General features: G+C 37.2%; 5 protein-coding genes across 7 annotated transcripts; 2 read left to right on the top strand and 3 right to left on the bottom strand.

The window, feature by feature from the left end:
* Positions 1-15,497: 15,497 nt before the first annotated feature.
* LOC136223523 (uncharacterized) lies at positions 15,498-23,706 on the top strand. Its single transcript, XM_066011563.1, has 4 exons — positions 15,498-16,784; positions 19,911-20,175; positions 22,102-22,279; positions 22,884-23,706. The coding sequence occupies exons 1-4, from the start codon at positions 15,593-15,595 to the stop codon at positions 23,463-23,465; spliced, it is 2,217 nt and encodes a 738-aa protein (XP_065867635.1). The 5' UTR covers positions 15,498-15,592; the 3' UTR covers positions 23,466-23,706.
* A 6,209-nt stretch (positions 23,707-29,915) lies between these two features.
* LOC136222579 (extensin-2-like) lies at positions 29,916-33,498 on the bottom strand. The gene is made up of 2 exons (XM_066010331.1): positions 31,935-33,498; positions 29,916-31,699 (listed from the first exon to the last, which is right to left on the bottom strand). Exons 1-2 carry the CDS (start codon positions 33,496-33,498, stop codon positions 29,916-29,918), a joined length of 3,348 nt encoding a protein of 1,115 aa, XP_065866403.1.
* Positions 33,499-39,446: 5,948 nt separating this feature from the next.
* Positions 39,447-43,222, top strand: LOC136224667 (kinetochore-associated protein KNL-2 homolog). The gene is made up of 4 exons (XM_066013073.1): positions 39,447-39,718; positions 39,814-39,887; positions 40,360-40,504; positions 42,017-43,222. Exons 1-4 carry the CDS (start codon positions 39,611-39,613, stop codon positions 43,133-43,135), a joined length of 1,446 nt encoding a protein of 481 aa, XP_065869145.1. The 5' UTR covers positions 39,447-39,610; the 3' UTR covers positions 43,136-43,222.
* A 958-nt stretch (positions 43,223-44,180) lies between these two features.
* Positions 44,181-48,048, bottom strand: LOC136223343 (vesicle transport protein GOT1-like). Of its 2 annotated transcripts, none has more exons than XM_066011275.1 (8): positions 47,801-48,048; positions 47,629-47,718; positions 47,443-47,506; positions 46,232-46,323; positions 46,047-46,127; positions 45,835-45,932; positions 45,669-45,750; positions 44,181-44,555 (listed from the first exon to the last, which is right to left on the bottom strand). In XM_066011275.1, the coding sequence occupies exons 3-8, from the start codon at positions 47,471-47,473 to the stop codon at positions 44,517-44,519; spliced, it is 423 nt and encodes a 140-aa protein (XP_065867347.1). In that variant the 5' UTR covers positions 47,474-47,506; positions 47,629-47,718; positions 47,801-48,048; the 3' UTR covers positions 44,181-44,516. The 2 variants fall into 2 exon arrangements, with proteins under 2 accessions (XP_065867347.1, XP_065867346.1); XM_066011274.1 differs by having other exon boundaries at positions 47,629-47,703.
* Positions 48,049-55,098: 7,050 nt separating this feature from the next.
* LOC136223010 (uncharacterized) lies at positions 55,099-60,631 on the bottom strand. 2 transcript variants are annotated; one of them, XM_066010777.1, is made up of 8 exons: positions 59,657-60,631; positions 58,184-58,239; positions 58,030-58,107; positions 57,323-57,432; positions 57,055-57,214; positions 56,500-56,592; positions 55,886-56,017; positions 55,099-55,463 (listed from the first exon to the last, which is right to left on the bottom strand). In XM_066010777.1, the coding sequence occupies exons 1-8, from the start codon at positions 60,423-60,425 to the stop codon at positions 55,404-55,406; spliced, it is 1,458 nt and encodes a 485-aa protein (XP_065866849.1). In that variant the 5' UTR covers positions 60,426-60,631; the 3' UTR covers positions 55,099-55,403. The 2 variants fall into 2 exon arrangements, with proteins under 2 accessions (XP_065866849.1, XP_065866850.1); XM_066010778.1 differs by lacking the exon at positions 58,030-58,107 and having other exon boundaries at positions 59,657-60,630.
* Between the last annotated feature and the right edge of the window lie 10,947 nt (positions 60,632-71,578).

Genomic DNA, 71,578 nt, shown 5'->3' with positions numbered 1-71,578 from the left:
CCCCTCCCGCAGCAATTCTCCCGTCCTTAAGACAAGAGCTATCAATGTTTAGGTTAACCACACCTTTACTAGGCCTACACCAGCCTAGGAGATGGACTTGTTTCCTCTGAATAACCCTAGCCAAGGAATCCTCCATGAAGCTATCAACCAATGTGCAAATCTTTTTGGAAAAGAAATCAACAACAATAGGAATAACAACCGTTTCTCCTCCAAAAATATCATCATTCCTCCATTTCCAAATCTGATGGCAGACAACCACAAATAAGAGAACACCATGCTCTAAATCAGCAAAAAGCTTCCCATTAACCCCATCCACAAACCAATCAAACTCAAAGTGGGATAAAAAAAGTAGACAACACATTTGTAGGGAGAACTTTCCTCCACACATCTTTACTCTTTGCACAGTCTCTGAGAGCATGGCACAAAAAGTTTCTTCATGACCTCTGCACCTGCCACACGCTCTAGACTCCACCAAATGCCTCATTTTCCTATCAGAATTAGTGAGCAACCTGTTTTTAACACCTAGCCATAGGAAGCTTCTAATACGGTAGGGCACTTTTAAGGCCCAAATCGTCTTCCAAACCTCTGGGTGCGGAGTTTCCAGATCTTGGTACAAAGCCTGAAAAGTCGATTTACAAGAAAAAGCCCCATTGTTTGTCAAAGACCAATAGTAACTATCTCTGTCTTCTTTCTTATTACTAATCTGAACTCCTCTAATTCTCAGGAGCGATTCCAGACTGAGGTAAGAATCAAACTTTGACCAAATCCAATCACCCTTAGAATCCACCACATCTGCAATCCTCCAGTTCTGAAATTCTAAGGGCGGTAAAGACTCACAAACCTCCAATAAAGGCTTTTTACCAGTCCAGATATCCTTCCAGAAGCTAATAGATTTACCATTGCCCACATTCCACCTAATCCTTGAGCAAAATTCAGCAAACACAACACTAATGCCTTTCCAAAGAAAGGAACAATTAACCACTCTTTCCTTAGGACCCCCAAAAACCTTATCCTTTCTATATTTATCGCATAATAATTGAACCCAAAGAGCTGACGGAAGTTGCCACATTCGCCACAGAAGTTTCATTAATAAAACTTTATTATTATCTCTTGCTTTTCTAATACCCAGACCTCCCATATTCTTAGGTTGACAAACCTCATTCTAAGGAACAAGGTGGATCTTCCTCCCTTCCTCAGTTTCCCCCCACAGGAACCGACGATTAATTTTATCAAGATCTTTGAGAACCGGCTCAGGTAGATGACAAGCTTGCATAATATGATTCAGAGTCGCACAATTGACAGACTGAACCAAAGTAAGGTGGCCCGCAAGAGAGAGAGTCTTAGCTTTCCATATGGCACACTTCTTATTGGTTTTATCCAAAGAATCCTTAAAAGAAGCTTTCGAAACTCTATCACTATGGAGGGGAATCCCCAGATACTTCCCCAGAGAATTAGTCAGAGGAATACCAGATAACTCACTCAACCTTTTGCAGGCTCTCTGGTTCATATTCTTAGAACACATCATCCTGGACTTCTGGATATTAAGCTTCTGACCAGAGGCAGAACAGAAACAATCAAGAATGTCCATAATCACACTTATCTGCTCCTCATTACCTTCCACAAAGATCAAAACATCATCTGCAAAGAACAAGTGAGTAACCTGGGGACAAAATTTATTGATGGACACCGGGTGGAATTTCCCATTAACAACAGCATCTTGGATAAGGTGAGTCAATCTTTCCATTGCAATAACAAATAAGAAAGGGCTCATAGGGTCCCCTTGACGGATACCTCGGGAAGGAGAAAATTCCGCCGACATATCCCCATTGATCATAACTTGAAAAACAGGAGAAGAGATGCAAACCTCAATTAAACTCCTCCAGTTGTCCGGGATCCTTGCTCTCTTCAGACTATCAAGAAGGAAACTCCAGTTTATGCGATCATAAGCTTTCTCCAGATCCAACTTTAAAGCCACAATACCTCTGTTCCCCTTTTTAATTTTCATAGAGTGGACCATCTCTTGGGCAATGACCACATTATCCATCATTTGTCTACCAGGAACAAAGCTTCCCTGATTCTGGCTAATGATATCAGGAAGAATACAACGGAGTCTATTGGCCACAATTTTAATAATAGCTTTATAGAGAACATTACAAAGACTAATAGGCCTCATTTGTAAGAAAGAAGATGGCTTCTCAACTTTGGGATTCAGAACTACAAGAGTTCTGTTCACAAGCCCAATATCCTGAGAGCCATTCAAAACGCCTTTAATAAAGCTATAAATGCCTTCCTTAACTACCTCTCAGTGTTTATGATAAAAACCAGCAGGCAGACCATCAACCCCAGGAGCTTTAGTAGCCCGAATACTAAATATAGCTTGATTAATTTCTTTCTGGGAAAAAGGGTGGAAGGCTTCCAGAATTTTATCCTCTCCCAACATGGGAAAGGTAGCAACAGTATGAGCTTTATCCAGATCAACAAGGTCCTCTTTAAATAGCTCTTTATAGAAATTAAGGGCCAGGTGACGAATATCTTCATCCTCATAAACCCACTCTCCATTTGAGTCTTTAATAGCATCAATCCTATTGTTTTGTCTTCTAATAACAGTAGAGAGATGAAAGTACATGGTATTCCGATCCCCATCTTTGATCCAGGCTTTCCTAGATTTCTGAAACCAAAGTAACTCTTCCTGTCTAAGCACAGCTTCCAACTCCTTCTGTAGGGTTCTGAGGAGACCATCCAAACTGTGATCAAAACTAACCTCCAACCTATGATGAATGCCCTCAATTCTACTCAATATTTTATTCTTCCTCCTAATAATATGACCAAAGACGTTTTTATTCCACCCCAGAACATTCTTTCTGAAGCCCTCAGTAGTTTGTAAGACATTAGAGTGAGGCTTCCAATTGTCTTGAGCAAAGTTTTTAAACTCAGGATGAGATTCCCAAGCCACCTGATACCTAAACGGTCTCTCCCCCCTAGGCCGATTGCCTCTCACCAGCCTGAACAATATAGGATAGTGATCCGAATGCCGAAAGGGAAGATTTAACACAGACACTTCAGGAAACCTAGTTTGAGCTGAAACATTAGCATAAACTTTATCCAATCGAACGAAGGTACTGTTACGTTTCCAAGTAAACTTATGACCAGCAGCACCCAGATCTGAAAGCCCACATAAATCCATACTTTGCTTATGATTGAGACATCGATTAACATAGTGATTCGCACCCCTCTCTGATCACTCATGAGGGCGATATTATTAAAATCCCCAGCCACAAACCAAGACTCAGACATACTAACACTCATAGAGTAAAGAACCTCCCAAAGTCGTTTCCGATTAGCCAGGACAGGATCAGCATACACAAAGGTAAAAAAAGAAAGGTTTATTGCCAGAAAGACTCACTTTACTATGAATAACTGTTTATCCATACTAACAATATCGAAATGGACACGATCTGGCTTCCAGAAAAGCCAAATCCCACCAGCCCGGCCAGTAGCCTCCGATCTAACACAATTCCAGTTCCTAAAATTTTTAACCACCTTGATGACTAGTGGAGATTTTCCGATGATCTTTCGTATCTGTGGGGGCGTCGTTGGGTTCGACGGGGGAAAGCTCCAATGCCAAAATCAGTATGGAAGAACAAGAGAGCAAACTGAATTGACAAAGGGTAATTGAATGTGTACCTTGATAGTTTGAGACATAGGCTATATATAGTCATGAAGTTGTAACTTCCAGTAACTAGAAAGTCTCCATTAATGTTCCATTAATGGCGGTTACTGGTTTCCTTTAAGTAGGCCGTTAGCTAATTGATAGCTCATTAATGGTCTTTACTGCCGGATCGGCCCAGCCGTTATAATGGCGGATTGAGTATTCATGGAGATTCGCCTCATAGGTTCGCCCGCGGATCTCTTGTGGTGGGACCTTGGTGATCCGCCCGTCGGACCTCTTTGTTCCTATACGCCGCGGTATTTCCGTTTCTGGTGATCAACACACGGCGTTCTTTAGGCGAATATCCCTTTTAATCCTTGGGATAATATCACGATGTTATCAGAAGCCCCCCCCCCCCCCCCCCCAAAGTTCCCTTAAAGTCCTTCAGGGCTTTTGAGCTTCTTTGCGCGCCGTCATGATTACCTGCATTAATGATCCCTCTGTTCGATGCCAATCGATGGGTGACACGTGTCGCAGGCGCGCCGCTCGAGGAGAGAGAAAACGCTTTCTTCATTTCCAACTTTCTCTTTCTTCCTCATTCGTTCTTCTTCTCCATTTTCGTTTGCGTTTTCTTTATAGAGCTTCTCTCGGAGTTTCAGAATCCTCGAAGTTTTACTTTCATGTAAGTTCGTCTTCTTCATTATATTTTTTCTGAATGTTTAGGAGCTCTTCTTCATCCTCCGAATCAACTTCTGAACTCTTTAATTTGACCTCTTCCTCTGAGATTGTAATTAGTTGGACTACTTCGTCGTCGGAAAATTCTTTTTCCTCTGAAGGTACGGTTAGCTCTAATTTAGCTGAGTTACGCAACTCGGCGTGTAATCGTGGTCGAACTCGTTTAGGTAGGAGTCAAAACCTTTCCATCCCCTTTTCTGGTATTGCTCCGGCAACAGTTTTTAGGCGATTTTCGGGGATGGCTGCGTCTTCGTCTGCCCCAACTAGGAAAAAGAGGCCTCGTGCGGAGTCTACTCCTTCTCGCATGAGTGCTGCGGATCTGGCAAGTCACTTCCCGTGGATAAATAATTATGAGACCCAGTTGGCGGCGGCTCATCAACGACCCGCCTGTCCGCCAATCGAATTTTTGTCCGTATACTGTAGTCATGTAGAAAGAGGGTTCCGGCTTCCTCTTCCAAAGATGATGGCGGACATCCTCGCCTACTTCGATATCACTGCCAGCCAATTACATCCAAATGGCTGGTTGGATATAGCTTTAGATTGCTTCCTAGCTTCAAATTTAGGGGTAGTATGTCCAACGTCCATTGTTGGGACGAAAAATTCTTCTATGTAAAGATAAACGAGGGCAAATCTCTAGGCTTTCCAACATTCTGGAATCCCAAACCTTTGCACATGGCCGGAGATATGCGTATATTGACGGAGAGTGACGAGGTTATGGCGGAGCTCATGAAGAGTGTCAAGGTGGATGCTTGGACATATGCTGACGCCTTAGACTTCATGATGAATGATATTCCCCTGATTCACCGAGAAGGGGACAAGTTCATTTACTCCAAGTTTGCTCAATTTGACCAAGGTAACTTTGTTTCTTCTTTAAACATTGATTGCTTTATTGTTCTCTTTGGCAGGGGTTTATCTAAGGCCAATCACGCTCTTGCAGAGAAGCGAAGGAAGCTAAAGGAAGAGGAGGCTCTCAAGAAAGGGCAGGCAGTGGATCCCCAAAAGGGTGCAGGGAAACGCCCGACGGATGTAACGGCCGATCCGCCTCTAAAGAAGAGAAAGCCTCCTGCTTCTGGCGGCCAAAAGCTTATGGCGGATGCCATTAATACTGCTGCGCCCTTGGTGGGGGAAGATCAAGTAAGTTGTTTTTTACCTTTATCTTATTGCCATACTTTGAATCTAAGTTTTGATCCCTACATCTTTGTGCAGACGGCGAAGCCTGACCTAGGCGGATACTAGTTTGCCAAGTATGGTGTTAAGGGATCCTTGGAAGAGGAGTCTGTTATCAATGACCTGGACGAGGCCCTTGGTCAGTTGGGTGAGGTGCAGAGGAACCAGAATCAGATTCCAGGATCAACCCATGTCCAAAGGGGAAAGATGGAGCTTCTAACAGTAAGTTCCTTTGCTAGAAATGATCCCTTTTGAAAAAGTTTTACTTCTGTTCTTGCGTTTTGAATGAACTGTTCATTTTTTACAGATGTATACTCGCCGTGGAAGCGGAGCTCTTTCAAGGGGTGGCGGATAAGGCCACTATAGAAAAGCTAGAGAAAGAAGTCGCCGATGCCAATGCGAATGCCGCGTCCGCTATTGCCCTGAAGGATGCCGAGATCCAAAAGCTGAAGGACAAGATTGAGGCAGATGCTAAGGAGCATGAGAATGCTTTAAGTGATGCGAGGTACATGGCTGGGGAGCAAGCTTTCTATTACGGTGAACTGATCATGGCGTATGTTCAGTTGGCGTATCCTGAGATTGATTTTACGGATCCCGAGTTCGCCGTTCCGGACCCAGATGTTGTTCTCAAATATAGCAAAATTCCGAACATCAAGGATTACCTTCGTGATCACGTTCGGAAATGGATGAAGGGATTCGTCGAAGAAAGCAAGCCTTCAGCCAGTATAAAGCTAGTGGATCTTGATGAAGCTCCTCCAAAGGCGAGTGAGGAGCCGATAATTGATGGCACCCTTCCACTTGGGGGAACTTCTTCTGTGGAAAAGGAGATCCCTTTAGCGGGCGTATCCCAAGCTGTTGAGAAGGAAGCTTCCCAGGTGGGCGCCTCAGGCGAGAAGAATGCTAAGGAGGATGCTCCTTTTAATGTTTAGTTCCTTGTTTGTAAAACTTAAGTACAATTTTGTAATCCTTACTGTCATTATTTACTTTACTTCTACGTTTGCGTAAGTAAGTTTATAAACATTTCAGGATTTATTTTGGAGTAGGTGGCCAGCCATACTCCATTGTGCGAACCTTTGTGAAGGTTAGAAGCTGTTTTATTCCTTTAGAGGAAGTAAAGCTGCCTTAAGGATCAACTTGCTACCTATCCTTGAGGTGAAGTGATCCGCCTTTAGGACTTGTGAACCCTTCTTTGGGAAGGGTGCAAGAGAGTGTAAAGACCTTGCTTCCAAGGAATGTTTTAACTCTATCTCGAATGGTGATCATCTAAGGATGGATCCGCCCATGAGATTGTGCTCCTATCTTTGAGGAGAAAAAGTAGCCATGTGATAGCAGTACTTTTTAGTGTGGGAAGCATTGGATGCCCCCCTTCTTTTTAAGACTGGAATATTTATATTGCTGTAAGAAAAACTTAAAAAGAATATGGACAATAGAACAAGTGCTTTTTATTGATAGGAGATACGCTTTATTACAGCAAGCGGGTCTTATATGTGAGCCTCATTAAAACCTTTAACAAGAAAAATCTCATGGGAAAAAAGCTTATTAAAGGAAAAAGAGTACTCAAGACCTTGTTTACATTCTATTTTCTGACGAAGTATTTTCGAAGATTTTGGAGATTCCAAGTGCGCGGCAGTGTATTTCCTTCCATGTCCTGGATTTTGAATGTGGCGAACCCAATCTTGTCCACTATGCGATATGGACCTGTCCAGGTGAGCCCTAGCTTGCCCTTCCCTTCTCTAGATTGGATTTTGTCGGCCTTGTGGAGCACGAGATCGCCCACATTCAGGTCTACAAGTTTGGCATTTTTGTCATGATAAGCTGCGATCCGCTGTTTATATGCCGCCATACGCACATATGCCCTTTCTCTTCGATCTTCCACTTGATCAAGACTCTCCTTCAATTTTTGACTGTTTTCCTCCTCGCAATAGAATGCAACTCTATCACTTGGGACTAGTATTTCGACTGGGATTACAGCTTCTACGCCATGAGAGAGGGCGAATGGTGTTTCGCCTGTGGCCGTTCTAGGAGTAGTGCGATACGCCCATAAGACGCTCATCAAATGATCCGCCCATTTCTTATCATGCTCCCCCAGTCTTTTCTTTATTCCTTTTACGATCGTCCGATTCGTGACTTCAGTCATACCGTTGGATTGTGGGTAATAAACGGAGGCGAACCTGTTCAAAATGCCCAATTTTTCACAGAAAGTTTTGAACTCATCACAGTTGAATTGCGTTCCATTATCGCTGATGATTGTGTGTGGAACGCCATATCTTCCCACGATATTATCTTTGACGAACTCCACCATTCGTTCAGCAGTGATGGAGGAGACAGCTTCAGCCTCTACCCACTTGGTGAAATGATCTACTGCCACTACCACGTACTTCCTTTGTCTACGAGTGGGAGGAAATGGTCCAACAATGTCAATTCCCCAGACGGAAAATGGTAGACCTTCGATGATGGGCCTCTGGAGATGTTTGGCGATATGTGATTCATTCGCATGAATCTGACAACTATGGCAAGATTCCACCAACTTTTGTGCATCAAGTTCCGCCGTGGGCCAATAGAACCCTGCTAACCTGGATTTTTTTAATATGGAGGCGGATGCCTCATGGGCTCCACATGCCCCTTCGTGCAGCTCCTTGAGGACTTATTGTCCCTCTTCTGGCAAAATGCATTTTAACCAAGGGTGGCTAAAAGATTTTCTGTAGAGGAAATCTTTGATCACGGAGAAATAGGCCGCCTTCCTGACAATCCGCCGAGCTTCCTCTTGGTCCGTAGGTAGAGCTCCATCTAATAGATACTGGCGGATGGCTGACCTCCAGTCACTTTCTACCGTTGTGAGTAGGGATACCTCCTCCAAGGCAAATGCGGGAGCTGCTTTGACTTCGAATGGACATTGTGGATCCGCCCAGTTTTCATTGCTGGAAGCCATTTTAGCTAGGTGATCTGCTTCGGTGTTTGATCCTCGGGGCACATGGATCAGTTCCCATTTAGTTTCTTTGGCTTCCAGGTGATCCAACAATTTTTTGACTTCAGCGACGTATTTGGCCAAAACATCATCCTTTACCTCGTAATTTTTGATCACTTGATTGACCATCAACTTGGAGTCACTATAGATCACAATCCGCTCGGGAGTGATTTCTTTTAGCAGGCGCAGTCCCAATATTAGAGCCTCATATTCCGCCGCGTTGTTGGTTGCAAGAAAATCCAATTTGGCTGCATATCGCAGCTTTATATATTGGGGGCCTTTGATTACGATACCAATACCAGCCCCTTCTGCTGAGGAGGCTCCATCTGTATGCATCGTCCACTCTTCAACCTGAGATTTAGGGAGATTCAGCCCCTCTTCAGTGAATTCATTCACAAAGTCTGCCAAGACTTGACTCTTCAAGGCGGATCTGCTCTCGTACCATACATCAAACTCTCCAAGGCGGATTGCCCATTCCATCAATCTCCCTGAAGTTTCCAGCTTTTGCAATACCTTCCTTATGGGTATATTTGTTCGAACTATGACAGTATGAGCCTGGAAATAAGGCCTAAGGCGAATTGCTGTGGTGACAACGGCCAGAGCCATTTTATCAAGTTTGGAATATCTAGTTTCAGCATCCTTTAATACTTTACTCACGTAATAGATTGGATACTGCTAGCCATCCTCTTCCCTTATCATGACCGTGCAGACAGCTTTATCTGTAACCGAGACATACATATAAAGATTCTCACCTTTTAATGGCCGACTCATCAAAGGTGGTTCTGTGAGAAACCGTTTGATTCCTTCGAAGGCCTTTTCGCAATCCTCGTTCCATTCGAACGCCTTTTGTTTTTTGATGACCTCATAGAAGGGTTGGCATCTGCGTGCCGAACAAGAGATAAACCTGCCCAAGGCTACGATCCGCCCATTAAGGTGTTGCACTTTCCTGATATTCTGTGGCGCTTGCATCTCCAGGACAGCCTTGATCTTATCAGGGTTCGGGCTCACTCCCTTCTGGCTAATCATGAATCCCAAGAACTTCCCATACGTTGCACTGAAGGTACATTTTTTCGGATTCAGTTTGATGTTGTGGCGTCGGAGTACGCCCATTACCTCCCTTACATCTTTTGCATGCTTATCCATAGTGGTACTCTTGATGATCATATCATCTACATAGACGGAGAAGTTATCACCTTTACTTTCCTCGAATATTTTATTCATCATCCGCTGATAGGTGGCACCCGCGTTTTTAAGCCCAAAGGGCATGACCTTGAAGCAATAAGTAGCTTGGTGAGTCACGAACGAGGTTTTGATCCTATCTGAGGGCTCCATTGGGATTTGGTGATAACTCGACTTCACATCAGTGAAAGAGTACATGGCGTGTCCTGCGGTTCCGTCTACAAGGATATCAATACATGGCAAAGGGTAGTTGTCTCTGGGACAAGCTTTGTTGAGATCTGTAAAGTCAATGCACATGCGATACGATCCGCCCGCTTTCTTGACCAGAACCACGTTCGCCAGCCATTGTGTATAAAGCACCTCTTCGATGGCATCCGCCCGTTTGAGCTTGGTGATCTCTTCCTCTATCACCTTCTGCCTTTCAAGGCCATGGTTTCTCCATTTTTGGGCAACCAGAACCGCATCCCTGTCGATGTTGAGTTTGTGAGTGATTATATCTGGACTAATCCCGGGGAGGATCTCATCTTTCCATGCAAAGACATCTTCTGCCTCACGGAGAACCTTGGTGATTGCTTCCTTAATTTCCTCCTTGAGCCCTTTCGCCATCCGTACCTGCTTTTCATCCGCCATGAGGTACATCTCTGTCTCGCCCAAGGCCATTGTGATGAGTTCTTCTTTGTCTTCATCTTTAGACTGTGGGCGAATCATTAATGATGCCGAATATGTCTCCTGAGCCACTTTTTGGCTTCCTCTGATCATTACACCTCCCTTGGCCATGGGAATGTAAAGAGTTAAGTGGCGTATGGAGATAAGGTCTGCTGCTTCGGAGATAAAGGGCCGTCCGAGGATAATATTGTAGGCTAACTGACCATCTAGGATAGAAAATTCCAGATCGCCTTTCCAGACCTGATCCTCATCTGTTAACTCACAATCTAATGTTACCTGGCCTTTTGTTCGGATGGTGTGCCCTGTTACTCCTAGGATGTCCATGACGGTGGTGTCCACTTGGATTGGATCGACCATAAGCTTGGCAAAAGCTCCTCTTGTGATGACATTGCAAGAACTCCCGGTGTCTATCATCACTCTTTTCATCTCCCAGCCTTCTATCATCATAGTAATGACCAAGGCATCTGCGTGAGGAGAGATCTCCGGGACGACATCCGCAAAAGGACGATTAAGTGATGCTTTGTCAAGGGCCGTGGTTTTTGCTTTCTTCAGCACAGGTTGGTACCCAGGTCCGCCTGCTATGACATTGATAGTCCATTTTGCCTTCTTCTTCGGATCATCCTTGGACCTATCACCGTCTCCCTTTTTGCCATCATTTTGGACGAACCGGTCCAATTTTTCTCTCTCGATAAGCCTTTCTATTTCTCTGGCTAACTCCCAGCATGCGTCTGTGTCATGGCCATTTTTCCTATGATATTTACAATAATTTTTGGGATTTCTCCCAGTATTAGTGTACTCCCCCCCTTTTGGTTCGGGGTATGAAATGCTCCGCTTGTGCTGGCTGTTCTCGATCCACATTAGCACTTCGCTCTTAGAGGCATTGAGAGGTGTGAAGGACGTGACAAATGCCGATTTGTTCTTTGAGCCCCTTCGCCGACCTCTAGAGGAGGAATCGTGGTGTTTGTCCTTTTCCCTATCACGATGGAGAGATTCGCCTTTGTCCTTCCTAGGCGGAGACAATGACTCTCGGCGAATGTCGTCTACCTCCATAAAGTCTTTAAATCTTACGATTAATTCGGCCATATCACGGGGCTTTTTCCGAATTAAATCTTCTTGCAAGCTTTTACACGTGGTGTTTTTTGTCCTCCACCGCCTTGTCCGCCACCGCCTTACCCTCCACCACCTTGTCCATTATTGCCTCCATGGTCTCCTGTAAGAACGTGCCTTTCGTTTCCTGGATTCGATGGTGGTGGTGGTGGTCTATCTGAACGTGGCGTTTCTACGGGCCTCTTACTTTGTCTACGACCAGTAGATGGGGGTGATCTACCCCTATGGGAGGATCTCTGTCTTTGGGGCGAAGGTGATTTTGACCGCATATTTTTCTCTTTTCTACGCTTTTTATGCCGCCGACCTTCCGGTCCACCTTCAGGAAGACTTGACCGCGGACGGCTTGGAATACCTGATCCGCCTAAATTGAGCCTCTGGCTTGTGGATGCTCTAGGGAGAGTCTGGTTACCCCTGCGACCCTGTTCTGTGTTCTCAGGAAATAATTCTCGATTGAGTGGCTGGTCGCCAGGCGGTATTTTGGTGGTTATCAAGGAGTCCGTTGTATGTGCTTGGAGAAATGAGGAGTTAAGGGCATTTGATCCTATAGCTGCCTGTGGCCACTGTGATACTGTAGCAGTGGACGCCATGCTCCAAAGCGGAGGAATGATCATGAATGACCGTAGGCGATTACCCATCTCAGGTCCAAATTCTCTCTCTATTGCTCCTGCACATATGTCGATAAATGCGTCCGGGGGCATACTCCCTCCAACCTGTGTTTGAGGAGCACTTGAATCAGCGCGACCAGCACTGGTTACGGGTTGACTTGATGGTGTTACCAATGGTGTTTCAACCCCCGTGGTGGGGTTTTGTTCTCCATTCGTCATATCTCTTAATGTGAACGAAAACCCTTGATTTGATTAAGGATTCCACGTTCACCGCACCAATTGATGACTAGTGGAGATTTTCCGATGATCTTTCGTATCTGTGGGGGCGTTATTGGGTTAGACGGGGGAAAGCTCCGATGCCAAAGTCAGTATGGAAGAACAAGAGAGCAAACTGAATTGACAAAGGGTAATTGAATGTGTACCTTGATAGTCTGAGACATAGGCTATATATAGTTATGAAGTTGTAACTTCCAGTAACTAGAAAGTCTCCATTAATGTTCCATTAATGGCGGTTACTGGTTTCCTTTAAGTAGGCCGTTAGCTAATTGATAGCTCATTAATGGTCTTTACTGCCGGATCGGCTCAGCCGTTATAATGGCGGATTGAGTATTCATGGAGATTCGCCTCATAGGTTCGCCCGCGAATCTCTTGTGGTGGGACCTTGGTGATCCGCCCGTCGGACCTCTTTGTTCCTATACGCCGCGATATTTCCGCTTTTGGTGATCAACACGCGGCGTTCTTTAGGCGAATATCCCTTTTGATCTTTGGGATAATATCACGATGTTATCACACCTCATCTGCTTTAACCCCACTAATCTTAGTTTCCATTAAAACAAAACAAGAAGGATTAAACTGTTTAATTAAATCTTTAACATGGATACGGGTAGCCTTGCTAGCCGCTCCTCTAACATTCCAAACCAACAAATCCATAGAAAGGAGGAAACTGACCCCACCCACTACCTTAAACCAGGTATTTATTAGGGGCTCCTGAGAGCCTCGCCGAGGTACTAGCAGGACCCCTCTTATCCGACACAACCATAGAACTATGAACAATTTTCTGTTTACCCTTAGGCTTTTTCATACTAATTTTGTTGATACCCATAGTCTTCCCAACACTAGACTCAACACAGTAATTAGGAATACTAACCTCATTTAACTTCACCTTTCCTTGAGAAGCCTGAGCTTGGGATCCAATCTGGGCTTCACCTTTGGAAACAAAAAAGAGGATTAACAGTCTCAACCACATTATTTGATGGCTCAGCAGCTTCTAAGCCTGGCATGCTTTGCTCAATGTGTTCATCAGACTGGTCGGATTCTTGGACCTCCTCAATAGTCAGAGCCCCAAATCTGGACCCTGAGGTGATGACCGGGGCAACCCCTGATCCTTCAGAATTAGTTGGATTAGGCTTCTTTATAACAACAGGGTTGGAATTTGAATGAGTCAGAGAAGTCTTGCCATTAATATCAGGAGGAAGATTCTGAACCACAGAAGGACATGTCCTTCGTCTACCCGACCTCTTAGCAACCATCCAGGGGCCAAAATTCCCCCCCTCTCCATGGACCCCTTCAGCTCTTACAACAACATCCTCAACTACCTCCTCCAACACCTTCTCCCTCTTAGAGCAACCCTCGTATGTATGACCATACATACCACATTCAAAACAGATATTTTGTAAACCTTCATACTCAATAAAGTAAACCTTATTATGAACACAGAATTTTAACAAAAGGGGTTTAGCAAGGTCAACATCAATACACACTCTCGCAAACTTACTTCTAATAGCCCCAATGGTAGTTTTATCCACATGGTGTACCTTGCCAACAAACCCGCCTATCTTGTTTAGAAAGCTTTCATTATAATATTATATTGGAAGCCCTGGGAACCCAACCCATGTCAAAATTCTGTTTACAGAGCAATCGTGTGGATTAAAATTAGGCACCCATGGCCTTAAGGCCAAAACTTGATTAGAAATAATGTACGGGCCCCCATTAATCACAGCATTGAAATCCTCAGTCCTAGTAAATTTAATTACATAGTAGTCATTTTCTAGGTCAGTAATACTGACTTTCCCTTTCTTTGCCCACTATGTCTGGATCCTCTGAGCAAAGTAGTTAAAACTAATTCTTTTACCAAGCACTGTTACAATTAGAGAAAGCTTCCATTTAGCCCTAAGAGAACGCCTATCGGCCGAAGAAAGCCGTATCACAAGACAAAGCGGATCATCTTGGTCACTGTCCTCTTCATCAGACTCAGAAAGAACCTCTTCCGAATCCCCCTCCATCACATCTTCACTCACACAGGGCTCCTCCCCGACAACACCCATCACCGTATCTTTCCAAGAAATTCTCCCCATTCCAAGATTAGAATTAAACTCATCAGCCAAGCCTCCAATTGGAATAGAAGACCCATCCCCACCAACCTGGGTATCAGAGGAAGCCTCTTTCCCCTTAACCAAATCATCTCTATAATCTCCTACCCTACCCGAACTCCCGACACCCGCCTGGATCCGACCCGCATCTTATATCCCTATAGCGCTAGCTCCGGCCTGCAGAAAACCCACCCTGCCCGATTCCCCACCGGCCGCTTGGAGCAAACCAGCGCCAAAACCCATCCCTACATCCGCGCAACACCCTGCCGCAGCACCAGCATGCTTCGCCCCCATATCCTCTCCTTCGCTCCCAACCCCCGCCTGCATCGCCCCTAGCTTTCGCCCCTCCCCCCTGCCACAACGAGCGGCGGCAAGAAAACCCGCTCCCCGCCAGCGAACTACCTCTCCCCTTCCCCAATACCTCTGATCCCCCTCCTCTCCCCTCCCTCCCCCCTTCCAAGCCGCACTCATCGCCCGACACTCCTTCCAGATCCGCCCTACCCCGTGCCCCCACCATCTCCAGCCGCCGCCTCCCTTTCCCTAGATCTCTCTCTCTCACCCCCTTTTGTCTTTCACCATGAAACCCTAACAAAGTAAAATTGGATATTTTTCCCTGCTTCTATTTGATTTACTCAATTCTTTTTTATTATTATACAATATTCGTTTTGAGTTTATAATATACCATTAAAAAGATCTCTTGATATATAATTCGTTGATATATTTCAAGTTATTCTAAACTCTTTATCCGTTATATATTTAACCTTCAAGTTGATAAAAAATAACAAACCCAAAAGTTTTTTTATAATTTGTTTTGGATATATATAATTTATAAAAATATTTTTAAATATATAAATATTATTTATTTATTTATGACATCCGGTCCGACTAAATAACCTGTGATTCAGTTATAAATTCGATCCGGTTCTGATAACATTGATGATTTGCATAGTATCATTTTTCTTAATTTTCATTAATAAAATAAAATAATCATTTAATTTAATTTAATTTAATTTTTATATATATGTAAAACCCCTTCCTCTCTTCCTCATAAACCCCAAAGCAAATCCCACAATTTGAATATCAGCGCATTTCTCTTCTCTCTGTGTGTTCTAATCTTCTTTCTCAAAATCAAAGCGACTCCGCACTATTCATGATGGCTGATGATATGGATTCTATTGCTGGCGTTGGGTCCAAACGGAGAATAACAGAGATAGCAGACACTCTTCTGCAGCAGCAGCCGGAACTCTCTAATTCTGTCTTTCCGGTTGATATTCAAGACGATTCAAGAGAAAATGACTCATCTGGGGTTGCTTCATCTTCTAAAGAAGTCCAAGAAATCATTCAAGACCTTCCTAGTCCTACTTCTTCCAAGAAGGTTAAGGGCTTTTTGACTGAAGAGAACCAACAAATATTGGGTACTGTTGGTGAAGAAAAGGCCGGTTTATGTGATTTGGCTTCTGGGTCTTTTGGTTGTGAAGAGAATACAGAAGATTGTGGAAGAAAGATTGGGAATTCCGGCGAAGAGTTGCAAGAAACAAAAGAGTCTGCGCTCGATTTTGTCTCTGGTAGTGAACAGAAGAAGGTAGAAATCGAAGAGACTGTTAACGATGTGAAAGCAAAGAGAGGAAAAGAGATTGTTTGTGAAAGGAATGATGAATTTGACGGACGTCTAATTGAAGTTTGCAAGGGCTCTGACATTGAAGAGAAGAAGGACCTTTTCAAAATGGAGAAAAGAGAGGCTGAAAATGTTTTGGAAGCCAAAAAGAAGCAATTATTGGCAAAATTTGATGCTGATGTCTTGAAAGACAATGCTCTGGGGTTTGATGCAGGAATCTTGGGTAATCTCAAAGGAATTGGTGAGTCTGTTAAGCGTTCTCTGAAGGTTGAAGTAATTGACGATACAGTACTAATTGCTACTGTTCCACTCCCCAAAAATGGTAACGGTTTTGTAAAGGTTGCAGAGAGGAATGGAAAGAAGAATGAGAAACAAGAAGTTGATGGAAAGAAAGCCAAACGTCCACGAAGAAAGGGAAAAAAAGATTTGTCTTGTGACATACTAAAGAAAATGCCCTTTGTTGGTAATGGTTTCAATGGAATGATCCGAATTGGTGAAAAGAGTGGGAATAATAACAGAAAGTATACAAGGGAGGAGATGGAAGCCTTGAGGTTTGTGAACATTGTGGAACAGAAGAACTTGTGGAGAGCTGTATATGCTGGTCTTGGAGATGTTGTTATGAGGGAGTATAAAGACTTGGGAAGCTCAAGGAATCAGAAGAATTTTCACTTCAACTGTGATCCATCTCAGCGAACTGGAAGGAAGGAAGATGCCCCTGGTATTCTCAGTAAGTATATATTTCTTATGCAAAAATTCATTGTTAACTTGATGAATTCTGGGTTGTGTTTTTTACTTTTGAAAACATTTGATTGACTGATTGAAATGGATTGTATTCAGTCACTGTGAATTCTGAGAACTTCATTTTCTTCCTTTTACATATTTAGTTTGAAACTGTCTCACTTACATTCAAGAAAGGATGTGAGGATGTCAGGATTAGGGATTTCTGACAGTAAGATTAGGGCAGAGAAGATCTTAGGAGAAGAGAAGAATAGAGAAAGAAGAGAGAAGGTTAGAGAGAGATCGAGATAAACAGAGAGGAGAGAATAGAGAGATAATTCAGAAGAAAGAAATAAAGATTTCATTAATAAATTGCATAATGAATTGGTACAGTACAATCATAGTTGTTAGAATCGTACGAGTCGCGAGTCGATTCGTACGATTCCATTCATGAAGAATTCGAGTCGTATCTATGGTACGACTCGGAAGCTTCATGAATCGGCCGAGTCACTACCGATTCGGCCGATTCACCGAGTCACCCGAGTCGGTCAATTCAGGCCACCATTTAAAAAAAAATCAATTTTTAACAACTAAAAAACGTACAGCAGAAGAAGATGACTATTCACTTTACAAAAACAAAACAAAAAAACGTATAGAAGTTATGAAACACAAATAGTTTCAATTAGATGACTCTTCACTTTACAAATTCCAAGACCTTCCCTCTTCTTTTCTATTTATTTATTATTATCTTCTTCTACTCTTTATTCTTTCTATTTTCTATGTTCTGTCTGTACTTTCTTTTATAACTTCATATAATTTCTATTTAGATATTAAAATTGCATTTTTGGACAAATATTTAAAGTTAAATATGGTTAATATTTTATTTTTTTATAGCATTTTGAATTTGATCTGAATCTTACGATTCGATTCGATTCACGAGTCCCGATTCGCAAAATGAGATTTCGAGTCACGAGTCGAATCTCGATTTAACAACTATGAGTACAATTCTCTTAAATAGGAAAAAATGGGAAAAGGAAAGTATACTAGTCTTCCTAAATTCATGACCCTAATAATTCTAACTTACCTTAAATCACCCTATTAATTCTAACCTCCCTTAAATAAGAATATGTGAATAGGAAATATAGCCTCCCTTAAATAAGAATATGAAATATAGCAATTCGCTATAAATAGGCATAATTTGAATAATTGTGACAGAGGACCTTTGGCATAAGTGATAGTTTTGGAATGAAGAAGCATAATTATAGAGATAAATTAGGACCTTGATTTAAGATGTTGATGTGATTGTTATCGTTCTTATAATTCAGTGCTTGCAAATTGCTGGATATCTATTCATTTCTGCGGAAACCTTTGAACAATCTCTGCTTTATTTGTTATAACTAGTTTTACAAGTTGGCGGCACATCTGTATTTATATGAATGATGGTTCGAGCGACTTGAAATGTCTGAAAAGTTTGGATATATTTTGGTTCGTTCGTCTTTGGTTACCTTGTGGATTTTGCTTCCAGTTATTGCTTAATATTTATCTATATGTTGCTTGAAAACATGTGTGGACTTAGTTTTTTTGTCATCCTGTTGTTTGCTAAATTATGCATAAATGCTAAATGTTCCAGCCTTTTATATATTCCTATTTCCTAGGCTTATTAGTGGTAGATGCCAGTAGTTTACCCTATTTTGACTACAAGAGTAGATCGAGTTATTCATCAAGGGTCTTTAACTTGAATTAAATGTTTGGATGGAGCCTTGATCAAGTGTACTTACCAACTTAAGTTTTTGATTCTGGATATGGAATGAGCTCTAGAGAAATCCGTTTATATATATCTCATAAGTATTCAACTTGGCATAGTAAATCTCTGATTGAAATTGATAGTCTCTACCTGAAAGAAAATTTTGGCTTTTGATTAACAGCTAACTTTTTTTTTGAATTTTTCTCTGTTGCTTTCATGTTGTGAGGTCTAAACTAAATTCTTCTACTTACATCTTTCCAAAAGTTAGGAAACTTGTTCTGCTTTTCTATTTCATGGATAGTATGAGGTCCATATCAATTATTGTTCAACATTTCGTTTTGGAGAAATTTAGGGCTGACTATCAAATAACATCAGAGCTGGTATATCAAGAACTTTCAAGTCTGGATGAACTTGCCATGCTGAATTTGCTTACTTTACCCAAGATTTTTGTAGCATATCTCACTATCCGGCATACGCCCTATCTTTTGTTGTGATTTATTTTAGCAAAAGCACTTAGACTATTTTTTTTTATCAGGTTAAAATCTACGAATGAAATTTTCAAAAAACGATCATTTAATTACTTTTTACTTGTTTTGAGTTTCAAAAGTTTGTCTGTAGTCCCATAATTTCCACTTCTCTTCCTTTATTTTCTTTCTCCCTTCCCTTTGGATGTGCTACGTAATATCTTATAACTACAGCAGATCTCAATGCATGTCATTTTGTTATTTTCATCTTCAACGTTGTTCCCTAGAAAAGCGTTCTTGGTTTTTGGTTAAGTTCATCAGTTTTTATCTCCCTCCCCCACACCAACCTTTTGCTATTATAATTCTTTCTTTTCGAAACAAATCTCGTATTTTGTTTCATAAAATCGTTTGAAATCCCTAAGTTGTTCTGGATGCTTTTTTTTTTCTTCCTCCCTTGCTTCCCTTCTGAGTTTGGCTCTGATTTTGTCAATTTGATTGCTTTATTTTCTGTTGTGGGCAGGTGCGGTTGCAGCAAGAGGAAGATGGAATCATGTCAATGTTTTTGTCCGTTGAAGAATTGGCTAGTGAAATCTGCAAAGTCCTTATGTGCAACATATTCAGCTCATATTTCTTGAACTGAATATTAACCATATGATAGTTGTAACATTTCCGGATAGGACTTCTGTACAGCCTTTGTACATGGGAGTAGTTTTTGACTCATAGGTTTTGGGTTTTACATTTTGGATATAGTGTATGATTTGTTTGTGATAGAAGATTAATAAAGTGAAAATTTTGCTCATGTTTTGTGCTTGAATGTAAAGATATACTTATATATGCTCAGTGTTTTTTGCATGTGTTACTGCTTGTGGCTGAAATTATTTCCTACAGAAATTTGAAGAGAACCCTCAAATCTTGTGATTAATTTCAGGCAAAGCATGTTCTGGAAATGGTGAGACTGAATTACATACAACAGAAGAAAATGGGGTAGAAAATATGAAACCCTTGGATTCTGATTGTTGTTTGGGTACGGCGGATGAAGATGCCAACACATTTGTGGAAGAAGACTACAATGAAGAAGATGACAGTGATGAAGAGTACGCTAGTATCCAGCGACCTGCCTTTCATGTAGAAGGAGAACCAGATTTTGATTCTGGACCTCCAGAAGATGGTTTAGAATATCTTCGGCGAGTCAGGTACTCTTCTGTATCATAGTTTGTTTTTTCTTAATTTAGTGATGTTGCTTGTATATACCATCAATTACTCGATCAACAACTTAATCTTATCATATATGTTGCACGGAAAATGAAACTGAAACGGACATCAGAAAACGTTATTTCTAAAAAATATAGCTAGGAAATGGTAATGGAAATGGAAAAGAAACAGACACAAAACGCGGAAACGCTACTGAAGAAGAGTTCCCGTGCAACATATCTTATCATCTCAATTTTGCAGCTTGGAGAATGGCGCTGTGTGTGGCTCAAGATGTCTTATAATTCTTATAACTTAATACTTTAGGGTACACCAAGAGAGTACTAAGCATGCCATATAAATTATGAGTGTAAATATCATGCTAGTTCCAAGTTTTCTCTCTGGTTGGAATTAAAGTACATTGTAGTTTTTTGGATTATGCATATGTAATTTTGAGCCTTCAGTGGTTCTCAAAGTATTTGGAGTTTTGATGATTAAAATCACATTGGAAACGCTATCTTTTGCTGAACGGGATATACATATATAAGTAGGAATTTTGCTAATAAATTCTCCTGCACTTTAGCTTAGACGACACCTAATCATTTGTACAACTAATAATTCGTATGATCACTTTGTACTGCTTAAAGCATTTTTTTTTATCTTACCTGATATTGAACCTCATAATGTTTTTTTTTGCAAAGGGTATGTGTGAAGTGAAGTGGTATTGCTATATAACTTCAGCAATGGCGTGAACTAAATATAATATCCTAATTTAGTTAAGATATATGTAATTCTCTCAGATGCATCATCAATTTATGTAAATGGGTAGATGAGTATTCATTTTGACTTGTGTAAATGGAGTCTATGGGAAAGAACACCAATGCATTTTGTTGACTGAGGTAAATGGGAAACCTAATGTGAACCTGCACAAAGTAAAAAGTGTTCTATAACATCTTAGGTGCAAGCAGATTGATCAAATTACAGATATGATTTTTTTTTTTAATAGAGAACTAATAAAAATCAAACGTATGAAATGAAGAATCCAACAACAATTGGAAAATTACTAGCCCAAGTAGCCATACAATGAGCTCCCTTTTGGTGCCTTAATCCAGAAACAACCCAAGCATAACCTGCTTCAGACATTGCCTGATTGAATAATTGCCACCTCCAAGCAAAAGTGTTTTTAAGTACATATGTCTGACTTCGTTTCGGTTTTGAGTAATGTTACACTGAGTTTCTTCAAGTAATCACTTAACCGACTTGTATAAAACTGAATGTATCCAATAACTGAACATAAGCATAGTGAACAAGCTGCTGTCTTTGTTAGGTTAGTTTCTTTATCAGAAATCAAACATGTATTTGCACGAGTTTGGTTAATATACAACTGTTTATAGGAAGTTTAGAAACAAGTCCATTGCTAGGAGATTCTGTTGTTGTGGGTAGTTTTGTGTACTTAGTATCATGAAGCTCCTGCATCCATGTGCTAGTTAAGATTGAATTACTCACCTGTGTAGTTTGATTAGTTTGAATTCTAGTATTTGTTGTAGTTTGCATTAGCTTTAGTGCAATCAAGAGGGAATTGTAGCAAGTGTCATGGAACCGTCCGCTCAAGCTGATAGTTAAGGCCCAATCATAGATCTTATATTAATCTCTGACACACCCTCGCACGCAAATGCCCCTTAGGTTTGCAGCGTGTACAACACAGGCTTATCCCACCATGTGTTTTTAATTCCACACATTAATGAGGTTGCCAGGACTCGAACCCTCGACCGGTTGGTCCTAGAGTCTCTGATACCATGTCATGGAACCGTTTTAACCAACAGCTCAAGCTTATAGTTAAGGTCCAATCATGGATCTTATATTAATCTCTGACAGCAAGAACTTGAAGTGTGATATTGGAGTCGAACTGAATTTCTTGTTTCTCTATTTAGGTGGGAAGCTACTCATATTCCTAAAGTTAAAGTGGCCAAGCTTGATAAGAGTAAGTTTAACAAAGAACAGAGTGTTTATATGCCCCAGATTCCTGAAATTGACAAGTGTCCACAACATTTACTTCCGTTGAAGCAGTGGGAGGACGCATTTCTTGCTGATTTTTCGGAGCTACGGAAGGTATGGTTCTTCTCTTATCTTACTTTACCTCAATTTCACTTGACAGTTCAGCTGGTTGTTTTCTTCAGAATGTGTTGAAAATTTCTTCTTATATCATTAACAGGAGAACAACCACTTGTCTTAAATAATGTGAAAGATATTGGTGGTTATTGTGTTATTTCACCTTCTTGTGTCGGAGAAATGACGTCTGTAAAATACTCAGGAAAACGCTATACAGCTTGAAAAATAGAATTTTATCTATATTTTCATTCTTCTATGGAGACTTTCTTTTGTTGGTATATATACTTGACAAGGATATAGAACAAATTTTCTGTTCGGAAACAAATTTTGTAGTGCGTGTAAATGCACTGGATGTCAATCTTGTCACAATTTGATTTCATTTGAAGCTGGGAAACATATGCAGGAATTAAGGTCTCCAGAACCGATTTCTTTTAATATGCAAATAATAGGAAATTGGTAGATTTTAGAACCCTAAAATGATTTTTTTTCCCCCACAAGAATTTGCTTAATGCTTACCACTGCCATGGGAAATTGCACTATTGTTATGTTCAGAGTATTCTATAAAACTTGCTCATGTTCTTCTGCATTTTTCACCTTTTCTCAGCTTCTATCATACAATGAGGATTGCAGCATTGATATTTCCTCCAAAATGCAATCATTTAGTATTGTTCATGAGCAGAGTACTTCCTCCCTTAAGCTTGCTGAGAGTACAATACTTGAAAAGTTCAATCACCTTGGGACTGATGAACACTCCGGTGAACTTCTTGATGGTGAACTCCCTGATAAAACTTCTGATCAGCTTGCAAATGCCGAAGGAAGTAATATATTAGCTGATCCTCAGAATGCATGTCCTAGTCCTAGTTTGGTCGTTGATTCTTCATGCAACTATCCTAGATTATCTGCTATTTTAGCAATGGATGCTGTTGCACGAGTATCGATGCTTCGGAAACGCATAAGCTTGGCAGAAACTACAAGCACACTGTCGAAAGATGATTGTGTGTGGCTTTTTGCTTTGTGTGCAGCAGTTGATACTCCGCTAGATGCAGACACTTCTGCTGCTCTCCGGAGCCTGCTTCGCAAATGCGCTAGCTTACGAGCTGCCAAGTCTGAAGTTGATGATGAAGTTATAATGCTGAATATTCTTGCCACAATTTCAGGAAAGTATTTTGGACAGTCTGAGAGCTGAAGCTGGGAAATTATGATATAATTCAGATGATGTGCAGGCCTGGATTGTATTGTGTTGGTAATGTTATGTTCTGGAAATTATACCGAAAATCATATGTCAAAAACAAATTACAATTTACAGTTACTACAAGCCTGATTTTGAATTTTATCAATTAATTAAATTCTAATATTGGAATATCAGTAACTGATATTTTCTATAATTTTTGTTGATCCCATTATAATAAATAATATTTTGTATTTAATTTAGATATTATATTATTTGATAATTTTGCATTCTATAGTTCGGTGGTCGGTCATCTAATTTGTGCAGTGTGGAAGTCTTTTTTCAAGACAACAACGGTTTCTGTCTGTTTTATCAAGCGATACGCTAATGGTTTGGCTCGTGCATTTCCTAGTTGAGTTTTATTTCTGTTGATTTGTTGAACTTTTTCCAATCTCCTTAAAAAACACAAATTTATAATAATTATATCCTCTCGTATTTTCATTTCGTGTTCTCCACTAGGTTTGAATATGTTGTTGAGGAATCTGTCCATTACTTGTCATCTTCTTCAACCCTTTGATTATTCTCATCTGCTCCATGATGGCAAGCAAGCATGGGGCTAAGAAAATTTAGATCATCCCAAAACTTATTCAACTTATTTCAATAGATCATTATAGAATGATTATCTTGAAAAAACAGGTTGATTTCTGGTTTGTTCTGGAAATTTATGAAACATTATTCTCTCCAAAATATTCAAGTGCAACTCTGATAGATTCAGTACATAATGCTTCCATGGTTCTGGTTTCTCCTATGTTGAATCCAGTAAATTACTTTTCTTAAAGCAGATTCATGAGAGGATATTTGATAGCAAAAAGCCAGTTTGGCTTTATAGATGGTAGTCTTCCACTTTCACCTGTAATAACTGCTCAACTAAAAAAATGTAGGATAGGTGCAATCGGATGGTTCTTGCTTGGATCTCCCATAAAATGCATACATTTTATACAAGAATTTGCACCGATTCACACTTTGATGGACAATCTTTGTACAAATACAAAATGATAAAAAATACACTAATATCGTAATAAATAAGGAGTTAGATAGGTGGATCAAAGTGTAACCGTTAGGACACGTGTTCCAGGATCAGATTCTAAAAGTACGCTCCTAATCTCTAAGAAGCGTCTTAAATTGTCCATGAACCTATCTCTAAAGGATGAATTGAGTGTGTATCTACTATATTAAGTTTTCCAATTTATTAGATCCAGGTGGTGACTCTGTACTTTTATGTAGATGGCATTAGAGCATCTCTAGTGGACCTTCTTTGGATGTTATTTTGTTTCATAAATTATTACTAACCACTATATGTGTTGTTATCCTAATTGGTAAGTTACCAAAACTAGTAACAATCAATTCACTCTGTAGGATGCATTGGAATTGCAAATTTATTTTTTTAATATTTAAAAACCTTTCACAGTGGATTAAGCAGTAATATTCCATGGATATAAAAAGTTTTTATATTAAAAATGGGTCCCACAAAATTATAAGGAAGAGAGTAATATAATGGTGTGTGATTTGTATTTGTTTTTTTTAGTACAGGTGTAATCGGAGGTAACAAACTCCACTAGAGATGCTCTTATACATAAGACCAAACAATAATTGACAGAGTAAATAAATTCCTTAATGATGTATGTAAGATTAAATATCTTGATTATATCTTGGGTTAGAGGTTCAACGAACATCAAAAGGAATCTTGATAACTCAAAGGAAGTATGCTCTAGATCTTGTTTCAGAAGCAGGTTTGTTGGGAAGAAATCAACACCACCACCCATATAAAGATCTATTTGATTAACCTAATCATGAACTAAGCTAGAAGATAAGCAAGATTACAATAAAACGATTGGCAAAGTGATCTATTTGACTACAACAATGCCTGATATAACATTTTTTAGGTAATCAATGAAGTCACAAGTTGCATATATGATCCTACCTTACACAAAAGGAACTCCAAGACAATGTAGATTTTATTCATCAAAAGCATAGTTGACTCTTAAAACATTCAGTGACTCGGACTAGGCAAGTTGTCCTTATAACAAATGATGTACGAGTTACGAGGTTTATGGTGTTCTTAGAAGATTCTTTAATTTCTTAGAAAAGCAAAAAACCATACATGGCCAAGAAGCTCCAATGAAGCAGAGTATAGAGAATTAGAAATACTGCTTGTGAAATACAATGGTTTCGCAATGTTCTGGCAGACATTGGCTTCAAGTTATATTATGATAGAAAATCAACAATACATATAGCATAAAATCGAAGCTTCTATGCATGTATAAAACATATTGATATAGATTGTCATTTTGTATGAGAGAAGCAATAAACAAAGATTATTAATCTTTATTTATTTTTATGTATAATCTATTCTGTAATGGCAGCAAAGGAGAAGGGCTGGAACCGGATTTGGATGGAGAGCTTGTCACGACTATTAAGGAGTTATTTTAGCTATTAATTAGGAGTTAATTGTCTTGTTATTGCTTATTTGGTGGTTATTTCCTATTATGAGTTTGTTACACAATAACTGTAAAATAGCACATTTGTGTGCTATGGTAACTGCTGCCACGTCAGCGTAGCTTTTCCTATTTAGTCTCCTCCTTAGGAACTTATCGATTATGATATGAAAATTAATAAAACCTTACTTTCTCTTCCTTATTCATCTCTTCTATAAACCCAGCCATTCCTTCTTCTAATCTTTGTTCTTCTCTTTTCTTCTATCCTTCTCTTCCCTATTTCAATTCTGCCCTAATTACTACTACCAGGAATCCCTAACCGTTACATTGGTATCAGAGACAGTCTTTTCTCCGGCCATGGAAGATTTTGAACAACAAATGGAACGTTACCGCAGGGAGACGAGCGAGCGGCAAAAAAGGTTTGACGAACAATGGGAACTGCTACGCAAGAAAATTATACAAGAAAGGTTTTATACAAGAAAATTATGAACAAATCTGTAAATCCTTCTCAAACCTGATTCAATCGATTCAAGAATTTAGAGGAGTTTCAGATCCTTCTTCAGTTGCACCCCAAGTGTTTGATGAAAAGTCTGAGCAGAAATTGGAGCTGACAGATTTCAAATTACAAGGAGAAACTACAGAGATAGTTGAGCATAAACAAACTTCTACTATGGAGAAGGTAAACCCCGAAAATAGAGGCTCTTATTTCATTAATAGGTTGAAAACTGAAAATCAGTTTGAATCAAGTTCATACCCATCCATAGATCTTTTTAAGCAAGCTAACTTAAAGGATATCCCTCTCAATGATGTGATTGAGGCTCCTAAGCCCAATCCTACTTTTAGATCTCCCCTTACTCCAAAGCAATGGCCTAAAACTAACAATTACTGCTCCAAAATCTCTGCCGAAATCAGCCCAATACCTGTAACAACTCAGAAACCTAACCCGACCTTTAGATCTCCCATCAGCACTCCACTTTGGACCCAAAACACCCCAAACAAATTGAACATCCTACCTGAAACTAATCTACCTCCAGTGGTCCAACAGAAAAACCTTGGCTATTCTACAAAGAAGCTATACATAGTAAACATGGAGGAAGAAGGGAAGGAAGTCGCTGGGATTCTGAGTATAATTAATAGAAGAATTCCTTCACATCCTGGAGCTATTGCAATGCCATTGAGAGCATTAGTAATTGGTAGTTATTATAATCTATATCATGTTGTTATTGTGTATTACCTGGCCATGGATAGGAGCATAAAGAAACACATAATTAATTTTATGGCAAGGGAATTAAAGAATAAAGTTGCAAATGAAGCCAATATGACTTCCTTCATTTATCATGGAGGCACTCAGAGAAAAGACCCTAATGAATTGGCATATTTTGATATAGCTACCGAGAAAGCAATGAATGCAAAAATTGATCTTAGGGACAACAATGTAGGTGATGGTGATTGCGGATCAACAATGTGCAAGGAAGCAGCGGTTCTTGAGGCAAGAATAATTCAAGGGCTCAACAGATTGAACATGGATACTGCAGTTCCATTAAATGTAACAAATGATGAGGCAGATGCACTACTTGCTTTGCCATCCAAGTTGAAGAAGAATGTTTGGATTCAAGTTGCTCCTAGTTTTCATGACACTCATATATATGTTAGAGAGACAAGCTCACTCGTGCATATTACAAAGACCATAACGGCAGCAGGGGTTGCTTTAATAGTTGTTGGAGTTCAGATTTTCGCAATTGACCCAAAGGCGCTCTTCAAGCATTTGAGGAGACTGACTGATAAGATCCGAAAGGGTGCTGTACTCTTTAAATTTTCTTGCAAAGGAGCAACTACGCAAGAGCTATTAAGTCTTTCTCTTGGTGTTGATAGTGATGATGAGAACCAGGGAAGCACTAGATGTTTCAAATTGAGCTACTCATCCAATGAAAGTACAAACACTGATGATGGCTTGAGAAAAGCGGGGTATAAAATAGGTGTTGCTGTTGATGCAAGTGTTTCCATGCAAAGAGACTTCTTAAGGAATGCACTACAAACTGTTTTGCTGATGTTGAGCAACACTGAAGCTAAGCTTAGGGACGAAGCAATCTCAATACCTTACAATTTCCAAGATCGAGAGAAGGAAACCATTCTGGTTGTGGTTCATGTAGTATTGGAGCTTAATGTGACAACAATGGGCAATCTTGTGACGTTTCAGTGTGTGTGGCAAGTTCAGTTCACTGCTTTCATACATTCTTGGGGACAAGAATGCTCTGAAGGGGAGGGTATTGTCACGACTATTAAGGAGTTATTTTAGCTATTAATTAGGAGTTAATTGTCTTGTTATTGCTTATTTGGTGGTTATTTCCTATTATGAGTTTGTTACACAATAACTGTAAAATAGCACATCTGTGTGCTATGGTAACTGCTGCCACGTCAGCGTAGCTTTTCCTATTTAGTCTCCTCCTTAGGAACTTATCGATTATGATATGAAAATTAATGAAACCTTACTTTCTCTTCTCTAAACCCAGCCATTCCTTCTTCTAATCTTTGTTCTTCTCTTTTCTTCTATCATTCTCTTCCCTATTTCAATTCTGCCCTAATTACTACTACCAGGAATCCCTAACCGTTACAGAGCCATTCCACTTATGTTGTCTATATTTTTCGCTCCCGCACTATGTTCATTCCTTGGATGCTTAGGGATGCTTGATCGACCTGTCTAGTGCATATGGATACAATGAACATGGTGTTTACACATACTTTCCGAGAAGGAAACCAAGTGGTCCATGCGCTTGCAAACTTTGGTCAACTTGTGACTGATTTACACTGGTGGGACTCATCGCCTCAATTTTGTTCGCTTTTTATCAGGGACAATGCGATAGGCAGAGATTTATTTCGCTTTGCGTAGGATTTACTTTATTTTTTTAATTACATTTGTTATTTTTTAATTCTTTCTTAATAATATCGGGCTCGGGACTGTGTTCTGCACTTCCCCCATTCCTAGTCTTTAATTAAAACAAATTTATTGATATCCTTAAGCCTCAAGCAACCAATCTTTTTCAACAACATATGATTAAACAAGTTGACATGTTTAATTTACATCTTCCACTTTGGAGGGATAATAAAGTTAATTTAGTTACATGCTAATTAGTTATTAGTTGTGTTATTTGACTATAGATCAGATTAGTTGGTTATTAAATAATGTAATTTTTTTTTCTTTTTTTTCTTTTTTTTTTTTTGTTGTAACGGATAGCAAAAGGGATGCTTTTATTTTGGGCCTTAGGTGTACCTCAAGCTTTCTTGATTTGATGATATGTTTGATCAAATATTCTTTTATTTTCAATGTTCATTGACTCATTTGGATGCTTTGCCATCAAGTAGAGATAATTATTAAAAGAGAGAAGAAAACTATATAATAAAAAGAGTGAAGAAAATTTAGGAGAGATCTTGCTTTTTTATTACTAACAATCTTAGTGCACAAAGCACGAAGAAGTCTTAGAAAATGATAATTGCTCGTACGATTATAAATAGAGAAAAATAATATACAATAATAAATTAGAGATGAATTAATTAAAAAAAGGTAAATTGAAAACTGCAACCCGTCTTCTATATATTCAAGCATGCTTCACTTCCTAACTTTCCTTAAACTTTTTACCATTTTTCACATGAATATATATGAAGATGAAGTGCAAAATTGCCACTTTTCCACCGCACGCAATCTGGCCTGAATTGATAAAACTATAACTTGTTGATGCGAATTTCATATCCTTATTATTGAATTTGAATGTGCTTGGATTAGAATATTGGATCCCACTATTTTCACTCTTAGAGACTTCCTTTATTTCCTTGTTAAAACTAAAATCTGCAATATGATAACCAGATAAAATCATGAGATAAATTTATACTTTAAAATGAACTAATATGATGATATTTGAAATCTTGGAGAACATTTACTTACTTGATTCGTGAAGGAATGTAACTAAGCTTTTTGAGCCTAGTAATGAGTTGGGGGTGGTGGAGAGCTGTAAATGTAGACTGGAGGGGGAGGTGATTTTACAGGTGGGGGAGGTGAATGATAATAGTATGGGGGAGGTGGTGATGGTGAAGGAGGAGGTGGGGAGTTGTAATGATATGGTGGAGGTGGAGATTTTACTGGCGGTGGAGGTGATTGGTAATGGTATGGTGGAGGAGGAGATTTCACCGGTGGTGGAGGTGACTGGTAGTGGTATGGGGGAGGGGGAGATTTTACTGGTGGTGGAGGTGATTGGTAGTGGTATGGGGGAGGAGGAGATTTTACTGGTGGTGGAGGTGATTGGTAATGGTAAGGGGGAGGAGGAGATTTTACAGGTGGGGGAGGTGATTGGTAGTGGTATGGAGGAGGGGGAGATTTTACTGGTGGTGGAGGTGATTGGTAGTAGTATGGGGGAGGAGGAGATTTTACTGGTGGTGGAGGTGATTGGTAATGGTAAGGAGGAGGAGGAGGAGATTTTAGAGGTGGGGGAGGTGATTGGTAGTGGTATGGCGGAGGGGGTGATTTTATAGGTGGGGGAGGTGAGTGGTAATAGTATGGGGGAGGAGGAGATGGTGAAGAAGGAGGTGGGGAATTGTAGCGGTATGGTGGAGGAGGCGATTTCACTGGTGGTGGAGGTGATTGGTAGTAGTATGGAGGAGGAGGTGATTTCACTGGTGGAGGAGGTGAGTGATAATAATAAGGTGGCGGAGGTGATGGTGATGGAGGATGTGGTGACTTATAGGAATATGGAGGAGGAGGTGATTTTACAGGTGGTGGAGGTGAGTGATAATAGTAAGGGGGAGGGGGTGATGATGATGGAGGAGGTGGAGACTTATAATAGTATGGAGGAGGAGGGGATGCTGTTGGTGGTGGTGGAGACTTGTAATAATATGGAGTCGGTGCTAGTGATTTCACTGGTGGTGGAGGAGATTTATAATAGTAAGAAGGTGGAGGAGGGGGAGATGGTGGTGGTGGAGACTTGTAATAGTAAGGTGGTGGCGGTGATAGTGAAGGTGGCAGTGGAGACTTATAGTAGTACGGAGTCGGTACTGGTGACTTCACTGGTGGTGGAGGAGACTTGTAGTAGTAAGGAGATGGAGAAGAGGGGGAGGGAGGTGGTGGAGACTTGTAGTAGTACGGAGTCGGTGTTGGTGACTTCGATAGTGGTGGAGGAGATTTGTAGTAGTAAGGAGGTAGAGGAGATGAAGATGAAGGTGGTGGAGACTTGTAGTAGTAGGGAGTCGGTGTTGGTGACTTCACTAGTGGTGGAGGAGACTTATAGTAGTAAGGAGGTGGAGGAGACGAAGATGGAGGTGGTGGAGACTTGTAATAGTACGGAGTGGGTGCTGGTGATTTCACTGGTGGTGGGGGAGATTTGTAATAGTAAGTAGGTGGAGGAGAGTGAGATAGAGGCGGTGGTGACTTGTAATAGTAAGGAGCAGGTGTCGGCTTTGGTTTAGGCTTCTCACACTCCTTGTAACCGGTCTTAGAACCATAAGCAAACGACTTAGCTTGAAGTACAACCTCATGCTTTGTCTTAGATTTAACATGAAGAACAAGACCCTTTTTGCCCAAGTGAAGGTTAGTTGGAATACTGCATGATGATTTTTTGGGTGCCATATGAAGTTTAGCCTTACATGCTTTGCCACCATATTTGCGATATTCAAACCCTTCAACGGTAATACTGTATTTACCATTGCTCTTAGTTTTAACATAGGCCTTGATTTTCTTTTCACCTGCCTTACATGTTACCTCCACAATAGCACCTATCCATCACAACAACTTTTGGATTAGTCTTTTTAATATATATAATCTACTAAAATAATAATTTGGTCTTAACAAACTACAATAACTATTTTATTGTCTTATTGTTCTTTTCTATATATGTTAAAAATAATGAAAATATTGGTTATGTAATTTGTTTTTTTTTTTTTTTGAAAAGTGGTTATATATATATATATATGTGGGTGTAAATTTGTTATAGTAAAAAGAAGAATTTACCTTTTAGATGCTTCTTCTTGTGTGATTTCTCTGGATATTTCATATCATAACATCTATAGCAGTAAACTTTTCCTATCACCTTCACTACAAAATCATGGTGATGTGGGGGAGGATAAGCCTTAGGTGGTGGAGGAGACTTATAATAGTACGGTGTCGGAGTCGGAGACTTTTCTGGAGGTGGTGGAGACTTGTAATAATAAGGAGCTGGAGGAGATTTTGCGGGTGGTGGTGGTGACTTGTAGTAGTATGGAGGGGGAGGAGATGGTGAAGGAGGAGGAGGAGACTTATAGTAGTAAGGAGGGGGAGGAGATGGTGATGGTGGTGGCGGTGATTTGTAGTAGTACGGAGGTAGTGGTGAGTGAATTGGTGGTGGTGGAGACTTGTAGTAGTATGGAGTTGGTGTTGGTGATTTTTTAGGTGGTGGTGGAGATTTATAGTAGTATGGTGGTGGTGGTGAATGAACTGGTGGTGGTGGAGACTTATAGTAGTATGGAGCCGGTGTTGGTGATTTTTTGGGTGGTGGTGGAGATTTGTAGTAGTATGGCGGTGGTGGTGAGTGCACTGGCGGTGGTGGAGACTTGTAGTAATATGGAGCTGGTGTTGGTGATTTTTTGGGTGGTGGCGGAGATTTGTAGTAGTATGGCGGCGGTGGTGAATGAACTGGTGGTGGTGGAGACTTATAATAGTATGGAGCCGGTGATGGTGATTTTTTTGGTGGTGGTGGAGATTTATAGTAGTATGGTGGTGGTGGTGAGTGCACTGGTGGTGGTGGAGACTTGTAGTAATATGGAGCTGGGTTTGATGATTTTTTCGGTGGTGGTGGAGATTTGTAGTAGTATGGCGGTGGTGGTGAGTGAACTGGTGGTGGTGGAGACTTGTAATAATATGGAGTCAGTGTTGGAGACTTTTTGGGTGGTGGTGGAGATTTGTAGTAGTATGGTGGTGGAGGAGAATGCTCTGGTGGTGGTGGTGACTTATAGTAATATGGTGGCGGGGGAGACTGCTTAGGTGGTGGTGGTGACTTGTAGTAGTAAGGTGGAGGAGGAGAATGCTCCGGTGATGGAGGAGACTTGTAATGGTAAGGAGGAGGTGGTGATGGAGAAGGAGGTGGAGGAGATTTATAGTAATAGGGTGGTGGCGGCGAAGGAAAAGGTGGTGGTGGCGACTTGTACGCATACGGTGGTGGTGGTGACGGAGAAGGTGGCGGTGGTGACTTGTACGCATACGGTAGTGGAGGTGATGGAGAAGGTGGCGGTGGTGACTTATACGCATACGGCGGTGGAGGTGACGGGGAAGGTGGTGGTGGTGACTTGTACTCGTAATGAGGTGGCGGTGGAGACGGAGACGGTGGTGGAGGCGATTTATACACGTAAGGAGGTGGAGGAGAAGCAGAAGGAGGAGGCGGAGATTTATACAAATAAGGTGGAGGAGGTGGAGAATAATAAGGATAAGCATCACCCGAAACTAAACTAACACTACTTGAAACAAAAACCACAGCCAATGCTATCGCCAATAATGACCAACGACGAGCCCAACTGGTTGGACCGCCCCCGGAAGTCGCCATAGTCGCCAGAAAATTCAGCCCCTCCTCCCAATGTATCCCTCGGACTTCACCACTTCTCAAGTATGAGGAGAAGTAGATGTGTTTTGTAATGTGTTTGTAATAAGCATGAATTCTAAGTGTTTATATAGTACAATTAGTCGTTGAAATAGAGCTGTCTTTTAAGAACAAATATTACAATCTGTACATTTTCTAAAATGGGATTTTAATATTTTTTTTCTAATTTATTTTTCCACTACTGTTCTTGATCTCAATTGGATGATATATAAATTAATTATTTTGAAAAATTTAATCTCCTACAGCTCATTAGATATATGATTGAGCATAAATACCCCATCTTGAATTTTTTTTTTTCTCAATTATTACAATTTTCAACTTTGTATTAATGTTTTTTTTATTAATTCCACTCCTCTGCCTGTTCAATTGTTTATTTGCTGGCCTACATACGATTTTAGATCCAATTGGAATACAATCACTAAAAAAAATAAACACATGGCTTATAATTTAGTGAAATAAGTGTTGATTATAATTGGGTTAATTTCAAATAAAATCTACGTGGTTTTACGTTTTTGTATATTGGTATCTGTAGTTTTTTTTGTTAGCCATGTTAGGTTGACTTTGCCAAATTTGGCCGATAATGACATCAGAATGGAAATTTTCAAGAATTAAATGATGTTTTAAGTAACCTTTAATTCTTCAACTTTTTAGCTTTTAACGTCATTATGTGTTTTTTTTAGAGAGAGAAAGTTAATGTATAGAGTGAAAAAACTCAAAAAATGATGATTTTGAAATATAAAAAATGTAGTTCCATATTATTTTATAAACAATTTTAACTTTTAAAAAATTTCATTTTAAGGTTGTTATCGGTGAAATTTGGCAAAGTCAACCTAAAATGACTAATAATGTCAATCACACATGGTTTGTTTTGTAACAAAAAAAAAATCATAAACCTTGAAACTACATAGATTTATTTGAAATTAAACCTTTAATATTCAATGGTAACTAATTATTGGCGTAAAGCATTACTTAGCCCCTAACATAAATATAGGGATAAGATATAAAAATACTTCCTAACATTGACAGTCAGGAGTAATTTTAACCCCAACGTTTAAAATGGTACAATTTTACCCTAAACTCTGGCCGCCAAGTGCAATTTTACTTTTAGCGTTGTCAAATTGGGTCAATTTGAAAAATAATTCATCAAACTATCTTCTTAGTTACGAATCTTATCATCTACACTTCATATATACATCATCTTATCACTCATTAGTAACAGATCATCAATAGATAAATAGGCGTGAAAAAATATTAAATTAAAATTAAAAAATTATATTGTATTTTGTACGAGTTGGATAAAAAAATTCAAATATTTCGTCGAATTTAAACATATTATCTCCAATTGTATTACTAAATCATATCAAATGTGATTTTTTTTTACGACGAACTGATATGTAATTGATGCATAAAAAAAATGTTTGTGTTTTATTATGATGTTTGAAATTGATTCAATTTTGTCAATGTATGAGTAAAATTGCACTTGACTGCTAACTTTAGAGGTAAAATTATATCATTTTAAACATTAGATATAAAATTGCTCTTAACGGAATGTGTTTGCTAACGGAATGAACCTCAAGGTACCATTTTGTAAATTTTTAAACCACAAGGGTGCCGATCGAAAACAGATGTAACCACAAATGTTTATTTTTATACTTTTCCCTTTAATTTATGAAAATTACAAAAAAAAAAAAAATCAAAACTTAATATAAGAAGGTAAAAATATTATATTTTTCTAAGAAATTATTATTATATAAAAAGGAAAAAAATACAAAAATAAACCTTGTACTTATATCGATTTGTAAAGACAATCCACGTGGTTTACAAGTTTGTAAACATGGTGTGTATTTTTACAATTTACAAACTCAGTCATTTCTTAAAAAGGAGTGACTTGGAGCAATTAAAAAGATTAACTTTGCAAATTATCCGAAATTCAAGATCTAACTTTGCAAATTAACTAAACCACAACTTGTTTGATTGAAAAATTGTATAACATATCATTTAACTGTAAAATTCACAAAGTACATATCCATGTTTGTAAACTTTTAAACCATAAATAATGTCTTTCCAAATTGGTCAAACCACAAAGTTTATTTATGTACTTTTTTCTAAAAAATTAAAAATATCTACAATTTTTAGAATGGATACATTTAATTTTTTATTCTCGAATATACGGCTGTAAATGAGTCGAGCCTCTCATGACCAGCTCGACGTTCGGCTCGATAGAAGCTCAATTGTGTTTGGCTCGATTTGTATACAAGCTGAGCTTGAGCATGACGAAGCTCGAGTGGAAAACTTGTGAGCAATCTCAATTATATGTTCGTGAACAAGCTCATGAGCAAGTTCGATTATAATGTTCATGAACATGCTCGTCAGCATGGTTGGTTTGATTATTTTTTTAATAATTATATTTCTATAAAGGGGGAGTTGTAAAATAACGTAGTTTTGTGTAACTTTAGTTTTGTAGATTTTAATATTTAGTTTTGCGTTAAAAAAAGTTCAAATCAATATAATTAATGAGTTGTTCACGAGTGAAGTTCATGAACTGAATTAATGAGCTGTTCAAGAGGAAAGTTCATTAACAAGCTCGTGGATAGCTCATGAACATAATGTTGAGCTCGAGCTCGTCAATTTTCTAATGAGCCGAATCTGAAAATGCCAAAGTTTGACTCGATTCGGCTCGATTACAGCACTTCTCGAATGCATAAAAGCACAAAATTTTAGATTGTTAAGGCTAAAAAGAATTTGTCCGACCCTAACAGGTTGGACTGTGAAAAATTATTTTCCAACCGCATAATTAAAATTAGCTCTTGAAGTGTGGATTTCTAGCCTCGTCAATGCCCATAACGTTTGAAAGTTGGACCATATTTCAGTCATTATTAATGGAGCACTCGACGGAGATTAAAGACATTGTACACACATGAAATAAAAAGTTAAAAAAACTTAGCTTGTGTTCTGTATCATATTAAATAATATAATTTTTTAATGAAATTTTAATTTAGGGATAAGGTACCAAAATAGGTCTAAATTTTTGAGAAAGTACCAATTTAGGCTCCACGTTCAAAATAGCACTAATATAGATTTAACGTTTGCAACATAACATCAATTTAGGGTTAACGTTTACAACATAGCATCAATTTAGGAATTACTAACAGAACGTGACACGTCATCCGTTAAGTCTGCCAACTCAGCGACACGTCACATAAGATACCAAAATAGGCATAAGGTTTGTAGAAAGTATCACATACTAAATATCACCAATATAGGCTTAACATTTACAAAATAATACGAATTTAAGCTTAACGTTTACAAAATATATCCAATTTAAGCTTGTCAAAAAGATAATTTTATTTTTCTAGCATGGTATAAATTAAGGAACTGATATTAGGCACTTTGGATTTTGTGTGATTGTATGGTAACATTTTGGATGAGTTATCCGTTGACAATTGATATTTTGTGTGCTAATATGGTCATATATCAATATTATTTTAACTAGTGTTAATTTTGTGGATATTCAATTATTTTTAGTTTACAGATATTACATGAGCTCATAGAATTTAATTATATTATAATTAATAAGAAAATAAAACTAAATAAAAAAAGATAACATATAAAGTTTTAGGGAAAGAAGAATATAATATGATTAATTGTGACATTTAGATTAAATTTGATATATTTTTTTGTAAACGTTAAGCTTAAATTCATATTATTTTATAAATGTTAAGCCTATATTGGTGCTATTTTATACGTGAGGCCTAAATTAATACTTTCTATAAACCTTAGGTCTATTTTGGTACCTTATATGACGTGACGCTGAGTTGGCAGACTTAACGAATGACGTGTCATGTTCTGTTAGTATTCCTAAACTGATGATATGGGCCCGTTTGTTTTACCTACTGTTTGTTGTTACGGTTTGCTAATTGCTGTTACGGTTTGCTGTTTGCTGTTGGAAAAAACTACTTTTCCAAAAAGCAGAGATTCTCTGCTTTTGTAAAAAGCTGTTTTTCAGGTGTAAAAAGTAAACAGGATGTCACTAACCAAACACCTAATGCTGCTTTTCAGATGTAAAAGGCAAACATGAAGGTCACTAACCAAACATCTAAAACTCTTCATTTCGAAGTAAAAAGGCAAACAAGAGCATGAAAAAGAGCAACCAAACACCCCTATGTTGTAAATGTTAAAGCCTAAATTGATGTTATGTTATAAACGTTAAGTCTATATTGATGCTATTTTTAATATGAAACCTGAATTGGTACTTTTTAAAAAAAAACTTAGACATATTCTAGTATCTTATCCTTTTAATTTATGAAAATTAAAAAACGATGAGAATGTTATAATTTTGTAAGAAATTACTGTTATATAAAAAATTATAGATATTTATTATTATTTTTAGGTTGGATTTTTTTTTTCTTGTCTCTAATACATAAAAGGACAGTTTTGGATTGCTCTAAGGACAAAACATTTTTTTTAATAACATAACGGATTAGACTTTGGAAAATTCCAACTTTAATGCTAAAATTAACTTTCCAAAGTGTGGTTTCTGACTCCGCGATCCATAACATTTAAAAGTTGGATCATATTTCAATCATTATTAACGGAGCATTCGATACATCTAATTATCATTAGTAACAGATTAAAGACATTTATACACATGAAATGAAAAAATTTATCTTATGTTCTATACCAGATTAAAAACACATCTACATGCAAGGTTTCTTTTTAATTTTTTTTTTTAAATCGCATGTGTACATATGTCTTTAATATGCTACTGAAGAGTGATAACATGACTCACACAGGCAAAGTGAAAATAACGAGATTTTGAACTGCATAGATTATAATTGTAGTTAAGAGTAAAATTAGTTTAATTTGTAAATATTAAAGGTATAATTGTACTATATGATGTTAGAGGTAAAATTAGAGATGACAACGGGGTAATGTCATTTTTGTGATTTTTATAGTTCTAAATAATAATATAATATACAATTCAATAACATATGTTACATTCGCATTCGACACTCCTTAAAGCATCTCCAATGCAAGCACCTTTTAAAGTCTTCAAAACTTAACATATCATTTTTTTTTTTTTAAATGGTCTCAATAGTAAGAACCTCTAAAATTATCATTATGATTCCACAAATCATTATTTTATATGTAATTTATTTTAATAATGAATATTTTAATAAAACTCTACCAATAACCGGCAACTAAATCATTTCTTATATCAAAAAAAAGAGTAAGAGCGCCAAAAATGCGTCAAGAATTGGCACTATTGTCATAATCATTTAAACAATCTTTGTTATGCAAGACACCACGATTCCAAGCATCTTGCATTGGAGATGCTCTTATAAGTATTTTTTTTTTTAATTTCGTTCTCGTTTCGAACCCTTTTATATAGAGTGTTAGGTAGTCCCATTAAAAACGGATAGCACCGAGTACGCTCGAAACATGTAGCGGTCGCCAACCTTAAGTAAAATTGCGTATTAAATACACTACTAGTAATTGAACTTTTATGATTGTTTCAAAATGCTCAATTTTAATTTGTTTTAATAAAATCATTTAAGTTTAAATTTTTTTCTCAATAAAGTCATTCCGACAACTTCAAAAGCAAAAGACACCAGAAAATATTATGTGACTTCCACGTCAGTGCTATTCAATAGTTGATCGAAATCACACGTGGTTGCCACCTAGCAAACCAAAACGACATGTGGCTTCCACCTTAGTTGACACGTGTCGTTTTGGTCACCTAGATGGTAGCTGCGTGTGATATAAGTAGAAGCTACGTATCGTTCCAATAAGTGGTGAAAATTGGTGATTACTGATGTAATAACCACGTCACTTTTCCAATATCTTGTGATCGTGGAGTTACTTAATCGAAACAAAATTCAAAAATAAATATCATAAAAATTCAGTAAAATTCAGTTTAGTGACTATTGAGGCATTTAACTCCTAAAATTGCTCATAGCTGCCCAAAATATGTTATTTTTGCCCTTTATACCATTAGAGCACAATGAATAATCCAATAGAGCACCTAATGCAAAGGATTCCCGCCTAAAGAGAGAAAATGGCGGAGACAGCGGGCGACAGCAAAAATCCCACACCCGCTTCTTCTCGTCATCCTCAATCTGACCGGAACGTTTTAATTCCTGCCTCTTCCTTATCTCTGAAATCAGTGTGTAACGCCTTCCTCTTCTTGTTCTTCTCCGTCCGTGGATGCTCTAATCAATCGTCATGATCCTTCGTTTTTGTTGTTTTTTCTATGCGCAGGTATTATTGCACGATTGGTGGCTAGTTAAGAACCAGAGTAAGCAGATTTCTGTTGCAGGCTTTGCTTCCAGAGAGTATGATTTCTTTTAACCCTCAACTGCTTTCATGCTTCTAATTGAATTGTTGAAGTTGAAGAGTTGCAAATGATATGCCTTTTTCCCCATTTTCAGCAAATTAGGGCTGAATCGATTGCTTTTGAGTAATCGATTTCTGCTTCCAATTTCGTGTCATAGACCTTGATTTGATTTTGCATCCTTACCATGTTTTTTTAAGGCAAACATCTGATTCAGTTACAGTTCGAAATAAAACTTTGTTAATGTGACAAAAAATAAAAGATCAGGATTCTATGTATTGAAATGAAAGATCAGGAGCTAAATCCACTAAAATCAGAATGATTAGAAGTCTCAAGATGTTTTTCTTTTGCCTGTATAACCTGAACTCGATAACATCATTTGAATAATTTGCAAGGTGCTGAATCTTTTGTGAGGTTAATCTTCAAGATTGTAAAGAACCTGTTGAACTCTAATTGTACTTTCTCTTGCACAGGAGATTGGGAGCAAGAGTCTTTTACTCTGCGCCAATATCCAGGAGAATTGACACCACCACTCTTGAAACCATAGATGGCATCATAGTTACAATTAGTGGCTTCATAAATAGGTCCCAAATGCTTCAAAATGGTTTCCCTTTTTTGGTATGTTATCATTCTTATCTGTGATATCTTCACCCCAGCTACTTGCTTTGATTTCAGTATTATCTTGCAAGTCATACCAATTTATGAAACTCAATTCAAACACAATACATAGAGATAGAATTGCAGAGTGATAGAGAAAGTTTTGTATATTAATGGATTGAAAATGCAGCCAAAACAGGAAAATACAGAACAAAGGAATAGCCAAACAACAATAGAAAATCAGTAGAGAGGTAAAAGCCTACTGCCCAAGCTTAACAAGCCGAAAACATTCCTAACAGAATTCTTAGAGCATCTCCAAGAGACTCTTAGTGAGCTCTCTATAAATAATATAAATAATTGACTCTTAGTGATTTAAGAGTGGCTAAGATATATCATCTCCAACAATGCTCCTTATATTCAGGGGGCGTTTGGTTCACAAGGGGTAAGGGAAAAGGAATCAAGAAAGGAAAACTAAAGGAAAGGAAAGGAATAACCATTAATTCCCCTATGTGTTTGGATATGTTTAGGAAAGGGAATGGGGGTAAAGGGAATCCAATTCCCTAGAGGGCATGAGGTAATGGCTTAACCTAAAGTGGGTAAAGGGAATGGGTATTTTTTTTGTAAACAAACAAGAACAAAGGGAATGAAACCCTCCCATTCCCATTCCCATTCCTAAAGACCCCAAACCAAACGCCCCCTCGCTCCTTATTTATTATTTTATTATTAAAATTATTCTTTATTGTTACATTACCAATAGTGTGAGGAGAGAGACACATCAATAATAAATTATTAATAAAAAATAAACTTAGGAGGCACTAAGAGGTGGAGAGAGGCTCTCTATTAATAGAGAGGATGGAGAGGCTCTTAGTGATTTGAGGAGCCACTAGGAGGCTGTTGGAGATGAATTTTCATTCTCCCTCCTCAAATTTTAACTTAAGAGCCAATTTAAGATTCTGTTGGAGATGCTCTTAATGACCCTTTCCTTCTCACAGAACATTTATGTATACTAACTAAACTCTCTCTTTTCTGTATCCAACTCCCATTAATCACGTGTCCTTTAATACCCTCTTTTCCCTTTATTCCTATTATCACATTGTCTATCATAGTGCACAAAAAGATACTTAATTTTAACAAGGAAATAGATAGGGACTGAAAAAACACTTCCACTGGAGCTGCGCAGGTGGAAGAAAGTCCAATTTCAACTAGGAATGAGACTTAGGATTCTTCCTTGGTGAAATGACTGGTCGTGAGCTTTTGGTATGGTACCCGGGGCACCTCGAACCAGAGGAAGGATGCAATCTTTTAAATGATATAAAACATTCATTACATGTAGAGAAGCAACATGTATACAGAACTACAGAAGTTGATATGCTTGGCATAAAGATAATAGAAAAGCATATGACTGACTAACCTCTCCTAGCATTTCAAGTTCTGTGGTTGACAGGCACGATATTCTATCAACTTGTGCTAAGCCTCGTCTTTTTTTCTTTATCATTTTTTGTTGAGTGAGGATACAATCATTGGTCTTGACAGGTTTGCAATCTTTTCCATCTTGGGTTTCCATATGATTGGGAGGAGTGTATTACTCAGTGTAATGATGAAGAATCTGCTAAAAGATGTGTCTCAACCAAAAAATCCAGCAATTCTAGCTTCTCTTCAGGCACCAAAGCAAATTCTTCCCTGCCATTATCGTTCGATAATCTCCCAGCGACAAGGATACATGACCTTGTTTTGCATATGTCTGAATGTTCTGAGAACTCTGTTTATGACCATATCATGGGGAAAGTTGCGAGCAATGCGTTTCAACATTCTCAAGAGCCAGCCAAATTCGAAGCGGATGAAACCACAAGGAGTCGTAAAAGGGCGAAGGCTGATCAGGTGTACAACAATGACGATGCCACCATCTTCGACGCAAAAGATATGGAAACAGAAGTACTCACCCAAAGTAGAGGTGTTCTAACTCGAAGTAGGCGTATTACTCAATGCAATGATGAAGTTTCTGCTAAAAGAGGTGTCTCAACTGAAAAATCCAGCTATTCTAGCTTCTCTTCAGGCACCAAAGCAAATTCGTCCTTGCCATTATCGTTCGATAATCTCCCAGCAACAAGGATACATGACTTTGTTTTGCATATGTCTGAATGTTCTGAGACCTCTGTTTGTGACCATATCATGGGGAAAGTTGCGAACAATGCATTTCAACATTCTCAAGAGCCAGCCAAATTCGAAGTGGATAAAACCACGAGGAGTCGTAAAAGGGCGAGGGCTGATCAGATGTACAACAATGATGATGATGATGCCACCGTCTTGGATGCAAAAGATATGGAAACAGAAGTACTCACCCAAAGTAGGGGTGTTCTAACTCGAAGTAGGGATAGCTCAAAGAATCCTGGAAGCAAGGAAGAAAATCTTACACCGAAGCTTTCAGTCAACTCCAAACATTTGAGAAACAAACCAGTAAAAGAAATAGCAGGTGATTCTAGTTCTGAGCTATCAACACCAGCAGCCGATAAAAACATTTCTGCAGAAGTTGTTCGTGCAATGAAATCCTCTACTAAACAGGATAAAAAGCTTGCAGAAGCTTCAGATATATCTTCAGTCAGAAGGTCTGGTAGGCTTAAGATTCAAAAGAGTTACCTTGGAATGGTTGATTGATGACTAGAAATTCTACAGTTTATTTTTCAATCAAAGACTCATGAATATGAACTTGCTCCAAAAAAATGATTGGTTTCTTGAACTTTAGAGATGTTTCGTTAGTCACTTGAATTTACTCGAAGTAACTTATTAATCTCATGGACTTGCTTAAAATGTCTTATTAACTCACTGAACTTAGTTAAATTGATATGCTTTACAAGTTGTCCAAATGTCCTTTTTTAGGTGGTTAGTGATGCATCCTTAAAGTTCATGAGTCAATTAGTGTTTTGGGCTAAGTTGGGGGCACCTGATGCATTCAACCCTAAAATTAGAATGTTTTTCACTCGTTGTTCGCAATTTTATGAGTTAAGTATTTTGCACCTACTTGGAAGTAATTCTTTTTAAATGAATTATGGATGCTACTTATTGCGTGTTTCTTAAATTGCTCATCTTCTCCTAGGCCGTATAGGAATCATGTAAAATTGACATTTCAATTAGTAGCGTCTCTGTTCTCTATTGATGAAATACGAAATATGCCACTAAAAAGAACACTAAAATTGCCAGATGATTCCTTGATTAATTGTTTTCAACTGGGCGTTTTGATTTTGAAAAATCAATAAACAGAAAAACTATCCAATAAAGAAAATTGTCAACTGTGATATTCTTACAAATCCATTAGTTCAACTATCTCCCTGCTTATTATGTCCTTTTTGAACAAAATTTATCGGTTTTATACTTTTAATGAACTTTACATTATTTAATTTAATCTTAATCACTCAATATCCTAAATTAAAAGGGTTTTTTTTTATATTAAAAAATCTGAAGCTAATTATTACTAAAATTCTAGCAAAACAAGAAAAGAAGAAAAAAAAAAGACAACTATAAAGTAGCGGATGGATTATTATTTTAGCTGTGCATCTCGAATACAAATAATAAATTTCATTCTATTTTCACTGTAACTTCTAGTCTTCAAAAATAAGAAATCCAGCTTGCATTAAAAAAATATTCCATTCAGCAGATGCAGAAATGCATAATGGCAAAGAAAGATTAAACAGCTTGCAAGTCAGAATCAAATCAATCCCTTTCATTATCTATATCATGAAATGACAATAATAGAAAAAATAAAAGAATCGAAAAGAGGGATGAAGAAACCATTTTTTTTCTTTTTTTCTTTTTCTCTAATATCGACAAAGCTCGACATCAAATGAATATAGGCTCCTACACTGCAGAAGAAAAAAGAAGATCTACGAATTTTTCTTTTTTTACAAGGAGTTAGATGCGGATCTATCCGCAGCTCGGTTGCACTTCTCTTCAGTCTAGAACTGCAAAGCCACCCATCACTAAACCCGAATATTTCAACACGTGCTATTCAAAGATCACTTTCAGCACTTAGATTCGGAATTTAGACAGGAACTCTTCTGCTTCTATAACGATCCATGAACTGCACAATTTCATGAAAATGAGTACTGATTTCAGTTTCAGCCTTGAAATGAGATGCGAGAATTTAGACATGGAAATAAAGCAAACATTGTGTTTTCCACAGCACACTTCATTCGCAATAGCAATCACACAGATGCTACCGTATTTTAGTAAAATTGATGTAATGAACTCCATTCAAGCATCTACCAATTTTTATGGCTAGGAAAGATCATGCGTACTACAATTTTATGTACTCACATGACGAGCCATATGAATATAAACAAAACCTTCCAGAAGAAACCAAGGCATTTGATGAACTCAATCCATTCCATGCTATGATATTGCTCTAATATAATCCAAAAATTGGCAGGTGGAAGGTTGGTTATTGTTTGATAACTTGATGTAAGCATCTCTTTCTCTCTCTATATATATATATATGTAGAGAGAGAGAGAGAGAGAGAGAGAGACAGATTTAAGGAAGTGAGGCACCAGAAAGTTGCCAAATAGAGTTTGGAAGTGCCTGATGTGCAACCTTTGAACAATTGTAGGTGCACACAATCAAAAAATATTACTACTCAAGCACCACGTCATTATCAGCAAAGGTTACTCCCTGCATCTAATATGCTGGATAGCAGCAGAACAACTTTCCAAAATGCCAAGAGACAACCTCTATCTTTCAATGTAGGCAGTTGGCTGACTTATTAGAAGTTTATGTCTTTATAATGCCTTTTTTATGTGACATTTCGGACTAAACTGTGTGATTATTCACCCATTTTGATATGGCGAATGTGGAAGTCAACATATATAATATGATGAGAGCAGAGTATGTTATTGTCTAATTATTAGTTGGGGACATTCTACAATGGTAGGACATCTAATTGCCTTGATATGTTATCATGCTATTAGTTCATATTTTGTTTCCAGCCAGAAGTTTATAACAAGGGACACCATGAAGGACAGATAAGTTTCCCTATTTCGTCCCTAAAATTTGTTAATTACATTTCCATCTACCCTGCGATCTCTGGACTCAAATTGTGTAGAAGCTCCAACTAGCACGAAAATAGTTCCTCAGGAAATAAAGAGACAGATTTTATACCACTAAAGAACAATGTTTTCAGTTGCAAAGCTAACATACCGATCTGACAAATGGTTGTTGAAACACCCAGCCAAGAAATGGTATCCTCTGAAGAAAGACTGCCAAAGTTGGCCAGAAGCCACTGCACATAATAATCATCAGCATCTTTAACAGCGTGAATTAAATTTTATCAATATGGAATTGTTTAAATGAGAATGCTATTGACCTGAAGAGTACAATGAACCCATATGATTCCAAAATCATGCCAAGAACTGGCCATCCTATGACAACGAAGAAGAAGCCAACACCAAATGATATAGTTCCCTGTATGACCAGAAAAATTGTCAAGCATGTATAAAATGCTTGCACTTTTTTGCAGAATGCACAAGAAACCTAAAGATTTTATAAAGAGAACAAGCTAAGATAACAAAAATGCACCTTAAAATTTTGGGGTTTCATAAAAAACTGCATGGTAGACTTTGGCCCAATAGTTAGACTCACTCCGGAGATGAATAGGATCTGAATAAATACGACAGAAAAAAAAGAAGACGAGCATCAAATGAAATATCACACAGAAAGAAAGTGTATAATGATACTTCAGGATTTCTAAGCAGAATACTTACATTTCCCATGGCAAGTAATCCCTTGTCAAAGAAGAAAACAATACCCAGGAATGAGAAAAATATGCCAAATCCAGTCAATCCTAGCCCAATCTCTGTTTTATCTCACAAATGCAAAAATCAGGTGTAAGAATTAGCAAGTAATGAGTAATGACAAATAGAATAGACCCAACAACCCATATGCTCTTTTGCCTGTTCATAAGCAAATTTCTGTTCGGAGCACAACACACGTGTCACCAATAACAAGAGTTGACAAAAAGTAATAAGCCAGAATTCAAGAGCCTTAAAGGCTAGACAAAATGAGTTTGATATACACCAATCCAAAGACATACTATAGAGTAAATTATTTTTATTAATTGTGTCCAAATGATATCACAAGACAATATATGAGTCCTAAAATTTTAGCTAATGACTACCTTGGATCAAGTGGACCTTTACATAACTAAAATTTTTGGGACATAAGAATTACAACGAATTCTAAAATTCATGTTATAAAAATGCAATCAGGCTATGTAAGAAAACTACTAAACCACAACAAAGGAGATGGCTGCCAAAATATTATTCTTTTCCTTTCCTGGAAAAATCACAATCAAGCATCCACAGATGCTAAAACTTGCAATGAAAATGCCAATCCCCTCTCATATATAGGTTCTTAAGATGCTATTCATCACACGACTCAACATCATTTAATTCCTGGCCCTTATCCCTCATCGGGCATTAGAAATTCAAGTAATTTGTTACTTCTCATACAGAAACCAATAAAAGATAACAAGAGCAAATAATAGAACATATCTAAATTCCTAAATGAGAATATAGTTTCTTCATAAATATGTTTTCACAAGAATTTTTCATATTACTACTACATCTCTCTCTTTGTTTCTCCCCTATAAAAGGAAATGCTCTCCAGCTTTATATTTCAAAGTCCCACTGTTGAACTCAAGTAAGTGTATATTCAGTTCCTTGTTTATATAGTCGTAAAGACACCGTCCAGCGAAAAAAAAAAAATAAAAAAATTGCTTGGATGTGAAATGTATGAAACAAAATTACTTCTCAAACTAGCGACAACCAGAAGTGTAAAACTCCAAACTATTATTCTACCATGAACAATATTTAAATCAGAATCCTCTAATGCACGATCATTTGGCCTCTCTTCAATTGCATCAAAACAACTACAATCATCTCAAAAAAAAAACTTAATATACAAATCGACTTACTCTTGCGATCATTCATTTCAAAGGAAACCATCTTTATGCTGAGTTAATCACTTTATCACGTTTACTGCATCAGAACAACAACAACGAAGTATATTTATATATAATAACAAAAAACCATCAAATTGATGATTAATCAAAAACGAAAGTTTGAAGTTAGGTTTGAACAAAAAAGCAATTAGATCTTACAAGCGGTTTAAGCTGAGGACAAAATTAGGAGAAACGAAAACTCAAGGTCTTTGATCGAAAGACTTCTGAAACGATCTGCAAATATGAGGACTGAATCAAAACGATTAACATAAACTGTTATCAAATTATAGCAGAAAACACAGTAGAATAAAAGGATGACGAATTATTATACTTGGGGCTAATTTTCGCTTGTCTGTTTTCTCAGCAACCAAACAGAAGTGAATCGGAGGAGAATGAGAGAAGGAGGATTTGAGGTCGAAAGCGAGTAGTGAAATTCAGATTGTTGTTCTTGAATTGCAAGGAAAACGAATTTTCTTTTGTTATATAGTATTGTTAGATAATAGATGTGACTGAGAACTGAGAAAATACGCGGTTCGGTTCCAGGTAATTGGTGAAATGACGGAATTCGGCCAATACAAGGCTGAGTTTGGGAACTCAATTGCGCTTTCGTTTTCATTATTAACTTGTTCCAAAAGCTTTTTATTTAATTAAAAAAAACCATCATAAACACTTAATTTTTCAAAAATTAAAATAAATAATAATAACAATAATAATAATAAATTTAGGTCTTGATGGTTCAATGGGATATATTAAACTTTCCGTTACATATTAAATTGGATAATATATATTACTCATTTCATATACCTTTAGGTGCCGTTTGGTAAGACGTAATGAGCTTCGTAATGGAATGGTCATTACATTGAAGGCTTATTACCATGTTTGGTTGCATATTACAATTTCATTGTAATGGAATGAGAAAACCTTGAGTTAAATTTTGTTGAAGAAATCTTGTAATCCCCTACATAGAAAAATGACTTGAATTCTCATTATATTGTCATCTAACCTCTCATTTCTCAAATCTCACGTCTAGGGGCGTGCATCGGTACAAAACCGAACCGAACCGAACCGAATAAAAAAACGAATACCAAAATGATCAAAATAATTCAAACCGACACCGAACCGGATAATAGGTAAAATCGAATTAAAACTGAACCGAAATATGCGGTTCAGTTCGGTTTAAACCGAACAAACCGAATTAAGTTAAAAATAACAAATAACAAATAAAATTCACTATATTTTCTCATTAAATTTACCTCAACAACAACAAAATTGAAATATTTCCAAAATATATCTATATTGGATTATTATCTCAACAATAAAAAAAACTAAACTTGTAATATATATATATATATATATATATATATATATATATAAATGTAAAATATGTGTAATTCGGTGTGGTTCGGTTTTTTTTACATTTTCTATCAAACTGAACCGAATACCGAAATACATTTAAAATTAAAACCGATGGCGAACCGAATTGTTAAAAAATCGAATCGAAAAACCGAATTCACTCGGTTCGGTATGCGGTTTAAACCGAACCGATGCACACCCCTACTCACGTCTCAAAAAGTAGAAAAACATGAAAATTGAAAACGAGAAAAATGAAAAAAAATGCGAAAAACCGAAAAAATACGAAAAATGAAAAACCGGAAAAAAAGAGAAAATAGAAAAACGGTGAAAAATGTTGCAAAATGAAAATTAAAAAAACGGTGAAAATTGTTGAAAATGGAAATTAAAAGAAACGAGAAAAATGTAAAAAAAACAAGAAAAAACGAAAACTATATACTTCGGTTAATCTAATTTTGTATTTGATTTCGATTCGATTTTTCACATTTTTCGTGCTTTTCATGTTTTTCTTCGATTTTAATTATGTAAATAAAATTTTACGATTACATTGAATTAGGAAAATATAAATATTGTAATGATCATTACATTACATCATGATTGTCAACCAAACATGGTAATGGAATTACCATTCCATTCCATTCCATTCCATTATAACTTTGATTACATTACGACCTTGATTACATTACATTGCATTACGGCATACTAAACAGACCCTTAATGTTTTTTTCTTGAAGCAATCTACTTTAATGTTAGTTCTAATACTTTAATGTTAGTTCTATAATTAGAAAAATAACTATTAAAAAAAAGTGTTTTAACAAGTAAAAATCGGTTAATCAAATCTAATTACTAAAAAACTAATTAAAATTGGTTTGAGTGGTTAATGGTTTCAAGTTGTTTAAACTAGATTTTGAGTTCGAATCCAAGACTATGCAGAAAGCTTTAGTTGAGAGATGATCCATCTAAAGAGTGTTCGAAGAGTCTCGAACCAAAAAACCAGACAAACTATAAGAAAAATCTAATAACCAAAAAAATATTTATGATATAGCTAAGAAAATTGCAAACAAATGCAATTTTATATAGGAATAAATTGAGTAAAACCTGGTTCTTTGTCACTTAATTTCAATATCATTAATTTCAGTTCAGTTCAATAACATTCCGTTCAGTAGTTTATTATTATTTATTATAATTATAATTATTTATATATAATTTATAATTTAACATTATTTATATATAATTTATCATTATATGAATATATATATATGATTTATCATCATTTACTATAATTATAATTATTTATGTAGAAAATGTATCATTATATATATATATATATATATATATATAAGAGAGGGCTCTTGTGAGAACCCTTTTCTAGGTGAGAACTCACCTTAGGTGAGGACCACCCAAAACTACGTAGTTTTGGGTAAAAAAATTTAAAAAAACGCTACTGCATAGGGGGGATTCGAACCTGGCACTCCTTAACTACACTTCACACTGTTTACCACTGAGCCAATTGCCTTCTTTATGTATATTGTCACGCGCTGTTTAATATACCAGTTCCTTTTAGCTTCTATTGTTTAATATTTGATGCATGCACTTATTAATATCGATTAAATATGCATAATAATAAATTATTAATAAAAAAAAAGAAATGTGCATTATTATTATTAAAAAAAAAATCCAATAACATACACTAATTTCTTATTTATTTAATTCCTTTATATTTTTGTAATTTATATTTTAAAATGTTAAGGACGATGTTCTAAATATTGTTACATATGTTTTAAACTTTATAATTTGTGTTCTAAAAATTAAATATAGTGTTTTAAAAAAATAATAAATATATGTACCATTTTTGCATTTGTTCTATAATATAATTTATAACACGTATTCTAAATAACATACCGTATGTTCTAAAAAACATAATGTATGTTCTAAAGTTTATATTTTGTGTTTCAAAAATTAAGTATAATGTTCCAAAAAATTAGTAGATATCTCGATCGTTTTTTCTTTGTTCTATAATATAATTTATAACTCATGTTCGAAAAAACATAACAAATGTTCTAAAAAACATAACACATGTTCTAAAAAACATAACGTATGTTCTAAAAAATATGTCGTACGTTCTAAACTTCATAGTTCGTGTTTTAAAAGTTAACATATATGTTCTAAAGTTTGTTTTAAAAAAATATATAGTTTCTGTTCCAAAAATTAAGTATAATGTTCTAAAAAAATCGGTAAATATCTGAATCGTTTTTTCATTTGTTCTATAATATAATTTATAACTCATGTTCGAAAAAACATAACGCATGTTCTAAAAAAACATAACGCATGTTCTAAAAAATATGTCGTACGTTCTAAACTTCATAGTTCGTGTTTTAAAAGTTAAAATATATGTTCTAACGTTTGTTTTAAAAAATATATAGTTTGTGTTTCAAAAATTAAGTATAATGTTCTAAAAAAATCAGTAGATATCTGGATCGTTTTTTCATTTGTTCTATAATATAATTTATAACTCATGTTCGAAAAAACATAACGCATGTTCTAAAAAAACATAACGTATGTTCTAAAAAATATGCTGTACGTTCTAAACTTCATAGTTCGTGTTTTAAAAGTTAAAATATATGTTCTAACGTATGTTTTAAAAAATATATTTTCTTATATAACATAAATTACAAAAATATAAAGGAATAAAATAAATAAGAAATTAGAGCATATTCTTGGATTTTTTTCTATTAGTAATTCATTATTATATGCATTTTTTTCTATTAATAATTCATATTATGCAAATTTATTTTTTTTCTATTAATAATTCATTATTTTGCATATTTAATCGATATTAATAAGTGCATGCGTCAAATATTAAACAATAGAAGCTAAAAGGCACTGGTATATTAAACAGCGCGTGACAATATACACAAGGAAAACAAATGGCTTAGTGGTAAGCAATGTGAAGTGCAATTAAGGGGTGCCAGGTTTGAATCCCCTATGTAACAGCAGCATTTTTTTAAAATTCTCTACTCAAAACTACGTAGTTTTGGGTGAGTTCTCACCTAGGGGAGGGTTCTCACTTGATCCCTCCCCTATATATATATATATATATATATATATATATATATGAGTGAGATCCAGTAGGACATAACAAAACTACATAGTTTTGATGATAATTGAAAAGGGCAATGTGACAATTTTGTAAATAAAAGAAAAGAGAGGATAGAGAAAATTATTTTATTTTTTTTCTTTAAAATACATTTTCCCGATCTTTCTAATCTCGTTTTTCGAAAAATTTTATACTATTAGACTCGTCTAAATTAGACGGTCATTTTGAGATCCCTGAAGGTCAGGTAAAAAAAATTATAATATAAGAGAATAAAAAAGTTAACAAAACTAATATAAGAGAATAAAATAATAACATGCGGGAGTAGAAGTAGGCCGGTTCAAAGTGACTTCACTGCACAACAATAAACTTTACTTGTTAAATTTATGCAAGTATGGAGTTTCAAACACATTCAAATGAGTGGTGAAGCTCTTAGCCTAGTGGTTGAGAGCTTACCTATGACAAGGGAGGTCATGGATTCTAATCACATCAGGGTCTGGTGGTAATTTTTCTTTCTTCTTTAATAAGCGCATTGTCTGCAAAAAAAAATTTTAAAAAAAACACATTCAAACGAAGCAAACAATTTCCACAATGTGACTTCACCTGTTCAAGAAACCCACAATGTGACTTCACCTGTTCAAGAAACCCATGCTACTCCTAATTCTGGTGATATGCATAATTCCACTCGCAATGCAAGTACCCCATCCCAAAATTGTTCTCGGGAAAACACCTTTCCCGATTGCAACACACCTAATAGTGGAAATCATCACCAAATTTTATCTCCCTCTCCTTAATCTTTATAGACCGTGTATCTCGTTACTAGGAATGAGAACATGTTGCTCGACAAGCTGGTCCACAGGTTGGCTCTTCATCCTAACATAAGGCAAGCTCGATGAGGTGGCCACTCGGACTGTCCCGTTGACTCGTTCTCCTACGTTTGAATTCGATCTTCCTTGAGATATTTTAGTTGTTGTAAATGTTTGAATTGGGTAGTAGAGGATTTGATTTTTACTGTTTAAAGACCTTAGATATTCATTCCAAGACATCCACAGTTATTTTGTAAATTTCTTATCACTTTGAGATACATCTGAATACCACCTCCAGTTCGGAACGACGACTGCTCGAATCGACAAGTTTCAAAAAGCGATATTTTCCCCTTTTACTCTTGTTAACTAGTGAGATCTCTCTCGATTTTGAATTGGTTGTAAGCTTGTAATATTTTCTATCATCATTAATATAAATTTCTATTCAGTTTCATTTCTCTTTTTACGAGTTCTTTAATTACTCTATTTGCGTATTTTGATTGAATGATTCATAAGTCTGAATATAGTCTGCTGGTTATAGAATCAACTACATTATACTTTTGTGGTGAAGCTCTTAGCCTAGTGGTTGAGAGCTTACCTATGACTAGGAAGGTCATGGGTTCGAATCACATCCGGATCTGGAGGGATTTTTCTTTCTTCTTTAATGTAAGAGCATTGTGTGCAAATTTTTTATAAAAAAAAAAAACTACGTTGTAATTTCTATACATTCCTGGTCATATGTACGAAATGTTATCTTGGAATGTATTCATGTAAAAAAGAGCCCACATAGACAAAAAAAAAAAAAAAAATACAAGAGTTATCCTTTCACTTTCATACAATTTCTTATACTTCCACATGATGTAAAATTGCCCAAAATTAGTGGATTGTGTTCCAAAAATTGCATTCAATCGTACATAGACTCAATAATTTTGATGGAAAAATGTCCAATTAAATATGACATTGCATAAACAACAAGAAATTTATTCAATGTTATTGATCTTGGTCATAAAGGCAAGTTTATATAAAAATGTTTCAATTTGGGTGTTATCCTCTATAGAATCAACTACATTGTGCTTAAGTCTTTTACATATTCCTTGTCCTATTTATCTTGGAAAGAATTCATGTAAAAAGAAAAGAGTCAACATAGTTAAAATACAATAGTTACCCTATTTACTTTTATGCAATTTCTTATACTTCCACTTGATGTAAAATTGTCCAAAATCTGTGAATTGTGTTCCACAAAATGCATTCAGTCATACACAAACTCAATAATTTTGATGGAAAAATGTCCAACTAAATGTGTCATTACATAAACAAGAAGAAATTTGGTCAATGTTATTTATCTTGGATCATAGAAGCAAGTCAATATAAAAGTGTTTCAATTAGATCTTCTACATAATCCTTGCCATATGTATGAAATGTTATTTTGGAATAAATTCATGTAAAAAGATCCGACATTGCTTAAAATACAAAAGTTACCCTATTCACTTTCATACAATTTCTTACAATTTCTTGCACTTTCACATGATGTGAAATTGCCCAAAATCAGTGGTTGTGTTCTAAAAATTGCATTCAATCATACACAAACTCAATAATTTGGATGGAAAAATGTCAAATTAAATGTCTCATTACATAAACAACAAGAAATTTCTTTAATGTTATTGATATTGGATCATAAAGGCAAATTGATATCAAAGTGTTTCAATTTTCGTGTTATCCTCTATAGAATCAACAACATTGTATTTAGATGAGGAGTTAAATGTGACCAAATAATAAATCAGAGACTAAATTTAATTTTTGAATAGATGAGAGACCAAATAGTACTTTAAGTCTAATTTTATCAAACAATACCCTAATCATTAGGACCTTTCATCGTTACAAAATTATTTAAACACATCCACAGACTAATACAATAGAAAGAAAAACAATATATAAATAAATGATTTACTTAATTTTTAGGCTTAAAACATAACTATTCAAAATATTGCTCTTTGCGTCTGAATTATTCAAAATGTTAGTTTACCCTCTAATTTAACTTATTATTTGATAACACTTGCCTGCCCCTGACCTGTCAATTATTATTTAGTAACACTTGCTTGCCCCGAACCTATCAAAATTGACGAAATAGAAATCCTAACCAACGTAGATGGTAAAATAACAGTTCGATTAAAACTTTAACCTACCTAACAAAAATCTTATCCCCAAAAACTTAAGACAACTATTACAAACTTAACGTAACTGTTAAATTACCATTCACGTTGATTAAGATTTCACTAATATTAATAGGTAAGGAAAAAAATGTTAACAAATAATAAGCCAAAGACTAGATACCAACATTTTGGATAGAAAATAGGACAAATGTTACCAAATAATAGACTAAAATTTTAAATAGGTCAAGATCAACAGTGCTTTAATTAACTCTAATTTTTATTATTTGTAACATTTAGAAATCAACTTTATCATATTGTTTAGTAGAGAACTATTAAAGCAAGTAAATTCTACATCAAAAACTTAATAGTAAAACAGACTGCGTTTCACATTTATTTTCTTTAGAAAAGTAAAGAAACACAGTAGGTTAACTGAACCATTGGTTATTAGCCAATCAATCAATCTATCTATCTAGAATGTCAGTTCTTAAACTGCATCATCACCTACATGTCTAATAATCAAAAGGTAAAAGTATGTAATTATTGAGTACCAGTAATCTTGATATCCTCTTCCTCACTGAGTCCTCTTGTTAAGGGTATCTACAATGAAAATGAGAGTGCCAAATTAGCAAGTTGCTTGATAAAAAAGATGATGAAAATGAAAATGAAATTCGCTCTGCCACGTAGGACTGACTTGCAAGCAAATTCAGGGACTAATCAAACATCTCTAAAGTTCAGGGGTCAATCGGATTATTTGGCAAAGTACAAGGACCCTGATGTATTAAAGCCAAAATAAACCAAAGAAATTGTTGCTTAAAAAATTAATTCCTTCTTGGGATAATGTGGAAACAGTATGGTTTTTGCATTTTATTGGCAAGAAGGTTAAAAGCAAGCTCCAAAACCTGCCCATCGTTTATTTAACAAATATCGAACACCTCATTTTCGTTTCTACTAACAAGGGGCACTGTCATGAAGCATTCAATTGGAAATAAATTCAGCAGAAGCATGAAAAATAGACTAACCAAACCAAGTGCGTCTGCTGCACTTCTATGACTGTCTTCACTGCAAACTGAAATAAACATATTCATTAACAGTTCCCTCTGCTCCACCTTCAAGTTTTTTCCAAGTCCCCGAGCAACCATCTCCATTTCAGGCTGCCAAAGACAAAACATGAATCACATCAGATCAGATCATGAACAACCGAAACAATTTTGACGCTGCCCAATACTCAGAGCTCCAAAAAGGGAAAGGCAATTATCATGAAAACATATTGCAGAATTGAATCCATCGGAGCATAAAATAACAAGGAAATGCCACTAGCAAAACTGATATTTACAAAGATGTGATGTTTGCTCTAGTTTTTTTTTTTTTTGTTTTGATGTTGAAAGATGTCATACAGTGTCAACCAGATATAATACAGATTACAACATTCCCCGTCCTTCTAGCACCATGGCGTGATAAACAAAAGGAACCTGGCCTGGAGGTGTCATCACATCACATCTTTGTTTTAAAGGGTTTAGCCATCATCAAGATCCTCCATTAAATTGAAGCCTCACAATGTGTTGCTGTTTATGAATAATATAGAAGAAAATAATTTTTAAATGGACAAAAGCACTCAAGAAACTCAAGAACTTACTGATGATTCTTCGGGAGGAAATGCTCGGAGAACAAGGCATAACTTTGATAGTTCTAGCTCTGCTTCATAATGTTTACCTTGGACTTCCAAAGCCTGCACCCAGCAGAAAGCAGTTAAACATCTACTTAACAAAAGATTCAAAGCCGGAAAATTTAAGGAAAAAATAAACATTAGTTTCATTTCTTTTGCATTCTTAAGAAGGTTGGCAGACGTTTGGTAAGAAACTACTGTGAGACAATTGAACAAACAAACATACAAAATTTCATTTTGTTTTATCAATTTCATTCACCATTGTCAAACTACAAATAGAATTCAAGTTACATTCAGTTGCATCGAATAACTAACCCAAAAATGAAAGATTAGATTTCACTCAAAATGGAGTAGGAGCCATGTAACATCAGAAACAAAGAACTCAAGGCTCGAGTTTGTGCAGCACAGTCGAATGAGAGTCAATTGTATACTGACATCAGTAAGTACTATCATCATTTATCCAAAAGGTAGTTCGAACTTCATATATGACTATGAATAAGATCATGAACTAGAAAGAAATATTACCCACGCTTGTAAGAAACATGAACGTGTTCGGGCAGCAACTGCTGCAGACACCATTCTTGCCGCACCAACATTCTCAAGCCCAATGTTTTCGGATAGCCCAGCCACAAACCGCTGAGGATCTTCACCATCAATCTGAACAGAGGTGGAGTAACTAGGAGAACTGCAGGCTTGCAAAGCATGATACGATGGTAAGAAGAACAATCACTAGTAAACTATAGAATCAATCAACAACTAATAAAATTGGCTTGATTAGTTCAAGGCTGCAGACCTGCTGCATGAACTTAAAACATAGTCAACAGATGCACGGTAAAAAGAATCCCGTGTATTTGTGGTGTCAAATGAGACCTGCACTCCAGATGTCCTGCATATTCGACGCAACTGCTCACCCATAGAGAAAAAGAAAAAGTCCCTCGCATATTGAGAATTAGCTAATACAATCAAAATATCATAGCTCCATATTAGAACGACTAAATTTAAACAAATTCTAAAATTTCATCCTGAATCTCCCCTAGTTTAACACTACACCTTATGTTGATGCATTTGCTTCAATGTAGGAAGTTCCTTTACAGGAATCATTAAATAACCATCCCAAATAATAAAGGGAAGCACATGTAGTAATATGCAGGAAAAAGGATGTGTGAGACCACTATAAGAAGAGCAATTCCTTCAGCATTAGCAACACCAGATATTAGTTTCAATTCAATGAACAAAATCTAAACTCAGATCAAGATACAGTACCAGAAAAGGTTGTCAAAAACATCAGTCTGGACTCTGACAGGAAACTCTAACCAAATTTTACTTAAGACTAATTTTCAAATCAGGAAGGCATTTAAATAGACTTAAGATTTTTTTTTTTAACTAAAATTAGAAAGTAAACAGGGTTTTCAAGGGTGATATATGCTTTGAACATTGAAGAACTGCATAGATATAAAGGTTATATATCCCCATATATTTAATGAAAACAAAAGCCTTCACCTTTTTATAGTGATAGGAGAGCGAAAGTGTAAATAACAATAAGCATATTGCAGTTATTGATGAAGAGAATGCACGGATCTGAAAAAGTTGTCAATCATGGCTTTGCAAAATTAATACATTGGTGAGACAGTGAAAAGGGTCAAACAGCACTGACTTGAATTATGTCATGCTCTGTAACATCCTTTCCGCTTGTTCTATAGTCCGTGATTGCTGGAAATCAAGTAGATAAGTTGCAGATAGCATAAAAATGATAAATAAGCATTGCAACTTTAGAAAGGTGCATCTTTTACCTACAATAATGAAAATTTCAGCAATCAGATACAAGTATAACTACCTCATATACATGACTACAAGGCATAGGCACAAAATCAAAAGAAATAAAGTTACATTGCAATACTCATGGACAAAACTACATTCATTCAAAATAACTGCAATCACAATGTATATATTTCATGCCAATTATCAAATGAAATAAACAAGGCCTGTAAGGAAAGCTACTCAAGAATGAGCATATATCACCAACTATAATGTAATACCAGTAATCACTAAAAAAATGTTAAGTTGATCCGTGCCATACCAACCGTTTTGATTTAATTTCAGAATTTGATGCCGCCAAACAATGAATGGATAAAGCAAAAAATTCCACCACAAACTTGGCATTTGGACAAAAAAAAAAACAAATCTTTTTTTTCTTGCAACTTCCAGCTAAAACTTCGCTTGGCACACTTGGATTAATAAACCGTTTGACTCATAGGTGTATTGCATTTTCCATAATCAACACATTATCAAGGAAGAAGTCAACACAAAAATCATCATAAAAAGGTAAAAGAAATGATCTTACCCAGACTCATTTAATCTATGTTTCGTTGAGTTTTTCTTATGCAATTTATTTTGAGAAGGGATTTGATGCTAATGTCTTGTAGAAAACATGATGCATCACAAGCCCAGAGGCTATTTGTCCAGTACTATGTTGCACGGACACTTTTCTAGTTAGTAGCGTTTCTGCATTTCGTGTGTGTGTCCATTTAGTGTATGTGTCCATTTCGTGTCCGTAGGCTATTTTATGAAGGTTATGTTTTAGAAATAACTTTTCCCGTATCCGCTTCCGTGTCTGCGTCCGTGCAACATAGGTCCAGTATATAAAACTTAAGGCAAACTTTGGTCACCAATGTCTAAATTTGGGGTGAAGTTTGTCCCAAAAAATGATTTGGGGCTCCTTGTGCAAGCATATTAAGTTTGGAATAAAATTTAACTTGGTCCTTATAACGAATATACTGTAAATTCGTAACTTAAGAAATCTAGCAAACTTCCATTTCACTAGAATTCTCCCATCGCAATTCACTTATGCAAATAAAGCTTAATATTTTCATTAAATTCAGAACACTCAGCTCCTGAATCTAGATATTCTCTTTAAAATGTTGATAAAAATTTCAATATGTTCAACAAGCTCCATAGGTTATTGCCCCATTACCTTCCCAGATGATAAACAAAAGAAATAGCAAAGTTTAACCAAGTTGGCCACTCAAGACAAATATTTGAGAGCTAAATCTAGTACCAAATTAAAATATGAATGCCAAAAGGCAAAAAGGTTTATCGCCTCAATCATTATTCACTAAAAGACACCAACCTCGAATTAATCGGTTGGCCTCCCTCTGGTACTCCTGTTTATCCGCCGGCAACAAGTCTATATCGCCGGGTACCGAAACCGGCCACCATGTTGGCAACTTTGAACGGTTCCTTACCCGATAACTACTCCAATCATCTTTGCTCAACCCGGACCCGAGTGCCCAACTCGGAGTTGACAGCGGATTGTCCATAGACCTAGGACTTTTCCTCTTCACATCGTGTCTCTCCTCAACTGCTCTCGCCACGACGACCTCTTTCCCTCCAAGACTCCGGTCCCTACGAACCACAACTTGCTGATTCGCAACCCTTAACCTACTCGTAAGCCCGGACCACAAATTAATTAAAACCCTAATTGCTGAAACTAACACAAATCCACCAAGCAATAAAGCACCAGTAAACTCCAAGGTCGATTTCCGACATGAAAATACAATTCGATTGCTCTCGTCGAATGATATTAGGGTTTTCAAGTCATAATAAGCATCTTCAGCTAAAGAAATGATTCGGTTGAACTTGGAGGAGGTCAGAGATGATATTTGGTTAACGTCTAGGACTAATTTGAGATTATGGTTATCGGTATCGGTATCATTAGCTAACAAGCGCTTCGCAGGATTGAGTTCCGATATCTTAGTCGTTCTGCTTCTTCGGGAACCGCGAGAACGGCGTCGCTTAACAGGGAAAGAGTTTCGCGGCGGAAGCCACTTGGTGAAGTAGAAGTAGTGTGTAGAAGTAGAAGAGGAAGGAGAATATGGAAGCGTGTTAACGGAGGTCATTGATTAACATCCCCGAGATGGGGAAAGCTGCTATGTGATTCAGAAATCTTGTGAAAGCGATGTAATTGAGCTCCTTGTTTACTCGGATAGGAGGAGTAGGAGGAGGACTGGAAGAGGAGGGGATGGGGGAGGGGAAGCAAGAGAGAACAGAGGTCAGAGGAAGAGGAAGGGAACATGTGACCCCAAATTTACTTCAGCTAAACGAACAATCCCACAAGTGTGTCACAATTAATTTACAAGGGTTAATTACAAATGCAACCCAAACTTTCATCTTTATAAAATTTGTATCCTTATAAGTTTTCAAATGTTTTTTTTTAAACCAAAAGTATTAAGAAATCAAAGAAGATTCATTACAAACTATAAAAACCAAGAAATCAGAATAGAAAAATCACTAAAGAAACTAGCATTGGACCGAGCATGCCTAGTCATAGCATGAGCCGCTTCGTTCGCTAATCTCGAGATGAAGGTCAGAGAATAATCTGGACGTCTAAGTACTGTCTCATATCATTAATTAACATTCCCACCTCTGAGCGATCTGAAGCAGTACCAAGTACTTTGTCTGTAACAACCTTCACATCACTCTCAAATATCACATTACTAAAGTGCTTAGACTCACACCAATCCAAAGCACTCTTAATTACAATAGCTTTAGCAAGAGGGATAGAAATAACATCCGCCCCAACACTACTAAAGCAAGCCAAAAACTTACCCGAATGATCTCTGAGGGCCGCTCATGCTCCATATCGCTCCTCGTTTGCAAACAAAGATGCATCTACGTTGCACTTAGCAAATCCCACTGGAGGCCTCTGCCATTGACCCTCAACCGCACTACCATGTCTCCTCCCCTCCCTGTCGACTCTAGTGTTGGCCGCATGCCATTCCGCCACCATCACATTTGCCTGCCGAACCACCCCTTCAATGCCTTCACCTTGGGAATTCCAAAGAGTCATGTTTCTATTTTCCCAAATAGCCCAAAGCAAAGCAACTATCTTAACCACCAAATCTGTGGAAGCTGTCCTAACCATTTCCAGAGCCCAATCCTTCACCCACTCTCACTCGACCCCTGGACCCCTGGACCCGTAAGCCCCGTCTTCTGCCAGCATGCTCTAGCAAACTCACATCCCGCAAACAAATGTCATCCATGCTCAACGTCAGCCTTACACACCATACAATCAATTGGGACCAGAATTCGCCTATATGACATACGAAGCCGCAAAGGCAAAATTCTAACACAAAACCGCCACAAGAATAGACGAATTTTAGGTGGAATATCTAGCCTCCAAATCTTCTGTCATCCTAAATGTTGTGCAGTACCCGAGTGGAGAGAAGCTAACCTCCTATATCCTGATTTTACCGAATAGGATCCATTATAATTAAAATGCCATAGAATCGAATCATCTCTATTGATGAACGGCACCACCATGTTAAGAATACACTCCTTTTCCCCCAGGTTGAACCATCGCTCAATCTTTCCCCTATCCCAAAGACGGGTACCTAGAATAAAGAGATCTGACACAACTGCATGCTGATTCTCTTCCGTACAAGCTAACTCGATCATTCTCTTCTCATCATTAATGAGCCAAGGATTTTTCCAAATGGAAATCTGATCACCCCGCCCAATTCTCCACCTTACTTCATCTTTAATGACATGCAAGGAACAACAAATACTTCTCCAAACTAAACTTGGGTTATTACCCAACCAAGAAGATAAAAAGACGTGTGAGGATAATATTTAGCTTTGAATAAACGGCTCACAAGCGACATAGGGTTCTGAAGAAGCTTCCATCCCTGTTTCCCTAAGAGAGCAGGATTAAAATCATGGAGATTTCTGAACCCCAACCCACCCTTATCATTCCCGACACATAATTTGTCCCAACTGTTGGAAATTAGGCTAAGGTATAGCAGCGGAAATATAAAATTTTAACCTATTTCCATTTAACCACAAGATCCGTTAACCGTTATTTCATATAAAGAAGGATAAGAAGAAATACCTTTTAGAAGTTTTATCTACCGTTGCAAACGAAGTGCCCACAACTTCAAAAGAGATAGAAACTGTCTACCAATCTTCCCCTATCCAAAACAGACCTTCCAGACCTCCAAACGATAATCCCTTCGGTGGAAACGTGGAAGAATATGTCTAGAAGCTTCTGTCCAAAAATCACGACGATCCGACGGTTCAATCTCCGGGAATCCGCGAAATCGTGAACTGACCTGATGTAGAAGTAGTAAAACGAATTTCTCCCTTTTGTCTGTTTTTCTTCTTCGAGTTCCCAAACACGAAATAAAACACGGGAAGATTAATTTAGAATCAACCGTTGAATAGCAACCAAAGTAGATTGCCTCTAATTAATCAACACAAGATCAAGGATAAAAGAAATAGATGAAAATCAATTGATCAAACGAAGCCGTAGAGAAATCTCGTCCTCGAACTATGGGTGTCGAATTTTCTCTCTCTTGGACTAGGTGAATTTCGAAAATCACAAGTAGGATATGGCTTGCTTGGATTTCGAAAATCTCAAGGGAAGGGGTATTTATAATCTCTTGTATCTAATCCCTAGTTAGATAGAATTAGATTACTGAACAGAAATTCCATTCGGAATAGAATTCCTAATTATTATCTCACTATATATCTAATATATTAAGGATAATAATAATAACCTTATTGTATAATAATAGGAGTATATTAATCTAATTAAAACTCCTAACTTAATTATCTCTTAATTAATTTAATTCATATTCCTAATCTAATTAGGATTAACATAATCAAATTAATTATTCATGTATATCACTACATGAATTTCGACCCCCTTATGTCCATGGGCCTTATTGGGCTCAATTGGGCTTCTATCAATTAATTAACATCTATCTCTCTTTTAGGTTCCAAGTCTTATGTGTGATCCATTAGGTTCTTATTGCTTCTAGTTGTATGCAACGTTATTAAATTAATTTTCAAAGAATTATATTTAATCTTTGCATAACGGAATGATGTACAGAGTATGTGATTAGCAAGTCCGTAATCATTCCCCCAGAGCTATAAGAAGACAGGTTGATTCTGTCGTTAACCTTTCCGTATTAGTTACAGTATAATTCGATCCTTTATCAACTACATCCTTGAACTGAATCTTATGACCATGGGTGATGTCAAGTCACATATAGCGAGACGTTCGTTTTACTTGTACAGGCCGAGTCAACTCAAAAAGATAGGTTAAGTGAAATCTGTATTTCTTACTCTTAAGCTATCACCTTGCAAGGATTTAGAGTCGAGTCTTCCACAAGCGATCCATGGATGTATCTCCCATTTATCGGGAGTGATAAATGCTCAATCCAATATATAACGACTCCGCAATTACTTCCTGTGATACCCAACGTCTACTGTTCATACCCCAGAGTCATCTCTGTTAAGGATCGTGTTACACCAGAGTCAAAGCATCACATTCCGTAATCCAGAATACCAATTAATATTCCTTTGAGTCTGAGGATTAGTTATACCTATTAATACCAATGAGATGAACAAGTGAGAAGGATGAATCTACCCATCCTGTTATCTCAAATCGGATCCCCAATCCTAATGAACAACGTTTCATCGGATCTATGTAACTGTCCAGATATCTGTATATATGAAGCTTGTGAGATCAGCTTTCTGTCGGACAGAAGACATTGTTACATACAAGTCTCAACAGTGATATGTCAATCCCAAACATATCACTTGACTTGGAGTGGTTTTAAGTTTATCAGTTTACTATAAAGTTTTGTCTCACTTCATGCTTGTATGAACACTTTATAATCACTTTAAATAAACTTACGGATTTCCTTTTATTAGACTTTATTTAGTGCTTAAAAGGGATTGCCTTTATATAGTTATAAAACATATATCTCATTAAACAAATGATATAAAGAACAATTCATTTACATTAAGTTTGTATCCTAGAACAATTGTCTATAGGACACTAAACCCCAACACCAACCACACCAGTGAATCCTCCTAGCTCCATTGTCCTCCGTTCCCCACCAAAAGGAATTGATCATTTTCTGTAGCTCATCACATAAAGACTTAGGTAACATAAAAGTACTCATACAACACATAGGAAGGGATTGAGCTACAGAACTTAATAAAACCTCTTTACCACCATTGGATAGGAAATGATAAGACCAATATTTCTTTTAAGCAACCTTTCTTTTAAAAAGCAAAAAATTGCTTTTTTAGACCTTCCAATTAGAGAAGGGGGCCCCAAATATCTACCCATGCCAAAAGGAAGGTGAATCCTGTTGAAACACCTTTCCAACATGATTTTGATTTGACAAAATTAATTAAGTTAATCCATGATTAAGACAATTAAATTTAAGTGCTTTGATTTAATTGTACTAATACGTTTGTTCAATGTTGAGTATAAAAATATTTATAAGAACAGGAATCAAATTAAGACAGAACATAGTCAGCATGACAACATAGCACGGGCTGAGTAAAGAATAACTCAGTACAAAAGAAGGAAAGTCTTCTTCAGAACCGAAGCTTACAAATGAAGCTGATCACAGCAGCTGAGTGAAAAGCAACTCAGCATAAAAGAAGAGAAGTCTTCTTCGGAACTATATCTTGCAGAACGAAGCTGACCATGGAAGCTGAGTGAAAGGCAACTCCGTATCGGAATTAGCAACAATCAAAGACAACGGCTATCAAAGTCATGCTGAATGATTTTAAGGACAGCACCAATGATCCGTTTGCTAAAAGACAAGATCCGACAATGATATGCACCAATTCAGAAGCTTTGGAATTATGCATGGATACAGTTTCGAGACGCATGGGTCAAATGTCCGCTGGCTAAATGACGAAACTTGCACTACAAGACAAACCTGTGAGAAGAAGACAAGCCTGGCACCTGCCGAATTCAGACGACAGGATTGGCCTGCAAATCTGAAGCTGACCAGAACAATGTCCAAAGAAAGAGCCGTTTGAATCCAACGGAAAATTCCGAATTCAAATCATTGTATCTTCAGATTTCAACTATAAAAGGACAAGTACACTTCTTGGATCATTTGCCGAAAATACAAGAGAAAAAGAGCATACATACAAAGCACATCAAAACAAGAAAAAGATCTTACACCAAATTTCTATCTCTGTGTAAAAGTTAGTTTGATTTTGTAATCATCTAAAGTGTTCTTTGTCTGAAAAAGAACAAGTTTGTATCAATTGTAAAATTGAGAGAGTTGTGCTGAGTACTTAGTTTTAAGTACTCAGCGGTAGAGAAATCTAGGTGTTCGGTTATAACACTTAGTATGAGTTGAGTAGACGAATAGAGGGAGGTACTTTTGCATATTCAACTGCCTTGTAAACAGTTTGTGCTCTACCTTTAAAGAGCTCAGTATTGGATCGAAAAAGCCCGGAGGGATTCTGGGGACTGGACGTAGGCGGAGAGGCTGAACCAGGATAAGTCGTGCTGAGTAATTTCTAACTCTCTCTCAATATATATCTGTATGTGTTGCTTGATATATTTACTCAGCATATAAATTGTTTAAGTCGACACTGAGTAAATCAGAGTGCTGAGTTGGAAGCTGACCACAAAAGTGTCATTTCCCAACTCGCAAGTAAAACAGTTCTAATCAATATCTGACTAAAGTTGTCTTATGCCTCACTCGGCCGTACTGACCAAAACTGAGTTGTGAAACTCAAAGAATTATATTAAGTTAGGATAATTAAAACGAAAAAGTTATATTAGTTCCTAACCCCCCCCCCCCCTTGGAACTAATTACACGGGACCAACAAGTGGTATCAGAGCCTAATAGCTCACTACTCAAAGATATAACTATCTTGAGCTGATCCCGATAAATGGCTGAGAACAGCACTTGTTTCCTTCTAGGGAACCAAACAACACAGATACTCCCTGAGGGATTATCAATTAGTCGGCCTCCCTTGTTTTTCGGATCAAATTATACATTTTGGAAAAACATGATGAAGAACTTTATTCAAGCTACAAATATGAGTGCGTGTCTTGCAATAGTTCAAGGCCCATATATTCCATACAAAACTGTTGACAACGAAAAGGTTGTTAAAAGTGAAACTGAGTGGTCAGAAGATGACCTTAAGAAATTACAAAATAACGCTTCGGCTATCAATATGCTTCACTGTGCTCTAGATGTTGCAGAGTACAATAAGATTTCAGGTTGCGAGTCAACATAGGAGATTTGGAAAAAGCTGGAGGTGACCTATGAAGGCACAAGCAAGGTCAAGGAGTCCAAAGTGAACCAACATATGAGACTATACGAGCTGTTCGAGATGAATGAAAGTGAAGACATCTCGGAGATGAACTCAAGGTTCACCAATATTATAAATGAGCTCAAGAGGCTCGGAAAGAACTTCACCGAAGAGGAACAGGTGAAGAAAATATTGAGAAGTCTTCCCAAAAGCTGGCTAGCTAAGAAGACAGTTGTGGAAGAAGCTCAGGACTTGACCACGTACAAATACGACGAGCTGATCGGATCTCTGCTGACTTATGAGATCTCTATGAAAAACTTCGAAGAAAAAGAAAAGTCAGAGGACAAGAAACAAAAATCACTTATCATGAAAGCTGACTCAACCGAAGCTGACTCATCAGACGATGAGGAAATGGCCATGTTCACAAGGAAGATGAAGAAGCTGTTCAGAAAGAATAAAAAGAACAGTAAGAAGCCATTCAGAAGAAGTGACAAATACAAAGTTGAGTCCAGTGACAGCATATATAAAAAGGACAGCTCCAAGCCTGTCACATGCTTCGAGTGCCATCAAATTAGGCACATTAAGTCAAGATGTCCCAACTTAAAAAAAGAAAAGAAGGGAAGCAAAAAGGCAATGGTGGCCACTTGGAGTGACAGCGATGAGTCAACATCATCTGAAGCTGATGCCACTGAGTCAGCAAACATATGCTTCATGGCCGATGATACTGCTGACCACACTCAATCTGAGCAAGCTGACCTCTCAGAAGAATCTGAACAGGAGGAACACTCCAATGAGGTAACATCTTTACTCTTGCTTAGAAATGAAATGGTCAACGCCCTGAGTGATCTATATACACTAACTAAAAAGTGTAACAAAAAAATAAAAGCACTCAGCAGGCGATGTGACGAGATTGAAGAGGTCAAACTGAGTGACCTCCGATATCTTCTCCAAGACAACTCAACTTTGCATGACAACATGGAAATCATGCAGAAGTTTGTCTCGGAAGTCCAATCAGATTCAAAGAAACTGAGAAAGGATGTCACAACCCTACAGAACCAAATAAAAGGTTCAACTAAAAATAAATCTCGCGCTGAGTACTCAGGTACTAGTCAGCATAGATAGTTCACACAGTGTGACTGTTGTGGGAAAAGAGGACACACAAGTGATGTGTGTTGGTATAATAAGCGGATTGTCCAATGTGACTTCTACGGAAAGAAAGGTCATACCACTAAGGTATGTTGGCATACTCAGCACAATGGTGCTGACCAAAAACAAAGTCACCCCAAAAGGGTAACTTATTGTGACTTTTGTGGTAAACGAGGCCACACTATAAATGTATGTCGCCACAAGATAAAATATGATGCTACACCTGTTCGTACTAATAAACGAGGACCCAACAAGAATTGGGTACCTAAAGATGAATATTTTAAAATACAGGTGAGCCTGAGATGCGTGGAGAAATCAAAACTGTGGTACATTGACAGCGCATGCTCGAGGCATATGGCTGGTGATGAAACTCAATTCATCACACTTGAATGTAAATGAGGTGGAAACGTAAGCTTTGGAGACAATAAGAAGGGTAAGATAGTAGGTTCATGTACTATCGGAGGTAACCCCACTATTGAGTCAGTCTCCTTAGTTAAAGGTCTTAAATATAACCTATTGAGCGTAGCTCAGCTGTGTGACAACGGTAGACAGGTTATATTTGATGCTACTCATTGTCGGATACTCGAGGGAAAAACAAATAATTTGATTTTAACTACCCCTCGTGTTGACAATGTATATATATTGAGTTTAGAAAAACAGTTTTCCAAAAATATATGCTTAGTATCTAAAGAGGATAACTCCTGGCTATGGCATAGGAGACTTGGTCATGTAAGCATGGACCTCCTTGCCAAATTAGCTAGAAAGCAACTAGTTGAGGGATTGCCCAAATTGAAATTTGAGAAAGATCAATTATGTAATGCTTGTCAGCAAGGTAAACAAACGAAAAAGTCTTTTCAAAGTAAAAACATTGTCTCAACCAAGAGACCATTGGAATTACTACATTTGGACCTTTTCGGACCCGTCCAGCCACTCAACTTGGGCGGTAAGAAATTTTCCTTAGTCATTATAGACGATTTCTCTCGGTATACTTGGATCATCTTGCTGAGTAGCAAGGATGAAACATTTGAGATGTTCACTACATCGATTAAAAAGCTTGAAAATGACAAAGACCTAAGAGTAGCTCATGTTAGAAGTGACAATGGGGGAGAATTCAAAAACCAACAGTTCGATGAATTCTGTAAAGTCAGTGGTATTGACCACAATTTCTCTGCTCCTAGAACACCTCAACAAAATAGGGTTGTTGAAAGGAAGAACAAAACAATAGTTGAAATTGCTAGGATAATGCTGAGTGAAAATAGGCTTCCAAAGTACTTCTGGGGTGAAGCTGTCCACACAGCATGCTATATACTCAATAGGGCTTTAGTTAGACCTATTCTTAAGAAAACCCCATATGAACTTTGGAAAGGACGGAATCCCAATATTGGCTACTTTCGTGCCTTTGGGTGTAAATGCTTTATACTCAACACAAAAGATAACCTTGCTAAATTTGATGCTAAAGCTGACGAAGCAATCTTTCTCGGGTACTCAACTAACAGTAAAGCATATAGGGTATATAACAAACGAACTCAAGTTGTAGAAGAGTCTGTCCATATCGAGTTCGATGAAACTGACCCTGCAGGAAAGACAACTCAGTCCGCTGAAGATGAACCAAGCTCAGCTTCCGCTGATCAAAATGGAGCCTCTGAGTCATTAGTACAAGGGCTGACCAAAGGTAAACACGAAACCGAAATTACCTTTGCTGACCAATCTACTCCTGCAGATATTGTAGAGACACCTATTATAGACAACTCAACATTATCCAAAGAAATAAAAATTCTAAGAGGACATTCGGATAAGTCCATTCTTGATGCTGCTAACAACAAGCTGATGACAAGAGATCAGCTTAGAAAGTATCTCAGCAATGTTGCATTCGTCTCAGTACATGAGCCAAAGAGTTTTGCTGAAGCTGAGCACGACAAACATTGGATCAATGCTATGCAAGAGGAGCTTGATTAGTTCAAAAGAAATGAGGTATGGGATTTAGTACCAAAACCTAGGAATCACCATAGGAACTAAGTGGGTCTTTAGAAATAAACTAGATGAGCAATGCAATGTAGTCAGAAACAAAGCCTGACTTGTAGCCCAAGGCTATAGTTAGCAAGAAGGCATTGACTACGGTGGGACCTTCGCTCCTGTTGCTAGGTTAGAGGCTATACGAATATTGTGTGCATATGCTAGTTATATGAACTTTAAACTATATCAAATGGATGTCAAAAGTGCTTTTCTTAATGGATTTATAAACGAAGAGGTATATGTTAGTCAGCCTCCTGGGTTTGAAGATCCGAAGTGTCCAAACCACGTTTATAAACTCAAGAAGGCCTTGTACGGCCTAAAACAAGCACCTCGTGCTTGGTATGAGAGGTTGACCAATTTCCTGCTGACCAGGAACTATGTCAGAGGCAAAGCTGACACAACCTTATTCATTAAGAAGAATGGTAAAAATTCCCTGCTTGCACAAATTTACGTAGATGATATAATATTTGGTGCTACTGACGAATCTATGTTCAAAGAATTTAGTAAACAGATGCAAACCGAGTTTGAAATGTCTATGATGGGCGAACTCAACTTCTTCCTTGGACTTCAAATCAAGCAAGGGAAGAATGGCATCTTTATTAGTCAGTCTAAGTACGCTAAAGAAATGTTAAAGAAATTTGATATGGAAGAATGTAAACCCATATCAACTCCAATGGGTACTGATACTGTCCTTTGTGCTGACGAGAAAGGTAAGTCTGTAGAAAGCAAGTTATATCGAGGTATGATTGGCTCTCTACTCTATCTTACTACTAGTAGACCTGATATTCAGTACTCAGTATGCTATTGCGCTAGATACCAAGCTGACCCCAGAGAATCACACTTTATAGCTGTGAAAAGAATTTTTAGATATTTGCAGAGCTCAGTTAATGCAGGTTTGTGGTATCCAAACTCAAATGACTTTACACTCATTGGATACACTGATGCTGACTATGGACGGGACAAGCTAGAGCGTAAAAGCACTTCTGGAGGATGTCACTTCCTTGGAAGCTGTCTAGTGTCTTGGTTCAGCAAGAAGTAGTCATCAGTTGCCCTGTCTACAACTGAAGCTGAGTACATTGCTGCTGGAAGCTGTGTGGCCCAAGTCCTATGGATTAAGCAACAACTTGAGGATTACGGGGTTAAAATAGAAACAATTGATGTCAAATGCGATAACAAAAGCGCTATTGACCTATCTAAGAATCCAATCCAACACAGCAGGATGAAGCATGTCAGCATAAGGCATCACTTCATCAGAGATCATGTACTCAAAGGTGAGATCAAGCTGACCTATGTACCAACAGATGAACAGCTTGCGGATATCTTCACTAAGCCTTTGGCTCGTGAGCAATTCAGCATACTCAATGAAGCTATCGGTATGTGTAATCTTGTTTAATAAATTCTTGATCAATATTGAGTGATTATACTATATGCCGAGTAGTTAATGCATGCTAAGTAACTTACTCAAACTGAGCTAAACTGAATAACATAGAATCACCTTATGCTGACTAGACATACATGCTGAGTGATTACTACAGGCTGAGTTACTTCTGTATGAAAATATCTTCTACGTAAAACTGAGCACTCAGTATTTCAAACGTTTAGAATTCCAAATACTGAGTAAAATCCGTTTAACATTAAATGCTAGCACATGCGCCATAAATAGCCACCTAGGATGACGTAATCGCAATAATTAAGAAAACAAATGCGCCGAACATGTCATAAATGCCAGATTATTGTCGTTTGATCATCTCGAGGTAAAACAACCACTCCAATGTTCCAGATCAACTCGACCCTCTATAAATAGTGG

Source organism: Euphorbia lathyris, chromosome 3 (genome assembly GCF_963576675.1).
Source record: "Euphorbia lathyris chromosome 3, ddEupLath1.1, whole genome shotgun sequence".
NCBI lineage: Eukaryota > Viridiplantae > Streptophyta > Magnoliopsida > Malpighiales > Euphorbiaceae > Euphorbia > Euphorbia lathyris.
This window is presented reverse-complemented; position numbering and strand designations above follow the sequence as displayed.

Bases quoted from the DNA above. Each gene is read 5' to 3' on its own strand.
- LOC136223523 (XM_066011563.1), top strand. From the start codon at position 15,593: ATGATGGCTGATGATATGGATTCTATTGCTGGCGTTGGGTCCAAACGG. The intron at 16,785-19,910 runs GTAAGTATATAT...GATTAATTTCAG, and splicing joins AGATGCCCCTGGTATTCTCA to GCAAAGCATGTTCTGGAAAT. The intron at 20,176-22,101 runs GTACTCTTCTGT...TTCTCTATTTAG, and splicing joins GAATATCTTCGGCGAGTCAG to GTGGGAAGCTACTCATATTC.
- LOC136222579 (XM_066010331.1), bottom strand. From the start codon at position 33,498: ATGGCGACTTCCGGGGGCGGTCCAACCAGTTGGGCTCGTCGTTGGTCA. The intron at 31,700-31,934 runs GTAAATTCTTCT...TGTGATGGATAG, and splicing joins CAAGAAGAAGCATCTAAAAG to GTGCTATTGTGGAGGTAACA.
- LOC136224667 (XM_066013073.1), top strand. From the start codon at position 39,611: ATGGCGGAGACAGCGGGCGACAGCAAAAATCCCACACCCGCTTCTTCT. The intron at 39,719-39,813 runs GTGTGTAACGCC...TTCTATGCGCAG, and splicing joins CTTCCTTATCTCTGAAATCA to GTATTATTGCACGATTGGTG. The intron at 39,888-40,359 runs GTATGATTTCTT...TCTCTTGCACAG, and splicing joins GCAGGCTTTGCTTCCAGAGA to GAGATTGGGAGCAAGAGTCT.
- LOC136223343 (XM_066011275.1), bottom strand. From the start codon at position 47,473: ATGGTTTCCTTTGAAATGAATGATCGCAAGA. The intron at 45,751-45,834 runs GTCAATAGCATT...TATTATGTGCAG, and splicing joins GGGTTCATTGTACTCTTCAG to TGGCTTCTGGCCAACTTTGG. The intron at 44,556-45,668 runs GTATGTTAGCTT...GAAATTGTGCAG, and splicing joins AACAACCATTTGTCAGATCG to TTCATGGATCGTTATAGAAG.
- LOC136223010 (XM_066010777.1), bottom strand. From the start codon at position 60,425: ATGACCTCCGTTAACACGCTTCCATATTCTCCTTCCTCTTCTACTTCT. The intron at 58,108-58,183 runs GTCAGTGCTGTT...CAACTTTTTCAG, and splicing joins CAGAGCATGACATAATTCAA to ATCCGTGCATTCTCTTCATC. The intron at 56,018-56,499 runs GTAAGTTCTTGA...TGTCTTTGGCAG, and splicing joins TTCCTCCCGAAGAATCATCA to CCTGAAATGGAGATGGTTGC.